Below are 72,089 nucleotides of genomic sequence, written 5' to 3'. Positions count from 1 at the left end.
AGTTGAACAAAGTCATCATCAAGAACAAGTATCCGTTGCCTCATATCGATGATTTGTTTGACCAACTGCAGGGTGCTAGGGTGTTCTCTAAGATCGACTTGATGTCGGGTTACCATTAGTTGAAGATTCGGGTTTCAGATGTTCCGAAGACTGCATTCCGGACTAGATATGGCCACTATGAGTTTCTGGTGATGTCCTTTGGCTTGACTAATGCCCTAGCGGCATTTATGGACTTGATGAACATGGTGTTCAGACCTTATATTGATTCCTTTGTCATCGTCTTCATTGACTACATCTTGATATACTCACGTATTCTGGGGGAGCACGAGCAACATTTGAGAGTAGTGCTTCAAACATTACGAGAGCAGAAGCTATATGCTAAGTTCTCCAAGTGTGAGTTTTGGCTAGAGTTAGTGGCATTCTTGGGGCATGTTGTGTCAGGAGAGGGTATTAAGGTGGATCCTAAGAAGATTGAGGCAGTTCAGAGTTGGCCACGGCCTACTTCCGTGACCGAGATCAGGAGTTTCCTGGGGTTAGAAGGCTATTACAGATGACTCGTATAGGGATTTTCATCTATTGCATCACCTCTGACTAGATTGACCCAGAAGAGTTCTCCTTTTCGTTGGTCCGATGATTGTGAGGAGAGCTTTCAGAAGCTCAAGACAGCTTTGACCACAACATCAGTTCTTGTGTTGCCTTCCAGTTCGGGGATGTATACGGTATATTGCGACGCTTCACACATTGACTTAGGATATTTATTGATGTAGGAGTGGTGAGTTATTGCATACGCTTCGCATCAGCTGAAGGTTCATGAGAAGAATTATCCGTTGCATGATCTACAGTTGGTTGCGATTGTTCATGCTCTTAAGATATGGAGGCATTATCTGTATGGGGTGTCATGTAAGGTTTATACTGATCATCGCAGCCTACAACATTTGTTAAAGTAGAGGGATCTTAATTTGAGGCAACGCAGGTGGCTTGAGTTACTGAAGGATTATGACATCACCATTCTTTATCATCCAGGCAAGGTAAATGTGGCCACAGATTCCTTAAGCAGGAAGCAGGGAGTATGGGTAGTTTGGCATTCATTCCAGCAGAGGACAGGCCACTAGCTTTGGACGTTCAGTCCTTGGCTAACAGACTTGTGAGGTTGGACATTTTAGATCCTAGCCGAGTTCTTGCATGTGTGGTTGCTCAGTCTTCATTATTAGGGTAGATAAATGCCCGACAAATCGATGATCCACATCTGGTGGTTCTCAGAGAGATGGTGCTTCAGGAAGGTGCCAAGGAGGTTTCGATTGGCAAGGATGGTGTTTTGCGACTCAAGGGTCGTCTATGTGTTCGTAATGTTGATGGTCTGAGGAAGAGGATTCTAGAGAATGCATATAGTTCACGGTATTCCATTCATCCGGGAGCTACGAAGATGTATCGTGACTTGAGGTAGCATTATTGGTGGTGGAGGATGAAGAAAGACATAGTGGAGTATGTGGTTAGGTGTTTGAATTGCCAGCAGGTCAAGTATGAACACCAGAGGCCGGGTGGCCTACTTCAGCAGATGCCTATACCAGAGTGGAAGTGGGAGCGCATTACCATGGATTTCGTAGTTGGTTGTCGCGGACCTTGCGAAAGTTTGATTCAGTGTGGGTCATTGTTGATAGGTTGATCAAGTCGGCCCACTTTATTCCAGTGGTGACTACTTATACAACAGAGAGGAATGCTTAGATCTACATTTGGGAGATAGTCCGATTGCACGGTGTGCCTATTTCCATCATATCAGACAGAGGCCCTCAGTTCACTTCCCATTTCCGGAGAGCTATTTAGAGTGAGTTGGGGACCCGTGTAGATCTTAGCACAACATTCTATCCTCAGACCGACGGGCAGTCCGAGTGGATAGTTCAGATTTTGGAGGATATGCTTAGAGCATATGTGATTGACTTTGGAGGATAGTGGGATCAGTTCTTACCCTTGGCAGAGTTTGATTATAACAACAGCTATTAGTCCATCATTGAGATGGCCCCATTTGAGGCTTTATACGGTCAGCGGTGTCGTTCTCCTATCGGGTGGTTTGAGCTGAGTGAGTCTAAGTTATAGGTACAGATTTGGTGTAAGATGCCTTGGACAAGGTAAAGTTGATTTAGGAGAGGCTTCGCATAGCTCAGTCCCGACAGAAGAGTTATGCGGATCAGAAGGCGTGTGATGTATCATTCATGGTTGGCGAGAAGGTTCTCTTGAAAGTCTCGCTAATGAAGGGCATTATGAGATTCGTGAATAAGGGCAAGTTGAGCCCAAGGTTTATTGGCCCCTTTGAGGTGTTGAGACGAGTTAGGGAGGTTGCTTACGAGCTTGCTTTACCCCCCAGCTTATCGGGATTTCATCCGATTTTTCATTTATCGATGCTTCAGAAATATCATGCCGAGTTGTCCCATGTGTTAGACTTCAGTACTATTAAGCTGGATGAGATTTTGGGTTATGAGGAGGAGCTAGTTGCCATTATTGATAGACAGGATCGCCAGTTAAGGTCCAAAAGGATTTCTACGGTGAAGGTCCAGTGGAGGGGCCAACCAGTTGAGGAGGCAACCTGGGAGTCCGAGGAGGATATGCGGAGCAGATATCCACATTTATTCAGCAGCTCAGGTATTTTTCTATGTCCGTTCGAGGATGAACGTTTATTTAATAGGTGGAGAATGTAACGACCTGATTGGTCGTTTTGCTTTTTATAACCTCATTCCCTTAAATAAAACTTCCCGTGCTTGCTTTAACCAACTTACGACCTGTGAGGATGGTTGGTTCAGGATTTGGAAGAGTTTGGGTTGAAATATGCTCATTTGATTCCGTAGGATTTTCTTAAAAGGCTAAGTTAGACTTTGATCAACATTTTGAGCAAACGGACCCGGATTCGTATTTTGACGGTCCCGTAGGGTTCGTAGGAAAATATGGGACCTGGGTGTATGCTCAGAATCGAATGCCGAGGTCCCTAGCCCAAGTAATGAATTTTTATTAAAACTTGTTAAACTGAAATTCTAAGGATTTAAATAATCTAATTAATGACTGATCACGTTGGTATCGATCTTGTATGTTGGTTTCGGAGCCTAGTACAGGTCTAAAATAACATTTAAGACTTGCCGGAAAAATTTGGTGTCAATCTGAGTAGTTTAAGGGCGTTTCGGCTCGTTAGAGGAAAATTAAGAACTTGAAGTTTATAAGTTTGATTCAATTAGTTTTAGGGGGTGATTCTTAGATTTAACATTATTTCGGGTGTTCCGAAGGTTCGAGTAGGTCCATTTCATGATTACAGACTTGTCGAGATGTTCGGGTGGGGCCTGGGAGCCCCGAGCGTCAATCGGACAAGGCTCGAGTGAAGTTGGAAATGTTGAGAAGAGCTGAAGCATCTGCTTTTGTCATAACCGCACCTGGGGTTGGTCGACCGCAGGTGTGATACCGCAGAAGCGGTCCACCTATCGCAGATACGGCCAAGGTAGGCCAAGCCCAGAAATCACAAAAACGGCTCCCAAGCCGCAGAAGCGGTCGCATCCCGCTTGGCCGGTTCCGCAGATGCGTCCAATTTCTCGCAGAAGCGGGACCGTAGATACGGTCCCCTGACCGCAGATGCAGAAATCGCTGAAGCAGTGAGCTTCATTTAATACGGGTTCTAAGTCATTTTTGCCACATTTCACTCCTCCATTGGCGATTTGGGTAGCTTTTGAGAGAAGACTTCCACCTAGTATCTTGAGGTAAGCTTATCCCACCTATTCTTAGTTTAATACTTGTGTCTTAGGTAGATTAAACACTAGGATTTAGGTAAAATCAAGGGGTTAGAGCAAAACCTAGGGTTTTGACAAAAGTTAGATTTAACCACGAAATTTGTTATGAAATGAATTAGAAATCATATGTTATTAATCCTTAGGTTAAAGAGAACAACTTCCTTCGAAAAATTTCGGAATCCGAGCACGTGGGCCCCGGGGTCAAACTTTAGGAAACTTATGTTAAGGGTTGGGAAATTGCTTAAATAGCTAGAATACGATCTTGTGAGCTTATATTGACTAGTTTCTACCTCATTCAACTAGTTTGGGATCGTTCCGCTCCGAATTGAGGGTTTGGGCTCGTTCTTGGTATTGGAAGTGCACTTTGGAGTGAGGTAAGTCACCTTTCTAACCTTGTAAGAGGGAATTATCCCCATAGGTTTAATAATTGAGTAATTTGCTACTAAATGCGGGGGCTACGTACGCACTAGGTGACGAGAGTCCGTGCGTAGCTACTATTATGTTAATTGTCTGGGTAGTTTAGGACCCGTATCATGCTATATTTGCGAATATCTCTATATTTTCTTGCTAAGGTGATCACTTAGGATATGCTAGAGACTTGGAAAGGAATATAACCGAATGTATACACTTGGTGGACACTTGTATGAAATTGTTTGAAAATAAATGTTCCATCATGTGTTTTCTTATATTAATTAATATTTGTGGATCGGGCCGATCGCCTCGGTAGAAATAGATGCATCTATGGTTCATGCCATTTGACCCTCTGACAGTACACAATTTATTTTTTGTTGGATCGGGCCGTCGACCTCGGCATAATGTGCGCATGATATCTATGTGAAATCTTATCCATGACTTGTTTTGCTAAATACTTGAAATGTAATTGGTTAACTGTAAAATTGTTAAGAACATGACTTATTACCTCTTGCTATAAACTGTTGATTATTTGTGACTCCCATGCTTAGCGTAACACCTTATTATATTATTTGACCCTAGTAAGTATCAAATCGACATCTCGTCTCTACTTCTTCGAGATTAGACGGGATACTTACTGGGTACATATTGTTTATGTACTCATACTACACTTTTGTACTTAATTGTAGAGGATCTGAGGTAGGTACATCTGGCTATCAGTCTGGTGCGCGCCCCTGATTCATAGTCCGAGACTTTCACAGTGAGCTGCCCCCTTGCTGTGCCGTTCAGCAGCTTGATGGAGTCTTTCTTTTACTTTTGTTGTTTGTTCTACCTCGGACAGTAGGATAGTTTTATTCTTTTTGTACATTCTACTAGTTGCACACTACTTGTGACACCAGGTCTTGGCACACACATTAGTAGACTATTATTTTAGGGTTGTATAATTATTTTTGGCACATTACTGTTCATTTCTTATTTTAACTTTAACTTAAGGAATTGCTGCACTTATTTTTGGTGAAAGTAAAATGAGAACTTAATTATATTTCCGCATTGGCTTGCCTGACAATGGTGTTGGGCTCCATCACGATCTATTATAGAAATGGGTCCTGACAGAACAATTAATACCTTCAATAGAAAAAAACCAACATTTAACAAGAAGCAACTAGACATGGAAGCATCAATAAGCAAGTAGAAGTTAAGACAGAAAGACAATATACTAGGAACGGGGAAGGGAATAGGCTAAATAGATAATTTGGCAGTGCATAGCTACTCGTCACCACGCTTATATGTCACACACATGGAATTTCACATGGCAACTAAGTCAGGGATCCCTAATCCCTCGAGTCAAGGTTAGACCAAACACTTACTTCAATCCAACAGGAAAGTCAAAGCTCAATTACCACTTTACCTCTTGATTCCACCTCCAGTTCACTCGTATGTAGTCATAATTAAGTTTATAACATCAATTATTGCTAAAGAAATTAATTCTAATGTAAAATTATAGGTTTCTTAATATTTTCCCCAAAAAGTCGAAAATCGACCCTGGGCCCGCTTGGTCAAAACCCAAAATTCGGACCAAACCCCGATTATCCGTTCACCCCAAGCCCAGATATACAATTAGTTTTGGAATCTGGCCTTAATTGGAGGTCTAAATCCCCAAATTTCGAAATTCCTAAGTTCTACCGAAAAATCCCCAATTGTACCATGAAAAACCCTAGATTCTAGGATGAAATCTTGTAAAAAGATGTAAAAAATTGAAAGAAATGAGTTAAGAATCATTTACCTATGATTTGGGGAAGAACTAGCCTTTGGAAAATTGCCTCTTGAAGTTTAGGTTTTGAAAAATGGAAGAATGAATGAAAATCCCATCTAAGACCTTTTACTCAGTTGTAGATGTCGTAATTGCGACCTAAGCTTCGCAATTGCGAAGCTCACAAATGCGAAGAAGCTATCGCAAATGTGAAGCCCTTCACATTCCTTCTTCCATCGCAATTGCGAGGAAAGTATCGCAGTTACGATCTCTGACCCCTAGCAAATGCGAGTAAATGTTCGCATTTGCATGCCCTTCCCCAGACCCCCTTCGCAATTGTGAAGATTTGTTCGCATTTGCGAACTTTGCTGGCCCAGGCTTTCTTCTCAATTGCGATAAATATCTTGCAATTTGCGAGCCTACTTGGTTCGCATTTACGAAGCCTGATATCGCAATTGCGAGATCAGAGGCCTGATACAGACACCAGTTGCACCAACAAATTTCTAAGTTCCTAAATGATTTTGTAGCCTATCGAAAACTCACCCAAGCCATCGATGCTTCAAACAAAACATGCACACAAGTCTTATAATATCATACGAACTTGCTCATGCGATCAAATCGCCAAAATAACACCTAAAACTATGAATTTAGCACCAAATTGCATGAAACTTTCAAGATATATTTAAAACTTCTATTTTCTCAACCAAAGGTCTGAATATTGTCAAATCAATTCCGTTTTTCACCAAATTTCACAGATAAGGTTTAAATATCATAACGGAACTGTACCGAACTCGAAAACTAAAATACGGGCCTGATACCAACAAGATCAAATCCTTTAAATTATTACATTTTCAATCTTATCAATTTCCTTAAAAAATTCATTTCTCGGGCTAGGGACCTCAAAATTCGATTTCGGGCATGCGCCCAGGTCCCATATTTTCCTTCGGACCCTCTAGGACCGTCGAAACACAGGTTTGGGTTTGTTTACCCAAAGCGTTGACCGAAGTCAACAAAAATCAACTTTTTAGGCCAAAAATCATCATTTCTTAAATTTTTACATAATGGCTTTTCGAATGCATGCCCAGACTGCGCACGCAATTTGAGGAGAGATAATTGTGGTTTTTAAGGCCTCAGAACACGGATTCCAGTTCTAAAACAGAAGATGACCCTTTGGGTTATCATATTCTCCACCTCTAAAACAACCGTTCGTCCTCGAACGAAAATAGAAAAGTACCCAAGTCGGTGAAAAGATGGGGATATCTGCTCCGTATATCGGATTCAGACTTCTAGGTAGCTGCCTTAATAGGCTGACCTCTCCACTATACACGAACCGAAGGATAACTCTTCGATCTGAACTGGCGAACCTATCGGTCTAGAATAGCTACCGGCTCCTCCTCGTAGGTCAAAACATTGTCCAATAGGACAGTGCTAAAGTCTAACATGTGGGATTGGTCACCGCGGTACTTCCGAAGCATGGACACATGAAACACTAGATCTACTGCTAATAAACCTGGCAGCAAAGCAAGTCGGTAAGCCACCTCTCCCACTCGATCAAGGATCTCAAACCTAAGGCTTAACTTGCCCTTCTTCCCAAATTGCATCACACCCTTCACGTGTGACACCCGAAGCAACACTCTCTCTCCGACCATGAATGTCACATCACGAACCTTATAGTTGGCATAACTCTTTTTCCTAGACTAAGCTGTACAAAGTCTCTCCTGAATAATCTTAACCTTATCCAAGGCATCCTGCACTAAATTTGTACCCAAGACCGAGACTTCCCCAGCTCAAACCACAAAACCAGTGATTGATACCGTCTACCATACAATGCCTCATAGAGAGCCATCCGGATGCTTAACTAATAACTGTTATTGTAGGCAAACTCTGCTAACGACAAGAACTGATCCCAAGAACCCCCAAAGTCAATAACACAGGCGCGAAGCATATCCTCTAAGATCTGAATAGTACGCTCAGATTGTCTGTCTGTCTGAGGATGAAATGTTGTGCTCAACTCAACCCGCGTACCCAACTCACACAATACTGCCCTCCAAAAATGCGAGGTAAACTACGTACCTCGATCAGAAATGATATACACGGGCACACCATGAAGACAAACGATCTCACAGATATAGATTTCTGCCAACCGCTCCGAGGAATAGGAAACTGCCACAGGAATGAAATACGCTGACTTAGTCAGCCTATCCACAATAACCCATACTGCATCGAGCTTCCTCTAAGTCCGTGGGAGTCCAACAATGAAATCCATAGTGATACGCTCCCACTTTCACTCAGGAATCTCAATCTTCCGAAGCAAACCACCAGGTCTCTAATGCTCGTACTTTACCTGCTGACAATTCAAACACCGAGCTACAAATGCAATAATATCCTTATTCATCCTCATCCACCAGTAATGCTACCGCAAGTCCTAATACATCTTAGCGGTGCCTGAGTGAATAGAATATCGGGAACTATGGGCCTCCTCTAGAATCAACTCATGAAGTCCATCCACATTAGGCACACAAACACGACCCTGCATCCTCAAAACTCTATCATCTCCAATCGTAACCTGCTTGGCACCATTGTGCCACACTATGTCCCTAAAGACAAGCAAATGAGGGTCATCATATTATTGTTCCCTGATACGCTCAAACAAGGAAAACCGAGTGACTGTGCAAGCTAAAACATAACTGGGCTTAGAAACATCCAACTTCACGAACTAATTGTCCAAAGCCTGAACATCTAATGCAAGCGGTCTCTCACCGATTGGAATGTACGCAAGGCTGCCCATACTAGTTGACTTTTTACTCAAAGCATCGGCCACCACATTGGCCTTCCCAGGATGATACAAGATGGTGATATCATAGTCTTTCAATAGCTCCAACCACCTTCGCTGCCTCAAATTGAGCTCTTTCTGCTTGAACAAATATTTCAAACTCTTATGATTCGTGAACAGCTCACATAACATGCCATATAAGTAATGCCTCCAAATCTTCAGCGCTTGAACAATGGTGACTAGCTCTAAGTTATGAACTGGATAATTCTTCTCGTGAATCTTCAACTGCTATGAAGCATATGCAATAACCTTGCCATTCTGCATCAATACCACACTAAGCCCAATACGAGATGCATCACAATATACTGTATAGGGCTCTTAACTTGTGGGCAACGCCAACACCGGCGCCATAGTCAAAACTGTCTTGAGCTTCTGAAAGCTCGTCTCACACTCGTCCGACCACCTAAATGGGGCACCCTTCTAGGTCAACCTGTTCATCGGGGCTGCTATAAATGAAAACCCCTCCACAAACTGACAGTAATAACCCGCCAAACCCAAAAAACTCTAGATCAATGTAGCTGATGTGGGTTTAGGCCAGTCCTTGACTGCCTCAATCTTCTTAAGATCCACCTGAATACCCTCTACTGATACAACGTGACCCAAGAAAGCAACTAAACTCAACTAAAACTCACACTTCAAAAATATAGCATATAACTGGCTGTCTCTCAGAGTTTGAAGAACGATCTGAAGATGCTGTTTATACTCCTCGCGGCTGCGAGAGTAGATCAAGATATCATCAATAAAACAATCACGAAGAAATCCAGATAGGTCTTGAACACCCAGTTTATCAAATCCATAAATGTTTCTAGGGCATTTTTCAACCCAAATGACATCACTAGAAACTCATAATGCCCGTACCAAGTCTGAAAAGTTGTCTTAGGGACATCAAATGCTTTAATCCTCAACTGATGGTAGCTAAATCTCAAATCAATCTTCGAATACACTTTGGTACCCTGAAGCTAATCAAATAAATCATCAATCCTCAGCAATGGATACTTGTTCTTGATGGTGACCTTGTTCAACTGCCGATAGTCTATGCATATCCTCATCGACCCATCCTTCTTCTTCACAAACAACACCGGCGAATCCCAAGGCGAGACACTAGGTCTTATAAAGCCCTTTATCAAGCAAGTCTTGCAACTGCTCCTTCAACTCCTTCAACTCTAGCAGGGCCATACGATATGGCGGGAGAGAAATGGGCGGAGTGCCCTAAGCCAGATCAATGAAAAAGTTGATATCCCTATCAGGTGGCATCCCTGGTAGGTCTATAGGAAAAACCTCTAGGAACTCCCAAAGAACTGTTACAGAATTCGTGGAAGGAACCTCCGCACTAGAATCACAAACATAAGCCAAATAAGCCAAACATCCCTTCTTAACCATAGGTCGAGCGTTTATATAAGAGATAACTATGCTAGTAGTATGACCAGGAGTCCCGCTCCACTCCAATAAAGGCAACCCCGACAATGCTAAGGTCACAGTCTTGGCGAGACAATCTAATATAGCATGATAAGGTGACAGCCAATTCATCCCCAAAATGACATCTAAATCAACTATATCGAGAAGTATAAGATCTATGCTAGTCTCAAGACTCCCAATAACAACCACACAAGTGATAGACATGATCTATAACAATAGAATCCCCCCCTAATGTGGACATATATACGAGAGCACTCAAAGATTCAAGAGGCACAACCAAAGAGGAAGCAAAATAAAAAGACACATAGGAGTAAGTAGACCCTAGATCAAATAGAACTGAAGCATCTCTACTGCAAATCGAAACAATACATGTGATAACAGCATCGGAGGACTCAGCATCAAGCTTGGCTGGGAAAGCATAACATCGGGGCTGGGCCCCACCACTCTGAACTATATCTCTAGGACGACCTCCTACTAGTTGGCCTCTACATCTAAAGGCCTAACCTCTACCTCTAACAGGCTGACCCCTACCTCGGGATCTGTGACCCCAACCTCTAGCTGGGTGAGCGGGCGGTGGCGGGATCATGGCACGAGAACCCTACTGTTGTGGATGAGCACCTACCAATCTCGGACAGGTCCTACGGATATGCCCATACTCCTCACACTCAAAACATCCATCCTGATACTACGGATGACCCTGACAATCCGACTGACCACGATAGTAACTCTGAAGAGGAGGTGCTCTGATAGGAACTGGTGGTGCACTATAAGTTGGCTGCCCTAAAGGAGGTACATAAAGACACGACCCCCTAAAGCTCCATGGGATGTCTGAAGTGCTTAATGAAATGACCTGGGAGGATGGACCATACTAAAAGTACCCCGGCCTCCAGATGAGGCCCCACTAAATCCACCAAAGTGACGCGACCTCTTGTCAGACCCCTAACCACTCCCTTATGATAGAACCATCTCAACTCATCCGGCCACATTGGCTGCATCCTGGAAAGAAATCTTACTCTCTGACTCCTTAGCCATATGCAATCTAATAGGCTAAGTAAGTCCCTTAATAAAACTCCTCACCCTTTCTCTCTCTCTCTCTCTCTCTCGGTAGGAAGCATAAGAAGAGCATGACGGGCCAAATCAACAAATTTGGTCTCATACAGAATGACGATCATAGAACCCTGCTGAAGGCCCTCGAACTGCCTCCAATAGTCCTCTTTCTAAGTGATAGGAAGATACTTCTCCAAATATATCATAGAGAACTGGTCCCAAGTGAGAGTTGGTGACCCAACTGATCTGGCCAAACAATAATTCCTCCACCATTTCATGGAAGAACTTGATAGACGAAAAGCATCAAAGTCGACCCCATTGGTCTCCACTATCCCCATGTTCTGTAATACATCGTGATAACTGTCTAAATAGTACTGGGGATCCTCTAAAGATGTACTGCCATAGGTAGTGGTGAAGAGCTTGGTAAACATGTCCAATCTCCACAAGGCCTCAGAAGACATAGCTGATGCATCGCTGGTCTATACTACAACACTCGGCGGAAGTACCCCAACTGGCTGAGCTGCTGGAGTCTGAAACTGAGGAGCTATCTGCTCCGGAGTGTGAGTAGCGGGAGTCTGTGATCCTCCTCCAGCCCGAGAGACGGCTGGTGCTACATGGAATGTACTGGCCTAAGTAACACTCTCCATAAGGCCTTCTAGATGGACCAAAGCATCCTGAAGTACCGGGGTAGCTATGAACCCCTATGGAACCTGAGTTGGCCCTGCTGGAACAACCTGGGCCGGAGCCTTCTCATCAAACTCTACCTGAGGCTTCACCGCTGGTGCTACTGCTCGAACTCTAGGTTGAGTCATTCCCCTACCTCGGCCTCCAGCACGGCCTCAGCCTCGTCCTCTGTCCCTCGTAGGAGCTTCCACTAGGGGCTCGGGCTACTGATCAGCTGATGAAGTGGTACGCATTCTCACCATCTACGAAGGAACAGTGTAGAGAGTTCAATTAGCATTGATAGATCAATTCGCACGACAGAGAAGAATAGAAGTGAAATTGTTCCTAACTCTGTAGCCTCTGGCGGATAAGCACAGACGTCTCCGTACCAATCCCTCAGACTCTACTAAGCTTGTTCATGAATAGTGATACCTACGCAACCTAGTGCTCTTATACCAACTTGTCACGACCCCAATTTTCCACCATCGTAACCGTGATGGCGCCTAACATCACACTCGCTAGGCAAGCCAACATTAGAGTTATAATAATCTTTTTTCCTAGAATTTTCATAGTTAATATTAAAAAAAGATAATTTAAACAGAAATAAAAGTGGAAGCACGTATTTAACTAATTATCCTTATACTATTAACAAAACTGAACAGATTCCACCCAGAAACTGGTGTCACAACTCATAAACATTTTATGAATAACTATAAGTACGGGTTTGAAAGACGAAAATACATCTGTCTCGAAAAGAAATAAAACGAAATAAGGGAAACATAGGAGGGGGTGCTAGGGCCTGCAGACACCAGTAGGACTACCTTGGCTCTCCTGAATGAAGTATCAACAACCGACCTCTTGATCAGCCACTACCAGCTCCAAATTTTGCACAGAAAGTGTAGAGTGCAGTATCAGTACAACCGATCCCATGTACTGGTAAGTGCCGAGCCTAACCTAGATGAGGTAGTGACGATGCTATGGCGGGGCATATACAATATAACCTATAACAGCATATAATAAAGCAAAAAAGGAAATACAGAATGAAATGGAACAGTAACTTGCAGCAAATAAATACGGAAACCAAATAATTTGCCAGTGCTCAGATATAACCAATCCTTAAGAGAGTTTCAATACTACGGATTAAAAATCACAATAGAGGAAAAATGAATAATCAACAAAATGATGCGGCCCACATCTCGATCCCACCATATAACAAGTAACAATATGAACATTCACCCTTATTACTCCTTGTTGTGGCGTGCAATCCGATTCCACCAGTCCACCCTTATTACTCCTCAATATATCACTCTTATTCCTCGTGTTGCATCGTGCAACCCAATCTCACATGTCCACCCTTATTAATCCTTGTTGCAGCGTGCAACCCGATCCCACCAGACAATCACATTTCACCCTTATTTCTCATGTTGAGGCATGCAACCCGATCCCACCATATCAGTACCAATCATAAAATAAAAACAAGTATTTCACAACTTAGCTCAAAACCCTCCACAACATTTATACCTCAAACCAAAACAACGGGAAATCTATACAATTATGAAACTTCATCAGTTAATACTACACAGCGAGACCAACCAAAGTGTACCTTGAAGCACCAATAAACCAACTTAAAGCAATGATGTAATATAATGAAACTATGGAACAATTAATACCTTTAATAGAGAAAAACAACATTTAACTAGAAGCAACTAGACATAAGAAGCATCAATAAGAAAGTAGCAGTTAAGACAGGAAGACAATATACTAGGAACGGGGAAGGGAACAGGCTAAACAGATAATTTGGCATCGTATAGGTACTCGTCACCACACCTATATGCCACACACATGGAATTTCATATAGCAACTAAGTTGGGGATCCCTAATCCCTCGAGTCAAGGTCAGACCAAACACTTACCTCAATCCAACGGGCAATTCAAAGCTCAATTACCACGTTACCTCTCGATTCCACCTCCAATCCAATCTTATCTAGTCATAATTAACTTAACAACATCAATTATTCCTAAAAATCAACTCAAATGCATAATTATAGGTTTCCCAACATTTTCCCCAAAAAGTTAAAAACTGACCCCGGGCTCGCTTGGTCAAAACCCAAAATTTGGACCAAAACCCAATTACCATGTCACGCCCAGAACTTAAAGAGGCGTGGCTAGCACTCGCTGCTATACTCGTTCTGAGTGTACCACTCTGTAACTATGAACTCTGGAGAGGTAACCCTCAACTTAGGCCGATAAAGCCATATTCTGAATCGTCTGAAAATAACGTCTCTCTCATCTAGGAGGTAAACATACCAAAAAACTTATATATATATATATATAAATGTGTAGGACGATGAAGCCACCATGAATATCTAATGATATAAATATATGCAGGACTCGTCTACAAGCCTCTAGCGATAGCTGAACTGTATCATGGTCGGGACAGGGTCTCGACCTACCCATCAAACATGTATATATAAAATAGACTACAAGGTCTAGACCTGGTAACTCTGAGGAAGTGGAGCTTACCAACCAAGTTGATGTAAGACTCTGTCCGCTGGAGGGTCTATCCAATTGTTAATCAGGACCTACAGGCATGAAATGCAGCATCCCCGGCAAAAGGGACGTCAGTACAAAATAATATGTCGAGTATGTAAGGCAACAGAATAACTGAAAGCTGAAACTGAACTGATAATATAATAACTAAAAGTAATTAGGAGTCAAAGATAATTTGAAGATATGCTTACCTGTCGATACTGACTCAACTCTCTCAATATAGTAAGTAAAATAGATATTCGGCCTTATAAGGCTCGGTATATATAACAGCTTTACCATAGTAGGTTCGCTCATAGGCGCTCGGCTATACTAGGCTTTGTATCTCAGCCATTCTGGGCTTGCTCATAGGTGCTCGGCCACAATAGGCTTGGTATATAACTCACCATCTGATCAGAGGTTGCCTAATAGGGGCCTGCCCATCGATTATAGCATGATGGTGGTGAAAATACTGTAATACTGTATATATATAGATTCTCTGATCTCTTGGCTGACAGAAGACAAAACTAAACTGAATATGAAGTCCCGATAAGGGAGAATGCTATAACTTATGAGACTAGAAAAATATACATAAATTCAGGAATATGAACTTTTCTTTATGTCTCGTTATCAAACACATGTATTTACTGGATCATGCCAAAATGAAGGAAAGGTTTAGCTTTAACATACCTTATCACAATCTTTTCAATCACCTAGTTGAACTCGCCTCCTCTCACCTTAATCTACAATAATGATAATAATACTATCATTAAGTTATAAAAGTTACAATTATCGAACAACGAACGACAAGCTTATTTTTTATTAAAACGGACATCATCTCCCCTATAATCCTTACTTCCTCCAAATTCAAGATAATACCAACAACACAAGAACACAACAATAATAACATATATTAATTATTTTACAACCTTATATACACCATCAAATACTACAAAATAGCCCAACACTCCAATCTCTTCATACACGAAACGACCACTGTAATAGTGTCAAACGACTTGGAAATGTTACGACGAACGACCAGACCACCACCTTACAATTATATGGTGTTTATTCATACCCTTCACACAAAAATAGTAAAACACACAACCCAACAACAACACAAAATAGTCCACAAAATAGTCCGCTACAAGTGAATAACTCGAACTCACGGCTTCCGATCACTGTCTCGTGAGTTCTTACAAGTATAGAACGACTTACCATGAATTTACAGTAGAAAAAATGGATGAAATAGAGCAGTAAACTCACCTTATTTGTTGGATAACTCAGCCCCTATCTTGGTTCTTCAAACTCTAGGTTTTACCTCCAATTAAAACTTGAAAGGGAGAGAAAATCAATTAGGATTTGTGGGGAATTTTTGGGAGGATTTTTGTAGAGCTTATGTCTGTTTATTATGACCTATTTTAAGTATAATATATAAAGAAAATATGCCTTTAAAATGCCTCTTTGGACAACCCAAAATGGCCGATTTTTGGGCTTTCATTTAAGCAAGTAGGTGTCTCACCTACTTGTCACCTAGCAGCATGTGTCGTCTTGCAAAAACGTCCATATCTCTCTACTCCGATGCTGTAATGAAATATAGTTTAATGAGTTATAAATTAGACTCATAGATATTCAATTTTATTGTTGGAACACCCCATAACTTTAAATATATAGGGAGAAAATCGCAGTTACATTTGACCCAAAGTTTCAGTAAAACTTATGAATGTAACTTGTGATGACTTTCATCGATTTTTGTTTCACATCTCTCTTGACTTCAAAACATAACACACGAGTATCATACGACTAATATAATTTATAAAATAACCTCATTATCATGTTAAGCACCCTAGTCTCACCCCAAAATTACATGTTATAACATTCCCAACTTGTCGACTTTCGACGAAACATTGTTTTCTTCAATTCCTTAGCTTTTGAACCCTCTTTGTACTTGTTGTTCATGATCCTCAACATTTATAACCTCAGAGGTAACATGATTAAATTACTTTGTATTATTTCAAATATTATCTCATTTGTGAGCTTATATCAATTGACTTACGACGTACTCTCACGTACGAAAACATGGGGTGTAATATCATTTCCCCCTTTGGAACATTCATCCTCGAATGTTGACTAATGCACTTATCAGTTTCATTCTTAATACTTTCCTTTCCCTCTAGGCCACAGCTCTAAGAACAAATCTAAAGGACAGGGCATTCCCCCCTTTAGGCCTCTTTCTCACACCACGACTTGTGGTCGGAGCTCTTCTGATCTCGTAATTATTGCTACCTTCTGTCATGCAGCCTGTACGACTATGTCCTTGTACGGAGACCTATGAAACTCTTATCTCATGTTTACTCGAGCTTTTAGCTAATCTCTAGGCCACCTTTGTAAATATATAGAGAACTATGACAAGTTGTCCATCTAGGCATCTGTAGGTGTACTGAAGTCCTTCGCGTGGTACTTTGTCGAACTTACGACTATAGCTATCTTTTGTTTCATAGCCTCAGTTATCTATTTATGAATTTACTATCTAGGTAGGTCATCTATACCATAACACTTACTTCAGTTTATTATTACTGAAGTTTGCTACCTAAATCTAGGTTACTCTCTCATAGCTTAACCTATATGTATAAATCTAAGTCCTTTAGTACTTCCTCATTATTGTTCATCTTAAGAATGACAACATAATCTCCTCTCATACTTGTTAACTCTTATCCATCCATCGTTGATTCATCTTAATGTTTATCTTAATCTACCACTCATAACTTGAAACCTCTTACGTAATACATTGTCACTAGGGCTCACGTCTCATCGGGGAACATTAAGTGATTTGCTTGATCCACTTAGGGGTGATACTATACTTCAATAACCGTATTTCATAGAATCCCAACATGATTCATCTTTTAGGGGTATTATAATCCTATGCAATTCATGAAATCCATTCTCTTCTAGATTCTCCTAGTCTTAAACTCCTCTGAATTCACTCATGCTATACTAAGCTTTTTATAACTTATGGAAACCATCATCTCTCTTGTTGTGATGGGTTTCTCCTGAGGACTTACCTATTCTCGTCACCTTCTCACTCACCTTTTCTTATCCTTACTCCTATCCACCTAAAACCTTGTTGCTCTACCATACTTTAGCTTGCGACCTACACATATCTATTTATGGTACTCACAACCTTCTTTTCACTTTCTGGAACCATACATTTCCTTATGTTATTATGGAACCTCAAGCAAAACATCACGCTATCTCAAGCTCTTCTATACTCTCTTAACTAGACCTACCAGTACATGGAAACCATAGGGTGGAAGATATTATAGTTATGACACAACTATCATTTATGGATACTAAACCACGATGTTTCTAACCCTCTATCTTAAGTCTGGACTATTACCAAGCTTCTGCACTTGAGTACCCCGTACCTTCGTTACCTTTACCTTACTTACGTTTAGATCCCGCAACATATATTCTGTCTCTTTCATAACCTCCCTTCCACATAGATGGAATTCACATCCACAACTTGAAACCCTACTATAATATTTGCACTTATGGTGCATACACAATCCGGTGGGAGCTGCATACTGACTTCTTATAAGGCTAGTATTCTTCTAACTAGATTTATCGTATAGCCATTATAGAATATGTCTATTGTACTATTTCTTTTGTACATCTCATATTAAGGGTGATTATGTAATGTTCTCAATCATGATTTCTATAATTATATTGGTCTAGTAATCAGACTCCTGATTTACTTAGTTGATATAACTCTTTAGTTTCCTCTTCTATCTCGGCCTTTAAGTAGGCTTACACTATCTTCTTATCTGTGGCTCAAGGTATTAGTTATAACTTTAGCCCCTCGTGGACGCTATGGAACATCTATGATATAATCTTTTAGCAATTCAAGTTTTTGTTTGCGATGTTGACTCAATTCTTTATTTTAACTTATACTGGAGTATCCTATAGTTGTATCATTGCCAACATATATGATGCATGGATAACACTCCGAAATCTTAAGTGTGTTCATAACGTAACTAACTATGGTTCATAGATCGAATGATTCCTCTTGTGCCTTCTCAGCTTTCGTTAAAAGTGAGCAACTATTTTTCTTGGTCGTTCTACCTCTTATTGCATGAATACTTGGTTTATCTTAGTGCCCACATATATAGGAATTTGTGCAACTCATATGATATCGAATATTAATTTGGAATTTACTTCTCGTTCCTTAGTCACAATAGGTACCACTTTCTTATAAAGTGCATACGATGTTGTAGTGAGACTGTTGTTACAAGACCACTATTTCCTTAGGTCACTATGCTTATGTTGAATCCTTGTTGCTTATTTCCTCATCTAGTTTCGTTGCAGCACTTAGGGAAGGCCCTCTGACTTTTGTAAAGCTGCGAGCTTACTACATTGTATACCCTACAGAATTTCTGATGTTCTTACTCGCCTCTCATTATCCTTACTTACTTACCTCCGCACCCTTGTGCTCGTAGGTTTGCTTCTGAATTGAAATTTTAGTTGTCTCCCTAGTGGAACTCTCTTTTATTTTCGTAACACTTATATTGTACCTTTTACTACCCAACTCCTATCTGGATATTTCTCAAGGATTACGATGGCATGGCTGAGAGACTGAATTTCCTATACTGGGTTTCACTACTTTTATCTTGCATGATCTACTGATTTATCTTAGACCTCTTGTCTAGCCATAACCAAGCTCTTTCTGAATCAATACTAACTACTCGTCAGTCCATGATCATATTTATATTCTCTGTAACCTCTCTTGGGTTATGTCTTTTGTCTTAACTTACCTTTTGCACTGGTTCCTAATGTATCAAATATTCATTCGCACCTATTTATCAATAACATCTGGTGTGGGAACCCTTACTACCTCTCCTGACATCATGCTTGAATAATGTTCTGGAGTCGTAATATATCTATTAGATCTGAATAAATACAATCTCATTCCTTTCGCCTTTTTACTGCATTCTTTCTTTACTATTCCATAGTTACATGAACTATAAAATCCGGCTTACTACCATATCATACCGTCATCCCCTATTTAGGGGAGTACTAGTATTTCATGCTATGAAGATTTACCTATATATGGTTTACTTCTTCATCTTTGGCTTCTTTTCACGTCTTCACTGACTCTTACTCGCCTTGAGGTAACCCTTCTCTACTAGGGATAACTTAATTCCTTACGTGTGAGGGTGACACCTAATGTAACTGGAACACTTAGTCCCTTAAGCATAACTTTTGATCACATTGCTTACTTTAGGGAAGCGTCTTCCTAAATGACCTTTAAAGGTTATTCTTCCGTCGTCCATTCTATATTTGTTGGAACATGGTCTATGAAGATCTCACGATGTCGACTATTATTGAATCCTCTGGTCCTTAAATCATGTTCGATTTTTTTTTCTTGTTTACTAGCCTATGTTGATTTCTATTACTTCAGGGGTCTAACTTAGCTTTCTAGTAATCATGTTAGAGTCACCAACTCATTTCTCGAAATAAGGATATGACTTTATAGAATATACTCTTTTATAGTCTCAAAGACTGTTATCTCTTGTCTTTTCCTTCACTTGACCATAGACTCTATCATCCTACCATTGTTTGATTTACCATTATCACCCATTTATCACACTTTACTCATAATGTTTCATTTACTCTCTTCTCATTATCCTGCTAATACTTCTGTCTATCGCATTATTCTGAAAACTTCAACAAAGCATTGTTTCACCTTTGGCTCACCTGGCTCAATCCACCATCTTGGGTTACTCTAACCCAAGCTGGATCTTGATATCCCATCTTTCTCTTAAACTATATATGTTAGCTCCCATAAGGTATAACTGAGATGGGTGTGGCCAATTGTACATACCTCTATTTTTGTTGAAGGTAACTTAGAATCCTTTTATTTCTCTGCCTGACGTGGAAATTCGGATAATCTTCATTAACTAGGTACCTCGCACCCTTTTTCACCTTACTTTTATTACTTGTTGAAACTTATACTTTTACCTTCTGATACTCCCATGGCCTGCTGTTTACGGGGTATGTTAGATATTTCTGTCTTGGGTTAGTGGAAAATTCGCACATCTGTTATGCACGATCTAATAAGGTCAAACAGGGCCATGTCGTCAAGAATACTCTCTCTACAAATGACCTTACCTGCTGTTGTATTAGCCCTCTGGCTAGCAAAAAAATTTCTAATTGAAAGAATCTCTATATCAATAGAAAACATAAGTCTTCGCTTGATCTCTTATGACTCTGCTCTATAACACGAAGTGGATTTGAAAGAAGGGTAACATACTTCTAAATACCTTGTAACTTCCTATTGATATAATGTGGGCACAACACATCTATAAATAAGGCTCTACTAGACACGGTTTGCAGACTCCCTAGGATAGAACTGCTTTGATACCAAGTTTGTCACGCCCCAAACTTGAAGAGGCGTGGCGGCACCTGGTGCCGTACTCGACCCGAGCGTACCACTCTGTAACTGTGAACTCTAGAGGGGTAATCCTCAACTTAGGCCGATGAGGCAACTGAATCGTTTGAAATAATGCGTCTCTCATCTGGGGTCAAACATACCCAAAAACTGATATATATATATATATATAAAACTGTGCAGGCCGATGAAGTCGCCATGAACATCTAATAATATAAAAATATGTAGGACTCGTCTACAAGCCTCTAGCAATAGTTGAACTGTATCACGGTCGGGACAAGGCCTCGACCTACCCATCAAACATGTATATATAAAATAGACTCCAAGGTCTAGACCTGGTAACTCCAAGGAAGTGGAGCTTACCAACCAAGCTGATGTTAGACTCTGTCCACTAGAGGGTCTGTCCAACTGTCAATCAGGACCTGCAGGAATGAAATGTAGCGTCCCGAGTAAAAGGGACGTCAGTACGAAATAATATACTGAGTATGTAAGGAGACAGAATAACTGAAAGCTGAAACTGAACTGATAATATAATAACTGAAAGTAACTAGGAGTCAAAGATAATATGAAGATATGCTTACCTTTCGATACTGACTAAACTCTTTCAATATAGTAAGTAAAATAGTTGTCCAGCCTTATAAGGCTCGGTATATGTAACTGCTCTATCGTAGGAGGCTCGCTCATAGGCACTCGGCCATACTAGGCTCTATATCTCGGTAATTTTAGGCTTGCTCATAGGCGCTCAACCGCAATAGGCTCGGTATATAACTTACAATCTGATCTGAGGTTGCCCAATAGGGGTCTGCCCATCGATTATAGCTCGATGGTAGTAAAAATAATGTAAAAATTCTGTATATATATAGACTGTCTGCTCTCTTGGCTGACAAAAGACAAAACTAAACTGAATATGAAGTCCCGATAAGGGAGAATGCTGTAACTTATGAGACTAGAAAAATGTACATAAATTCAGGAATATGAACTTCTCTTTATGTCTCATTATCAAACACATCTAGTTACTGGATCATGCCAAAATGAAGGAAAGGTTTAGCTTTAACATACCTTATCACAATCTTTTCAATCACCTAGTTGAACTCGCCTCCTTGCACCTTAATCCACAATAATGATAATTATATTATCATTAAGTTACGAACGATACAATTATCGCACAACGAATGACAAGCTTATTTTGTATTAAAACGGGCAGCATCTCCCCTATAATCTTACTTCCTCCAAATTCAAGATAATACCAACAACACAAGAAAACAATAATAAAAACATATATAAATTATTTTCCAACCTTATAAACACCATCAAATACGACAAAACAGCCCAACACACTCCAATCTCTTCATACACGAAACGACCACCGTAATAGTGTCAAACGACTCGAAAATGTTACGACGAACGACCAGACCACCACCCTACATTTATATGGTGTTTTCCCAAACCCTTCCTCCTTCAAAACTCCACAAAAAAGTAGTAAAACACGCAGCCCAACAGCAACACAAAACAGTCTGCTACAAGTGAATAATTCGAACTCGCAGCTTCCAATCACCGTCCCGTGAGTTCTTACAAGTATAGAACGACTTACCATGAATTTACAGCAGAAAAAATTGATGAAATATAGCAGTAAACTCACCTTATTTGTTGGATAACTCAGCTCCTATCTTGGTTCTTCTAACTCTAGGTTTTACCTCCAATTAAAACTTGAAAGGGAGAGAAAATCAATTAGGGTTGTGGAGAAGTTTTGGGAGGATTTTTGCAGCGCTTATGTCTGGTTATTATGCCCTATTTTCAGTCTAATATATGAAGAAAATAGGACTTTAAAAGGCCTCTTTTGACGACCCTAAATGGCCCATTTTTGGGCTCTCATTTAAGCAAGTAGGTGAGACACTTACTTGTTACCTAGCAGCCTGCGCAGTCTTGCAGAACATCCATGTTTACCGTGAAAATGGTAACAATAATTAAACTTGTAAATGGGATTCTAAAAATACGTGATCTACTTTCAAGTTAGTTGTTAGAGCATATGATGCTAAGAATATGAAATTTAACGATAAAATACGAGCTAAAACGGGGCAGTAATCAAACCGAGAGGCTTGCGATCCGGGCTTTTGACCAGTCGATGGAGGGACTCGGGGTCGATATCTGGCTCGAGTTCGAGGTGTCAAGGGTAGTCGGGAATTGAATAACAGCTAAGATATGATAAAACAAGGCTCCTTATGGCCAAGACCAAGCAATAAATGAAGAACAAGTAAGAAAGCGATAAATGCTAAAGTGGCCTCGAGACAGAAAGAATGAGCAAGTTAGAAAGAAGAGAGAGAGAGAGAGGGAATGTGCTATAGTACAGAGCGCATTAAATGTAAAGATATGGGGATGGGAAAGCTAGGCAGGGTGCCGGATTCCACTGATTTTGTCTGCTCGCCTCGAGGATTCCCTATCTTCGGAACCTTTGTTGGGTTACCGTCGAACCTCGGGGGAGGGAGCTCGATCATAATCCTACAGCCTCGAGATGCTAAAATAACTCCCCGAGTGCACCTTAGTGGCGAGAAATATACCTCTCTAATTTTAGCGCATACAGATAGTCTCCGCGTTTTCTAGAATGAAGTAATAGGAAATGATTTTGAACCGTCGTCTCGAGGTCATCATTGATGTGACGTCAACCATCTATGAGCATTAAATGCCATGCTCTAGAGAACTTTTCAAGGCCTCCATCATATACAGTAACCGAGAAACCCACGAACTGCCATTGGCTCGTCCTTTCAACTTCCCCAGTGATTCCTATAAATGCATCAGTTGCTTGACACTTTTCACTTTCACCCCAATTACAAGCCCACGAGTCAGAATTTTGTTTTTGACACCCTTTCATCTTTTCATAAAAGGATTTTTACCATTGACATGGCTAGAAACTCTAGGATGGTTCCCCGATAGAACAACATTGCACCGTCACCCCGATCACCTAAGGAAGAAACCAGAGTGATTCCCTCTTTGGAACAATGTACCCTACCTGACCTTGACACGTTAGAGGATTTTGATGTCGATACTACTTCATATACACCGGGCCGGTGCGAGCACGTGTCCCGGTACGTTAGCGTCGTGACCGATATTAGCAAGGTGAGAAAGTACTGCCGATGGAACGAGGCAGCGGAGGTAGAGATTCCTGGTCCCAACGATAATATAACTGACTTTAAGGCTGGCTTCCTTCACATGTACACCTACCCATTCACCCTGGGTCCTGATAAATCTGTTGAGTCTCCTCCTCTGGAGATCGAACAAGTTATCCTTGATTTCTGCGACTGATATCAAGTGACACTTGGTCAGATCTACCCTTCTTTTTAGAGGATAGTGTTGATGTTTCGTCATTTCACTGAAGGGGTTGAGGGTAGATCTTTACCCTTAATTATCTGATCGGGATGTATAGCCCTCAATTGTATCGAGGCTTATTCAGACTCTGCCATCGGTCCAAAAAATATTTTTTCACGAATATCAACAAAGGAAAGGATCGAGGATGGATGAGCAGGTTTATCCGATTAAGGACCTCGGATATCATCCCGGCCTAGAGGATGCCCTTTTCGGAGAGGTGGAATGACCGACGTTAGCAGCTTTCCCCTTAGCCGCTCTTCAACTACTCTTCTTTTTGACATAATAATGTCTTCGTACTTTCTGCAGCCGCCGCTTGTCACCCGGAGGTGATTCCGGATTTTTTGGGGTGGTTGAGCGAAAAGTTCCCATATCACGTTCGATCTTGGACCGACCTGGCTAAGAAGTGCTGGGTGGCCAAGAATCATGGTGAGATTCCTTTACCGCCTATGCTTCGTATTTTGTGTTTCTTTCTGAGCCTTTAGCGAAAGCGTATCACGATTACTGTGCAGGTCTTGGCAAGAATATGCAGATGAGGCCTCCCCTGATGGTGAAGTAGGGGCCTTGGAGCCCGACACAAGAAAGAAAAGGAAAAGTACGGCAGTTGTTGTCCGTCCTACGGCAAAGAGAACCAGATCACTCGTGCATCGAGCCGCTGCTGGGACTGCTGCTTTAACATCGGAGTCAAATCCTGACACCGAAGGAGAGGACAATGATGGAAGCTCACTGAGGAGGAGAACGAGGTCGAGTACGAGAGACTCGCAGGTGCCTCGGTCGGAGGGTGCTGAGTCTGGAACGGCTGGCTCTGGTTTGGCTCGTGGACCGGGGGTCCTTTAAGAGGATGTTGATATATCTTTAAATTGTGCAGCCGGATTCGGTGCAGCTTCCGCCAGGGGGACCGTCGGTGTCGGTACTGATGTATTAGGGCTCAGATCCTTCCAGGAACGTGGGTTGCCACTTGGAGAAATTAGCGACCTGAATGACTTTATTTCAAGTATTCCAGTTTCGTCTGGGGAACTACGGGATGCCCACGGGATGATCGGCACCACAGCAGGGACCCCTCTCAAAGGGGGAGACTTTATTGCCAACATTTTTTATGGTGTTATTGACAGAGCTGATCTCGATATTCCTGGCACCGTTAAAGCGGCAGAGAAGTCTATACAGGAGGTGATAATTATTTCTCATGCATTTCTTACATTCTTGAGCATCATTCTTCATCTTTCTAACCTTTCCATCATGTCGCAGTGTAAGGAGATGTATGTCCATGCCATCCTACAGCTCCCCGGGAGCTTTCTTATCATGAGAAGGAGTGTAAGAAAGTTACGTCGAAGTTGCAGGATTCGAAGGCTCATTCTGCCCTGGTAGATAAAGAGTTAGAAGAACTTCCGGATGCTTTGGAAACGACGCTCCGGGAGAAGGTTGATCTTGCTACTCGGGTATTGTGCCTTGCTTGTATCCGACCTTTTATACCGTATCCACATACATTCCGTATTCGTATATTCATCGGTCTGCCCTTCTCACATTGGTCGAGCAGAGTGGTTTGCAGATTAATCAGTTGAATGCGGAGATCTCTAGGTTGAGAGAGCGAAATGAAATAGTGGCCGAGGAGTTGGCGACATCCCAGGATCTTCTCACGGATACTTGCAGGGAGACTGCTGCTTTGGCCGCAGCTAAGTCCAAGGCCGAACAAGATGCTGCTACTTATCGGGAGGATGCAGCCACAACGCATATAATGGCTCATGACATATCCATGGCAGCTGAGCAGAAACTAATCTGAGCTATCGAGCATGCTAAGGCGGAGGCGAAGAGAGAAACCCTAGTGGAACTCGAGGCCAGAGGCATCGACCTGTCAGCTGATTTTAAGGAGGCCCGTGTAGTGGAGGAAAGGCTAGTGCTTTTGATTGCCCCCGATAAGGGCGAAGACAATAGTGACGAGGAGTAGACTCTGAGTCTTTTTTGTATGCCTTCCCTTTTGCTTTGTATGCTACCCCCCAGGAAATGGACAGTGTAAAGACATTTTTTATTTTTGTCAATGTAAAAAAGGAGCTTTCATTCTGTCAGCCCTTCTCCTTGCCTTTTTGATTTCGCATTCCGGCGTCGGCCCTTTGGGGCCTGCTCTACGGGAAAACCGGGGCCCTGAAACTGGCCATGTCTTGAGGTTGAATCGACAACTCCTCTCGAACCGATGTTTATGACGTTGGGGGTCTCCCAAGGTCCTGCAGTTTTCTGAGTCATATGGGAGCTGGAGTGATTTTGCCAGTACACTTCCCTAGTAGAGGGTGACATTAGCGCGGCCAGAAATAATTGGCCCTTTTGGGTAAGCGGGAAGTTGTCGCTTTGCCCCTATATATTTGCTCATCTATCTCTTAAGTAGCGATTTTGTAGTTCTCGATAAGACTATCTCTCCTACAGAGCTTGGCGCTTTGTGCTAGTCCTTCCACTTCCGTGTTTCACAAAACTTTTGCCCGGACCCTCACCTTCTTCCCCCTATTCTGCCGTAGTCATGGCTGCTGCTTCGACGCCTGATCATTAGATGGGGGTGAGTCTCACATGTGCTCCATATTCGATCGGTATCAGTGGCTCACCTCCGATGTTGGGAGTGCAAGGCTCGGGGTTCCCTGCCTCGAGGAGGGCTGTCACATCGGGGAAACTTCCCAATGTTCCGGGGCATCGAGAGCATGTGTCAAGGATTATTTCATCGGTGAGGGAGAAAAACCTCGAGATGGTCAGAAAAGAATGCGGATGGGGGGAAGGTGCGATTTTGCAAGTGCCTTCCCCCGAGAAGAGTGTCATGACATATGTTGAGGGATTCTTGAGCGTATATATTCATGTTCTTGCATTGGGTTCCCCGGACCGGGTCGTGCTTGATTTCTTAGAAGGTATAAAGTAATGTTGGCGCAGGTTCATCCCTTTCTTTGGAGAATAGTGTAGTTGATGAGATATTTTTCTAACAAGGCCGGAATAGAATTTACCCTCAGCTACCTTGTGAGGTTGTACCGGCCGTTGCGCTATCGGGGCCTGATTGTTCTTCAGCGTCGATCCACCTGAGCTCTTATAATCGGCAGCGATGAGGATGAGGACCGTGGATGGATGAATCGGTTCGTTCGAATCCAAACGACCGATGTTATCCTTGGAGAATTTTTGCCGTTTCCTCAGAAATGGAACTTTACACATAGTGCTTCGTTTGAACTACTTTTATCTCAACCCGAGGCAGGCTCCGTAATGATATCTTTCTATTTTTTATTTGTAGCAACTCATTGGTCGCCCGGCGCGGTCCTTGATTTAGCTGAATGGTCTTGTAAGCTGGCAATTTGCTCGATTTACGATAGGCGCCGGTGGCAAGATATGTCAAAGGGGAGATTGGAAGTAAAGCATCATGGTAGGTGCCCAGCATCCTGCCTCCTAAGAGGTGGCAACCTTCTTGCTGGCTTATTTGATTTATCTATTGCAGGTGTCGGGAGTTCTTTTTGAGGAGGAACTGTGTCCTCCGGGGGAGGAGGAGATGTTGGTGGCCCCGGGATCAAGGAGCGCCGGTAAAAGGAAAGATGTTTTGGGATGCGAGAAGGCTTGTAGTGAGGCGACTTCGTCGTAGTGGTTAAGGGGGAGCGATTCGGTCGATCGACAACCCTCCGGGAGTGGACCGCCCTGGGCCTGGGAGGCCCTTCTTGCAGAAACAGGTACCCTACATTTCATGTTGTCCTGCATTCCCTTTTTGTCTTGTCGCCTTGATGTTTTGCTATTTCAATTGAAGGATAAGGCGGGTGATCTAGAACAACTCTAGGGCGAGGTCGGCAAATCCAAACGCGAATTCGCCGAGTTGCAGGTGCATGTGAATGCCCATTTTGTGGCCAAAGAGAGGGCTCAGGCTAGGGTTTCCGCTCTTGAGGTGCAAATTCAGACCGCCCGTGCGAATGATTCTGCTCAACGAAGATGATCGCAAGACTATCATCCGAGCTTTCGAGGGCGAAAACCGAGGTGGTGAATGTCCAAGTCGATGTTGTGATGAACAATACCAGGGCGGGACAGAAGATGTCGGCTTATTCAAGAAGCACTACAGCTGCTAAAGCTGAGCTGAAGAAGACCCTCAATCGCGCAAACAGTAGCAAAGAGTATGTGAGGTGCATATCCCGGAGGGAAATCCTCGAGGAGATTTATACCAGGGGCTTCGATCTCTTGGGGGAGATCGAGCAAGCCAAAGGATAGGAGTATGATGCCAAGTTCCTTATGTTCGATGCTAAGGACGATGAGGAGGAGACCACCGGACCATAGTTACCAGAAAAAAGGGGGAACGTCTATTCCCTGCCTTCTTTGTTATTCATATAGCTTTTATTATATGCCGTAAGTTGAGATTGTGCTCCACCTCCAGTATGTAAAAATAAGAGGGGGAACCCCGCAATCTGCACCTTCTGCACTTTTGTTCATCGGGACTTCAATCGGGTCATTTCAGCCTTGGAATTGGCAAAAAACCTCTGAACCTGTAATATGGCCCCGATGTTTATCAGGCCGGCGATAGCAGCTTTTATTTTTTCTTCTTTTTTCGCCCTTAAGCTTTCGTAATTTAAGCGTCTTCAGGTTCAATCTCCGAGTCGGGATCCGACTTGAATTCAGTTTACCCTCGAGTTTTATGTTTGCATGGGCTGGCGATAAAGGCTCTCACGCCCTGGGTCGGAGTGACCTTTTTATGTATGTGGCCCTTAGGCATGTATAGTTAACTATTTTGGATCCGGTCTGCAAATCGGGTTATGACTCGAGCTCATTTTAATCCTCAAGTTTTCAATTTTTCAAGTTGGCGACAGTGGCTTTTACGTTGCTGGTTGTTGCGACCTTTTAATGTGTGGCCCAGATGCTCGTTTGGCTGGCGACAATGGCTCTTATGCTTTTGCCCATGGGCATTTTGTAGGCTTTGTTTTCCCCTCAATAAGGTCTTTTTTGAAATGATTTTGCCTAACCCGTCATCGGTTCTTGAAGAACCTCGATTTCAAGTCGATATCGGCGATGTTTGAGCACCTCTAAAGGTTCTTAGCTCGTAGACTGAGTAGCTTGAAGCCTTGTGTTTTGGATCTGACATGGTCGAAACTCGTTTTCCTGTTGAGGGAAGCCTATTTTAACCGATTCTTTCCAAATTATATTTGAAGTAGTGGCTTGCAATTTTGTTTAGCGACGGTCGGGCATCCCCGAGCCGCGTTGATTTGGATGGATCAGCAGTTTTGACTGTAGTCATGTGTGTTTGGCCGGAGCCATTTTTGATATCGTGTGGTAGCTTAGGCGTCTACACCGAGTGTATGCCCTTTCGGGATCCTTACAAATGCGACGTATAGTCTAAACTTCGGGATTTTGAATTTTATGTTTATAGTAAGGTCTTACAAATATTTCACGCCTGTTGAGGTCTTACAGTTTGTCATGCCTGTTGAGGTCTTATAGTTTGTCATGCCTGTTGAGGTCTTATAGTTTTTGTTGCTATGTAGAATAGATCTGGTTATACTGAGTCTGCCCGCTCGAGGCCTTACGGCCTCGGGTTTTCTAGTGTAAGGCAATTGACGATAGTATCCGAGTCATCGAGTTTGCTTAGGCTCAAAGGCTGTTACTCGTGAGATCGGAGTTACCTTTTTGGGGCTTTATGAGCCCGGAGTTCCGATCCTAGGGTCGTGCGGGTGCCAAATTATTGACGCTAAGCCTTCGAGTATTTCGGGACGCATTCGGTGGAGGGATCCCTGTCGAGCGTTTACTAAGATTTCCATTTTTGGAGTATGAGATGCTAAAAGATATTCTTTTATTGCTTGGCATAAATACATGCTGCTTCGTTGTTGTGAGCTCGGCTCGCGTGGGCGCGGCTCCTTGGACCATTTGGTCTGGTACGTCATTTCCTATTGGAGCCTAGTTCGTCATTTTCCCGGGGCGAGGCTGATTGCAAAGGAAGTCTTGTAGGCTCTTTGAATCCTTCTTGGGAAGTGAGTGGACGTTGACTCGTTAAAAACCTCTGCTGGTAAAAACCCGTTTTGGGATAAAAAACCGATCAGAGGAAAAGAGTGCAACAGACGCTTTGGAACCCCAGGTTCTTTGGGCCAGGGCAGTGCTCCGACTGCATTGGTCGCTAGCCTGCGCAAGAGTTATCGTGAAGTAGAAGATAGAAAGAGGGAGAGGTGATTATACCTTGGTGGCGCCGGCGCTTTCGAGTTCTGGCGTCTGTTTGGTGGTTTCTATGTGATCCTCTATTTGAATGCATCTGGGGCGATCATCAAAAAATTGTGTGGATGACGTGTTGGGGCTCGTCTGCTTTGTTCCCTTTGGCCGTTTCTCTTTCTCAGGATTGATTTTTAGCCGTTGTGGAGAAATTCCCAAAAGTGCCTGTTATCGAGCAGTCGGGCCACTTCCTCTTGGAGTTGCCTGTAGTCCTCGGTTCGATGCCCGTGCGAGTTGTGGAACTCTCAAATCAAATTGTAGTTCCTTTGGGAAGGATCCGAGTGTACTGGTCTAGGCTATTTGGCATCTCTGATTTTGCTAATGGTGAACACAATGTTCGACACATCAACGTTAAAGTTGTACTCTGACAGGTGGGGTGCCCCTGTTGGCCCCACGTACCCGTCGAAGCCATTTCTGTTGGGGGTCCCCGAGGGTTCTGTCCTTGGTTTATCAATCATTCATTGCGTGGTGGATTGCGCTTTGTAAAGTTTCTCTTGTCATCGGGGTACGGTGGGTTCCTCTCTTTATCCGATCTTGGCTCTTTCGCCAAGAGTCTGCTCGGGTATACTGAGACCGAAGGGGCTCTCAACTGGTCGTCCTCGGCTCTGATCTTTGACTAATATCGGTTGTGGACGTCCGACCAGGTCACGGCCGGATACTCGATCAGGTTCTGTTTCAGCTATTTTGAAGCCACCGAGCTTTGTTCGTTCAGGCCTTGGATGAAGGCCTACACTACCCAATCGTCAGAGACTGGCGGTATCTCCATTCATTCCATCTGAAAGCGGGACACGAATTCGCGCAGCATCTCGTTCTCCCTTTGCTTGATTTTGAAAATGTCAGACTTCCTCGTTTCTACCTTGATGGCTCCGATATGTGCCTTTACGAAGTAGTCTGCTAACATGGCGAATGAATTTATGGAATTGGGAGCCAAGTTGTGATACCACATCATGGCCCCCTTCGAAAGTGTTTCTCTAAATTTTTTCAGCAATACGGACTCGATCTCGTCGTTCTTTATATCGTTGCCTTTTACCACGCAAGTGTAGGTAGTAACGTGCTCATTAGGGTCGGTAGTACCATTGTACTTAGGGAGTTCCGGCATTCTGAAATTATTTGGAATGGGCTTTGGAGCCGCTTCCTCGGGGAAAGGCCTCTGTATGAACTTATTTGAATCCATGCTCTTGAGGACTGGGGGTGCACCCGAGATCTGATCGACCCTAGAGTTGTAGGTCTCGACCTTTTTATCATTGGCTGCAATCATTTTCTCACCTGATTCGATCCTTTTGGTGAGGTCCTCAAGCATCTTTACTATGGCAGGGTTGGCTACGGACCCGTTATTGCTTGATCTCTCGGGTACTTGCGGGGGGGGGGGAGTTGTTTCCGGCGCTACTGTGCTGGGGGCCTTCGGATGTCTTTGTAACTGGGCAATGGCCAACTGTTGTGCCTGCAACATTTCAAAAATAACATGAAGACTAACTTCCTGTTCTTCCCGGGCTGGGGTTTTTTGGGCTTTCTATCGGTCGTTGTGCTGCATGCTCCTGTCTGTGTGCGAGGTTTCATCGATTTGTCGTGTGTCCTGTGAATCCGCGTCCGCTAGAATCAATCCGGGTGCGTTATCAGGATTCTGTGGTGGCGTACCAGCAACCGGGACGGCCACACCGTTTTCCCTGTGGTTTTCGAGGTTATCATTCTCGACTCCGTTCACCAAGCCAAACATTTTGACCTAAAATAAAGAGACCTTGTGTTTTTGCAATGAAACCAGCAAGAAAATAATCACTATTATTTTTAGCCCCACGGTAGGCGCCAAACTGTTTACCGTGAAAATTGTAACAACAATTAAATTTGTAAATGGATTCTAAAAATACGTGATCTACTTTCAAGCTTGTTGTTAGGGCAGATGATGCTAAGAATATGAAATTTAATGATAAAATACGAGCTAAAATGGGGCAGTAATCAAACCGAGAGGCTTGCTATCCAGGCTTCTGACCGGTCGATGGAGGGCCTCGGGGTTGATATCTCGCTCGAGTTCGAGGTGTCGGAGGTAGTCGGGAATGGGATAACAGTTAAGATATGATCAAACAATGCTCCTTATAGCCAAGACCAAGCAATAAATGAAGAACAAGTAAGAAAGTGATAAATGCTAAAGTGGCCTCGAGCCAGAGAGAAGGAGCAAGTTAGAAAGAAGAGAGAGAGAGAGAGAGAGAGAGAGAGAGAGAGAGAGAGAGAGAGAGAGATTATTGCACTTTGAGTAGAATAGTTGGAGAAACATCAGTCCTTTACAAAGTGGCATGGATCCCCTTTATATAGGAGAGGGAATGTGTTATAGTACAGAGCGCATTAAATGTAAAGATATGGGGTTGGAACAGCTAGGCAAGGTGCCGGACTTTGCTGATTTTGTCTGCTCGCCTCAAGTATTCCCTATCTTCGGAACCTTTGTTAGGTTGCGGTCGAACCTCGGGGGAGGGAGCTCGATCGTAATCCTACAGCCTCGAGATGCTAATATAACTCCCTGAGTTCACCTTAGTGGAGAGAAATAGACCCCTCTGATTTCACCGCACACAATCCATATCTCTCTACGCTGATGTTGTATTGACAAATAGTTTAATGCGTTAGAAAGTAGACTCATAGATCTTCAATTTTATGGGTGGAACACCCCATAACTCTAGGTATATTGGGAGAAAATTGCAGTTGCATTTGACCCAAAATTTCAGTAAAGCTTATGAACGAAACGTGTGATGACTTTCATCGACTTTTGTTTCATATCTCGATTTACTTCAAAACATAAGACACGAATATCATACGACCAACCTAATTCATAACATAACCTCTTTATCATATTAAGAACCATAGTTTCACCCCAAAATTACATGTTATAACATTCCCAACTTGTTGATTTTCGACGAAACATTATTTTCTTCAATTCCTTAGCTTATGAACCCTCTTTGTACTTGTTGTTCATGATCCTCAACATTGTAACCTCATAGTTAACATGATTCAATTACTTTATATTCTTTCAAATAAGATCTCATTTGTAAGCTTACATCAATTGACTTACGACGTACTCTCACGTACGAAAACATAGGGTGTAACATACTCGTTCACCCCCGAGCCCAGATATACAATTAATTTTTGAATCCGACCTCAATTTGAGGTCTAAATCCCCAAATTTTGAAATTCCTAAGTTCTACCAACAAATCCCCAATTCCATCATTAAAACCCCTAGATTCTAGGATGAAATCTTGTAAAAAGATGTAAAAGATTGAAAGAAATGAGTTAAGAACCATTTACCTATGATTTGGGGAAGAAGTAGCCTTTGGAAAATAGCCTCTTAAAGTTTAGGTTTTGAAAAGTGGGAGAATGAATGAAAAGTCCCGTCTAATACCTTTTTACTCAGCTGCAGATGTCGCAATTGCGACCTGAGCTTCGCAAATGCGAAGAAGCTATCGCAAATGCGAAGCCCTTCACAGTCCTGCTGCCATCACAATTACGAGAAAAGTATCACATTTGCTATCTCTGACCCCTCGCAAATGCGAGTAAATATTCGCATTTGCGAACACACCCTTCCCCACACCCCCTTCGCAATTGCGAAGAATTGTTCGCATTTGCAAACTCTGCTGGCCAGGGCTTTCTTCGCAATTGCGATAAATACCTCACAATTGCCAAGCCTGCTTGGTTCGCATTTGCGAAGCCTGATCTCGCAGATGCGAGATTAGAAGCCTGCTACAGACACCAGTTATACCAGTAAATTTCTAAGTTCCAAAATCACTTCGTAGCCTATTCAAAACTCACCCGAGCCTTCGGGGCTCCAAACTAAACATGCACACAAGTCTTAAAACATCATACGAGCTTGCTCATGTCAAATCAATTCCGTTTTCACCAAATTTCACATATAAGGTTTAAATATCATAACGGACCTGTACCGGACTCCAGATCCAAAATACGGGTCCGATACCAACAAGATCAAATCCTTTAAATTATTACACTTTCAGTCTTATCAATTTTCTTAAAAAATTCATTTCTCATGCTATGGACCTCAGAATTTAATTCCGGGCACACACCTAGGTCCCATATTTTACTACGGACCCTCTGGTACCATCGGAACACGGGTCCGGGTCCGTTTACCCAAAACATTGACTAAAGTCAACAAAAATCAACTTTTTAGGCCAAAAATCATCATTTCTTAAATTTTTTACATTCCGGATGCATCCGGACTGCACACGCAAATCAAGAAGAGATAATTGAGGTTTTTTTAAGGTCTCAGAGCATGGATTCGAGTTCTAAAATAGAATATGACCCTTTAGGTCATTACAACTTTAATGACAATGATGCATGTAATAAATTTATTTTGTATTCATTGGATTGGATTGGTATAGCGGATAAATTATTACCATCAAACTATCACCAATATTAGATAAGCAAAACAAATAGAAAAAGAAATACAAGTAAATCATTTTCTACCTATTTTAGTCTCCTAAAACGAATATATTTCACATATTAATGTGGATTAAGCTAATTAAGATTTTAAAATTTAATTCACATCTATGATGCTGAAAGATTTGGTTAAAAAGGGGATTTGGCCAATTGAAACCCTTTTTAAAGCTAAATTGCACAATAAATTGGCAAAAAAGGAAATGATCCATCGCGGTATGGGGTTAAATGGGTTATGACATGCTTATTGACTTATATTCAAGAGAAGTTTTCATAAAGCACTATAGTTTAGAGCCTAATTTTAACGAGTCGATCGGTCGTGATCTTGAGTAGCTTCACTTCATGCATTATGATTTGCTTGTGTAGTTGATTTTTATTTTCGAGAAGCTCGGATTTGATTTGGAAGAGTAGTTCTCAATTTGAAAGCATTAGGGTTGAAGATTTAATCAAGGTTTGACTTTTGAGTAAACGGCATCGAAATCGAGCTTTGAAGGTTACTATAGGGTAAGGTGATTTTGAATTCACGCGTATGTTCAGGTAGAGATTCGACACTTAATTTTGGAAGCTTATATTTTGAATGTTTATGAATTTGTTAAGTCTAACTTGGAGGTGACTTTGGTGTTATCGAACTCCAGGTGGTATTCTAAGATCTTGGATAGATTTATTTAGTTGACAGGAACTTATGTGTAAAGTTTGGTTGTGAACCACAATGTCTAAGTGTGATTAGGATGCGTTCGACGAAGTTTGGAGGTTTGAAAGTTAAGACAAGGATTTTGATCGTCGATTTTTATTTTTGACATTATTCGTGGTATTGCGAGCCTTTGGATAAGTTTGGATAAGGTATAGGACTTGTTGGTATGATTGGACAAGGTCCTGGGGCCCTCGGGTGTATTTCGGGATGGTTTTAGACCAATTCCCTTTGATTTGAGTTATTGCTTTATGGTGTCAGGGGTATGCTTTGCGATCACAATTCGTGATCGCGAAGGGTTGTGTGGAGCTGGAGAAGACTTTGTTCTTCGCAATCGTGTTATAGTGGTCTGGTTGTTCTTCATGTTCGTGTATTAAGGGTCACGAACGCGATGTGTTAGTGGGGTGGCCTAATTTTGAGGGTTTCTCATCGCGATCGCGGAAGAGAATTTACTTAGGCTTGAAGGCTTTGGCCTTCATGCTTGCGAAGCAGGGCTCACGTTCACGTAAGCTTAGTAGGCTAAGCTTAGCGATCGCGGGAGGGACCTCACGTTCGCGAAGAAGGATTTATGGGTGAGGCTAGTTTGACCTTCGTGATCGCCGGTGTGCTTCCACAGTCGCGAAGAGGAATGACTATGCAGTGTGTAAGATGCAAAATCGAGACTTAGCTCATTTTCATCTCTTTTGTCTCGTTAAAACCAATTTTGGAGCGATTTTGGAGAGGCATTTTCTTCTTCCATCACAAGGTAAGTGATTCCTTCTCATGTGAGTTAAATACATGGATTATATATGGATTTAAATATGAAAATTAGTGAAAATTGTAGGGTTTTGGAAAAAAATCTAGAAATGGTAATTTGGAGTTTTGACCATGAAATTGGACATGAAACTTGGAAAAATTATATGTTTGAGTTCGTGGTGTTATGGATAATATTTATCTTCGAGAATTTTCGAAATCTGGACATCGGGGTTGACTTGTTGACTTTTCGTGTGGAGTTGAAAATTACTTTTAATTGTTAATTTAAGAGTCTTTGAGTATATTTTGATTGATTTTCACGTTCTTTGGCTAGTTTCGGATTGTTTGGCATTGGTTTGAGGTGTTAGAGAGGCGTTGGAGTCAGTTATCAAATTTCAAGCAAGGTATGTCTCATGTCTAACCTCTAGGTATTCTTGATATGAGCTACTTGTTATGGGAGCTATGCACATATGAGGTGACGAGTTTTCGTGTGTATGCTAGATTCTTATTTATGCCGGGTAGACGTAGACTCGTATCATGCTTTAGTTGTACTTTTTGAGTTATTCCTGTATGTTTAAATGCTTTAATTTATGTTTTGCCTGAGACTAGACTCGCGTAGAGTACCGAACTTTGTTATTCCAGAAACTTGAGGTGGCACTTGATTAGCCGCAGAAATCACACTTTCTCTTACGACTTTCTCCCGCATTGCACATATATGTCCAAAAACGTTTCTTGAGTTCATAACTTGCACAATATTTGCGAGTTGGGTTGATGACCCGTCCAAAGTTTCATCATTCTTATAGGATAGGACTGAACGCCTTGGCAGTATTATAAGATGAATCTATAGATTGGGTCATACGACCACGGCGGTGTGCACTATTCTTAGGATCGGGCCATACGAGTTCGGCAGAATCATGCATAATATTCGATAGGGAGTCAGCGTACCTATGAGTTTTCGTGACTTGAAATTTGACATTTTATTTGTTATTGTTCATATGTATATTTCATTCGAGGTAGTTGATGGTAGGCTATAATTACGTATTTTAGTCGCTTATCGCACTCTAATTTACTATACTCTAATTGAGTCTGAGCTTCACTCGCTAGTGTTGTGCACAAATTGTGTGGTTTATGCCTTTGTGTTTTATGCCTTGTAGGAGTAATTCCGATCTATGTAGATATTATCCATTTAGAAAATGGATAACCAATGAATCTAACTTTTACATTTGTAAAGCTTTAAATTGGGGTTCATTAAGTTAGGGAGACTAAGAATTCTCCCAAAAGTGATCATATGCAAGAAGTTATTGATAATATGGTTACCTATATTATTCGTCGGTTAACCCGTTTTTTATCCGTATTAAATATAGGTTGGGTCGGATAATTTATTCATTTTTTTCATTACCCATTTTCTACCCGAATCATATCCGCCCCGCCCGTGTGTCACTCCTCAGCTGGAGTGATATGTAAGAGATAGTGTGCTGAGATAGTTGATTAGAAGAAGGCAAAAGCCGTCCAGGATCATGTCTAGAGTTTGGTTACGGATTCACGGGAAAAATTCATAAATTTCAAATTTTTGTTGTGCTTCTAAGGCTGTTATGAGTGCCGATCATGACCGTCCAGTTTTCTTTATCGTGACATTCATGATCTATATGCTCTCCTTGGTCTGTTAATAAGTACCAATTATTTTTTTGCCTTTGGAAATCTAAAGATTTCAATACCCTCTTATTTGTAGTTTGCTTAGTCTGGAGTGACGTAGCTATGTTATGCAGAAACAACTAGTTGAATTAAACGAACTCAGAGATCGTTCAGAAGGTCAAGAGGGTTGGCTACGAGTTCACATTAACTTAGTATTCAGCGACATGACTTTCAGGATTCAAAAAATAAAATAAAAAAGTAAGCATAAAGAAGCCAAGGAAATTCATTATGCAATATACATACATAAAAAGAAAAACTGACATTAGATATGCAATATAATTTCCGGCGAACGGAATTCCGCTACCTATCTCCGCCGGTGCTAGTAGCTTTTACCTAGGCCTTATATGTACATATATTAAGAAATTCACTAAAAATATATAAATATGTGACAGATCAAATCCGGATTCATTATACTTAATATATACGGTCAAAATCAAGGAGCCCGATTTTGAAGTCTTAATTGGGCTATGAGTCCGAGTCCGGGCGACTCGAAGTGGGGATCGAACCCAGCTGAAGGGAACACACCTCGAAGGAGCAGATCGAAGGTCTGGCACGGCTTACATCGAGGGCAGTACAATCTCGAAGACACTCAAGAAAGAGCAGGAATGTCTCAAGGACACAGAGATCAGGGCATAAATTAAAGAATAAAATTTGTACAAAATGGTACATGTCCGTACTAGGTTGTTATACACCTGTACCAATAGAATTCTTTACCACAATTAGGAATGTACTATATTAGGGTTTTCTCCTCCTATATAAAGGGGACCACAATCATTTGTAAAAGATATATTATTCACTGCAATAGAATATTCTACTCTGCTTTTCTTGTGTACCGTGCTCAACAACTGTTCTTCAGCTTTATTGTTTTTACTTTATACTTTATTGCTCTTAGCTCACCTCGAGGCCCCCAGGAAAATCGAGCTCGAGGTCCTTATTGCTCTAGCAACACTAGTTTGGTTCATCAATTCTTCTTACTTAAACCTAATATTATTTGTATATTTACTAGATATGAATAAATCACATATTTTTAAAACCACAAATCATATTTAATTGTTACTCACATTTTTCGAGGTAAACAGTTTGGCGCCCACTGTGGGGCTAAAGATAATAGTGATTATTTTAGTGCTAGTTTTCTGATAACACACGTTATTCTTCACACTTTTTCTTGTCAAAGAATCTTTGATTTCAGGCTAATATATGTCTAGCACACAAAACGCACCTGCTCATTACAGCGAGGGACTTATAGAAAACAACGGTATAGGAGTCGGTGTACCACCCATAAACCTTCAGGGAGTGCCAAATATGGAGCCAGTTGATATCAGTTTGCATAACGCTCTAAACACGGACACAGGCACAGACCCCGTAAGGAATGCACGCAAGGAAGCCCAAACCGGAGACCAGGAAGCACGAGGAATTGAACGAGGAGTCAGCCTCCAAGTAATATTCGAGATGCTGAAAGCTCAGCAAATTGCCATCGCTCAACTTCAGAGTCAGAATAAAACTCCAAACACTGCCGAACCAGTGAACGCCCGGCACACTGAACCAACGCTTGAAAGGCCCGATGAAAGCGGCTCGAGGACTGACCCCACAATCATGAAAATGCTCAAGGAACTGACTAGAAGGATTGAGTCGGGATAAAAGAAGATAGAAGACAATGATAAGAAGGTGGAAACTTATAACTTCCTGGTAGACCAGATACTGGGAGCACCTCCAGTTTTGAAAGGTCTACATGCCAAAATATTCATACAAAAACCTTTCCCTCCTTCCCCCCCAAGTGCGGCTCCAATGCCCATTCCCAAGAAGTTTCGCATGCCCGAGATATCGAAATATAACGGAACAACTGACCCTAACGAACATATTACTTCATACACTTGTAGAATCAAAGGTAATGACTTGAATAACGATGAAATTGAGTCAATATTATTGAAAACGTTTGGGGAAACACTATCAAAAGGAGATATGATCTGGCTTCATAACTTAGCTCCTGACTCTATTGATTCATTTGCTATATTGGCGGACGCCTTCGTGAAAGCACGCGCCAGGGCCATAAAGGTGGCCGCAAGAAAATTGAACGTCTTCAAAACAAAACAAAGGGATGACGAGATGCCAAGGGAGTTCATGTCCCAGTTTCAGATGGAAAGAATGGAATTACCACCGGTCTTCGATGACTTGGTAGTTCAGGATTTTATGCAAGGTTTGAATGAAAGAAGCTCGATTGCATCTCGACAGCTAAAGCAAAACTTGATCGAATATCCAGCTGTGACATGGTTGGATATGCACAATCGTTATTAGTCAAAAATTAGGGTCAAGGACGACCAGTTAGGATCCCCCTCGGGCTTAGTTAATCCTAACATATTCACATCCAAGCCCCGAGGGACACAGACCAGAGATTAAGATTAAACAAAGAATAGTATCAACCATATGTTGATCGAAGGAACAATGGCCCAAGCCACAATACCTCTTAGAGCGACCGAAGAAGTGACCGAGGTCAAGGTTCTTGGGGACTCATAAGCAAGAATGAGTTTGATAAGCACACCGACCCCGCAGACGTCCCTCCATTATCAGAGTACAACTTCAGCATATATACATCAGGGATCGTCTCAGCTATTGGGAGAATCAAAGATACTTAGTGGCCCAGGCCAATACAGACCGATCCCTCCCAAAGAAACCCGAACTTGATGTGAAAGTATCATGGTACACATGGTCATAGAACGGAGGATTGCAAGCAGTTAAGGGAAGAAGTGGCTAGGTTATTCAATGAGGGCCACCTTCGAGAATTCCTAAGTGATCGAGCTAAGAATCACTTCAGGGAGAGAGATACAGGAGGGAAGACTGAACCTGAGGAACCTCAATATGTCATTCATATGATCATCGGTGGAGTCGAGTCCCACAGGGACCTATATTCAAACGTACCAAAGTATCCATCACAAGGGAGAAACGAACTCGGGATTACATGCCCGAGGACACCCCCACATTCAGCGAAGAAGATGTCGAGGCCTTATCTCATCCTCACAATGATGTACTGGTAATTTCTATCCTTTTAAATAAAGTTCAAGTTAAACATGTTCTCGTGGATCCAGGTAGTTCGACAAATATAATCAGTTCAAGGGTCCTGGTGCAACTTGGGTTGCTCGATCAAATCATACTATCATCTCGAGTCTTGAATGGCTTTAACAGGGCAAGTGAAACAACAAGGGAGAAATCATACTCCAGTCAACGTGGACGGAACCATACAAGACACCAAGTTTCATGTCATCGAAGGAGATATGAGGTATAATTCTTTACTTGGAAGACTGTGGATCCATAGCATGAGGGCAGTGCCATCAACCCTTCATCAGATAATGAAGTTCCCAACAAAAGATAGCATGAAAACAGTATATGGTGAGCAGTACGCAGCTAAGGAGATGTTTGCAGTACACTATTTGGCACTGGTATCAACGCCATCCACATTGGAGAAGCCAAAGGACAATTAGGTCGCCAAATAGCAATCATAGACCATACCCTCGGTTAAGCCCGACGGATAGGTGGCCGATAAATAGGTGGTAGAGGATGAAGAAGAAGATTTTCTCACAGCCCGAGCCTCCATTATCCCCGAGGAATCGGATGCGATGAAGTCCACGGTAGAAGAACTCGAGCAGGCCATATTAATCGAGCATCTTCCAGAACGAAAGGTATACTTGTGGACGGGGTTAACCCCCGAACTCAGGAAAAAACTCATTCAATTTCTTATCGATAACATTGATTGCTTTGCCTAGTCCTACTTAGATATGACAGGGATCACACCGGAGATAACTACCCATCGACTAAGTGTCGATCCCAAATTTAAATTGGTGAAGCAAAAGAGTAGACCTCAGTCCGGGGTAAATCATGCATTCATCAAAGAATAGGTAACCAAATTTCTCAAGATAGGGTCCATCAGGGAAATACAGTATCCCGAATGGCTAGCTAACGTAGTAGCAGTCCCTAAAATGGAAAACAAACTTAGAATGTGTGTAGACTACAAAGATTTGAACAAATCATGACCTAAAGATTCTTTCCCATTGCCCAACATCGATCGTTTGATCTTTGCTATGGCTGGCCACGTGATCTTTACCTTTCTCGATGTCTACCCCGGGTACAACCAAATTCAAATTAACCTGGAGGACCAAGAAAAGACCTTATTCATCACAAAGTATGGTACATATTGTTATAATGTAATGCCCTGCGGGCTAAAAAATGCAGGAGCCATATATCAATGCCTCGTTAATAAGATATTCAAACATCAAATACGAAAATCCATGGAAGTTTATATTGATGACATGCTAGTTAAGTCCCTGCGCATAGAGAACTATTTGACCCATTTGCAGGTGACGTTCGATATCCTAAGAAAGTACAACATGAAGCTCAACCCCAAAAATGTGCTTTTGGAGTCGGCTCTGGAAAGTTCTTGGGCTTCATGGTGTCATATAGGGGTATTGAGATCAACCTCGATAAAACCAAATCCATCAAGGAAATCACCATAGTCAACAATGTGAAAGTTGTGTAACGGCTGACTGGTCAGATAGCTACCCTAGGCCGATTTATCTCGAGGTCATTAGATCAGAGCCATCATTTCTTTTCCCTACTCAAGAAGAAGAACAACTTCGCGTGGACTCTGGAGTGTAAACAAGCCTTGAAACAATTAAAACGGTATCTCTCGAGCCTAACCCAGCTCCATAATCCGAAGGAGGATGAAACACTCTACTTGTATTTAGTCGTGTCCAAGGTGGCAGTAAGTGGCTTGTTGGTTCGAGAAGAGCAAGGTATGCAATTTCCTGTCTATTTTGTGAGCCAGACCCTAGGAGATGCTGAAACCAGGTACACACATTTGGAAAAGTTAGCTCTTGCATTAATAAGTGCATTTAGGAAATTAAAACCATATTTTCAATGCCATCATATATGTGTACTGACTACATACCCACTTCGAAATGTCTTGCATAAACCCGAATTATCGGGCAGATTGGCCAAATGGGCCATCGAACTTGGAGGATATGATATCGAATATCAGCCTCGAATAGCTACCAAGTCTCAAATTTTGGTAGACTTCGTGGCCGACTTCGTGCCTGCCCTCGTACCCGAAGTAGAAAAGCAACTCTTGCTAAAAACAAGTACGTCATCGGGGATTTGGACTCTCTTCACAGACGGTGCCTCGAATGTGAAAGGATCTGGGCTCAGCATCACTTTAAAACTGCCTACGGGCAGTGTTATTAGGCAACCTATCAAAACTTCTAAATTGACTAACAATGAAGACAAGTATGAGGCCATGATTGTAGGTCTTGAACTAGCCAAAGGCCTTGGAGCAGAGGTCATCGAGGCAAAGTGTGACTCCCTTTTGGTAGTAAATCATGTAAATGGAAGCTTCGAGGTTCGAGAAGATCGAATGCAAAGCTACTTAGACAAACTTCAAATAACAACACACCACTTCAAGGAATGGACACTTTACCATGTACCTCGAGAACATAATAGCGAGGCTAATGCACTTGCAAACTTGGGGTCATCGGTCGAAGGAGATGATATCGTCCCGGGAAATGTCGTCCAACTATTAAAGTCGGTAGTCGAAGAAGGCCATGCAGAGATTAATTCAACAAGTTGAATGTGGGATTGGAGGAATAAGTACATCGACTACTTGAAGCATGGGAAGCTCCCCGCGGACCCAAAAGAGTCGAGAACACTTCGAACCAAAGCAGCTCGATTCTCTCTTAATGAAAATGAAATATTGTGTAGAAGAACCTTCGATGGACCACTGGCAGTATGCTTGGGACCCGGGGATACTGATTACGTACTACGAGAAATCCACAAGAGTACTTGTAGGTGTGAGCACGTGATTTTTGCCCTATATCAATTACTCCCATAAATTCAAAACAAAATAATTTCTTTTCATTGTTTGCAATTTTTGTGGATTTTGTGGCATTTTCTGATAATTGTTTGCATTGGTCTGTGCATTTCTGATAATTAATGAAAAATACAAAAATATGTTGCTGGCTTAAGCTGCAAACCCCAGGCCCAAACATTTTTGCCCTTAAAACTGCCCCAATCCGGCCCAAACCCGCCCCTGATACCTGGTCCCCCCCCCCCCAAATTAAAACGACACCGTTTCAGTCATGTTGATCTTAGTTGATCAAACGGTCCGAAACTGACTCAAGTTTCATATTTAAGTGTCGAAAACCTACCCCCCCCATCTCATTCGTCTCTCTCAACCCTCAGAAACACCCCCAAACCCTAACCCGATGCCCCCTTCTCCACCACACCCGCCGGCAGCGCCGCCTTCGTTCACCACCAAAATAGCACCCCATGACCACTAAGCCCCCCTAATTCCAAATACCTGATTGGTTTCCCTCGAATCATAGCCCATCTCGTAGAATCTTGAATCTAGTTCAAGCCCTAAAATTCCAAACCAACTCAAATTCAAGATCTCAGTGGGATTTGGGTCTAGTTCGATGTTATTCATGTGTTCTTGAGAACACATGATTAATGTCAAACTTGACCGGGAAATTCTGAAGATACGAAGTTCTCGCATTTCTTACGGGCCGGGTTATTTGTTTTCAACTTCTAAGTTTGATTTTCATGTGAGTTCTTTACCATCTTCCTATGTTCCTTTTGTGCATGTTTTGATTTTTATTCCTCTTTTCTTCTTTGTTTCTCCGATATTCCAATTCTTTTTGCATGTTTTTCGTCTTAAGTTAATTAGTGTCTCTGAACTTGAAGATTAGTTTAATTGGTTTGTCTGTGCTACTTGGGCCCCTGAAGTCTTTAGGACAAGACTCTGTGACTCGGTTTGGTCCCCTTCCCCCTTGTATTGTTTTTTTTCTTTCTTCGAGTTCTTCTGTGAAACCTCGAGTCAAATTGGGCCCAAAAGAAAGGGTCTAGCCCATGATTGGTAAACTCAAACCCACCAAATGAACTTGGGTCAACTTGGCCCATGCTTTGGCTAGGTTGTCTGAAGTAAAAATAGGGTGCTTAGGGGGTAGATTGGGGAATATAGATAGGGGAATCTTGTATAACTGCCTAAGGAAGCTTCTGGGAAGCTGGGGGTGGGGATTAAATTGAACTTCTGATTTTAATACTAGGGACACAATAGCAAAAATAAGAATTAGAAAGGGACTAGAATTGAAACAATAAAATCTGATAGTTGCCCTAATAACTTGCCTATAAAGGCATTGCTAATGGGAGTTGAATAGAGAGGGAAAAAAGGGGAGAAAATCCAGAAAAAAAATACAAACGACTGATTTTTTTACTGCTTCACTGAATTGCTTTCTAATTTTTTTTTCAATTTAAGAAAACAGTAGTTTCTCATTTGGGGTTAGAAAGGATCAAACTTGGGTTTGTAGAAGTTTGATTTGAAGTTCGGGTCACTGTTCGATTGATATTGTTCTTTGAGTTGCTGCATATCACTTTCTGGTTTGGAATTGGGTCTGCCATTATTGTTACTGTTCCATTACTTCCTGTTGGGTTTGCTGCTGCTGATTACTGCCTTTTTAAATTCTTGCTCTCCTTATTTCTCAGGTACATGTCCCTGGAACCTATGTAAATTGATGCTCGAATTGGTGATTAAAAATGGAAATGGGAAATTGTCTGGTTCAAATTAGCCTTAGTCTTTTCTCTTTTTCTTGCCTCTGAAATGTCGCCATTGTTTTCATAGAGATCGTCAGATTTTGAAGGATAACTTGTTTTCTCCTTCAGTATATTTACTCTTTGTTGTCTGCTTTGTAATGTCAATTAAATCATGGACTTTAGCCCTCGAATAAGCTCGAATTCGTGTTAATGAGGCTTTAAGTTTGTAGCTGCTAGTTTCATATTGGTTTGTTATATACCCTGGACCTTATTTGGTTTTGGCTGGGATTTGCTGGGGTTCTCTAATGAAGATTTATTTTTAAGCTCACTGGAAAATGACAAGTTGTTAGTTTGGTTGTATAGAGGTTCTACTTGTACGAGATTGATTTGATTTTTAAAATTTTTATGTCTGTATTTTAAGGTAGTTTGGAAATCTGGAAATTAAAGTTTGCCTACTGTTAGTTATTAAAATGGGACTTTTAATCGTTTTCAAAGTCGAGTCATTGCTAAAATGCCAGATAATTGTCCATTGATGAGTTAAAGTGTAACTCCAAAGGCTGCTTGCATGTGTATTGATCCCAGCGTTAGCCCTTTTGAGTTTACGTTGTTTTATTTGCAACTTCTGGCATTATCTATTCGTTGTAAGGGAATCGATATTGAATCAGACATTTAGTAGCTACAAGTTGCGACATTTGGGCTCATGATTGGGCCCAAACTGGATAGCCCTTTCTCATTTAGTTATTAGCTCGTTTGTGCTGAATTAAATCCATTCGCTTAAATACTCAACTTTTCTCTAGTAAACCTTTTAGTTTGAGAGAAACCTTTAATTATATTTAGCGTTTTAATTAATTAAGCCCATTAAATAGATTGAGGTGAGCCATATTAAATAACACAAAATAGCTTATAGCTCTCGGTCATCTAGTTTGAACTTCCGTTTGAAAATGAAATTGAGGTGTGTCGTGCCAAATAAAATTTTAAGCGTGCAGCCCTCATTTAAATAATGTGTCTGCTCTAAAAATCGAGGTGTGCCATTTAGCAAATTTTTCATGGCCCTCGCAAAGTTAAAAACACGTAGTTGCTTTAGGCGCGTTATCTTAATAACTAATTTCCTTAAACTCAGGTGCATATTTATGTGACCCAAATCCAAATATCAACAATGTTAGATAAAATATGTCGAGAGCCGCGGATGCATTTATGTGACGTGTTTCACGACGTATTTTAAATGATGTTGCAATCTTCCTTAAAATGATTAAAAGCGGTTATAAAGTTAAAATTGCACCATAGGTTAAAACATGTGTTAAAATCAAATAATTAAGCCGAATATAACAGTTGAGCGACCGTGCTAGAACCACGGAACCCGGGAATGCCTAACACCTTCTCCCGGGTTAACAGAATTCCTTACTCGGATTTCTGGTTCACGGACTGTAATACAGAGTCAAACTTTTCCTCGATTCGGGATTCAACCGGTGACTTGGGACACCATAAATCTCCCAAGTGGCGACTCTGAATCTTTTAACAGTAAATCCCATTTCGATTGTCCTTTAATTGGAAAAACTCCTTTACGCCTTTACGGGGTGCAGGTAAAAAAGGAGGTGTGACAGCTCTGGCGACTCTACTGGGGAATCGAACCCAGAATCTCTGGTTCAGGGTTCAGAATTCGAGCATAGATGAATTGTTATATTTAGCTTTATTTATTATCTGGTTTTATTACATGTTTGGGCCTAATGTGCTAAATGTTGTTTTTATCGCTTTGATATTATCTAAACTGTATATAAACTGCTACGAAACCCCTCTCTTCTCTCTCCCCAGGAGTGCACGCTGGTCGTGACTTCTTTCTATTAGTGTCATATCCCAAATAGAAAGAGGTTCGGACAAGTTGCAAAGCCGGATGATCTTTTGGTTACCGGTACGCAACCTCCCCCCCCCGGCTCGAGTCGTCCGCTCGGGTAAGCCAGGTCTAGAACAATAAACCCAAGTTTCAAACCTAGTATAACAATACCTCACGACGGATCCCCAGTAGGAACGTTTGTCTACATTATGTGCATTTTGACTTTGGAGACTCAACACAGGGGTTGGGTCTGTCTAGGACAGGTGCACCCGAAATAAAAGACCATCCTGATGCATCCTACTTGCTGTATTGGGAAAAATTGCAGTTATATATGTAAGTGACATGTTGAGACACGTGGACTGGTCAAATAGTCAAAGAATTATAATTAGTTAAGAGGCACGGGCAGCAGTAGAAACGAGCAAAGGCAAAGGAAGAGGCATGGGAGGACATTTGAAGGATTCAACGCCCGTACCCATTTAAATCATTTATCAAAAGGAACGGATCTGACCATAATAAAGAGTGCAGATACGGAATTCGACAGGCATTAAATATTGGATACGTTAGAGAATTTGTATTGGTTACAATGATTGTGTAACGTAGCATTCAATGTCTTTAATTATTCATAATAGCCTCATTATGATTTGGAGGAAACACATATCTTCAAGATACCAATAAAAGGGAGGTATCTGGTCACTTGTAAACATAAGACACAATCGAAATATACTTTGATTCACTTGTTTTTCTCTTGATTACACTCTGGTTACTCCAAATTACTCTCTTCAACATATTCTTTTGATTATGAGTAACCCGCGTTCTTCTAAATTTTAGCTTTGATTGAAATTCTATTTTTTGGTTAAACAAATTGGTTCTATTACCGGGAATCTGATAATCTATTTTCTTTTCACTTGACCTTCCTTGTTACATCAATTATGTTGAATAACAATGACAACACCCCAGGAAACCAAGAGAACCAACAAAGTCAGGGAGGCCCACAGAATATTAACATTCAAGTTCCAGCTCCGCAGGACTCTCCACGGTAATCTCGTGAGGGTACTCCTGATGGATCTCAAATAAACGAGTATGCTCAATTTGAAAATGTTGAAGCTGTTGATGAAGCTTTGCAGAAATTAATTACTGCTCAGGTCAAGAAAGTTGTTGAGGCGTTTGATAACCAGTTACCTGTTGCAACACCCACACCTTCTCCAAATAATAACACTATAGAAAACCCTCGTTTCGGGCTTGTTAACTCAGGCAGCGGTGGAACTCCCAGTAAATCGCAGGAGAGAGAACCAGGTAATGTAATTAATTTTGATTTACAAAATTTAGTACTAACCTTGCAGAAACAGCTCAAGGAGCAAAGTGAACGCATAGAGCAGATACCCGGGGTGCCGCCCATAATCAAAGGGGTAGACATGGACAGATATTCGCAGCAACCCTGGAAGCCGAGTGTTGCCCCACTCTCAATTCCAAAAAAGTTCAAAATGCCTGATTTTCGAAAGTATGATGGAACAACAGACCCACGGGACCACGTGACTGCATTCACAACGGGCGAAAAAGGCAATGATTTGACGAAGCAGGAGATCGAATCGGTATTAGTCAAGAAATTTAGTGAAACACTCACCAAAGGAGCACTAACATGGTATTCCCTTTTACCTGAAAATTCTATAAATTCTTTTGTTGAGCTTGCAGATTCTTTCATCAAAGCACACTCAGGATCCCAAAATGTGGAAAAAAGAATGGAGGATATTTTCAAAATTAAGCAAGGAGATTCAGAATTGCTTAGAGAATTCGTGGACAGATTTTAACGCGAAAGAATGACATTGTCGCGTGTACCTGATAACTGGGCAGCTATAGCTAGGAAAGCCTTCGAGAATTCCCAGCTACAACGTGGAATGATGTTTATAACAAGTATAACACGAAGTTGAGGATTGAGGAAGATACTATTCCCCGATCTCAAAAAGAAGAAAGTATACGTTCAAGATATGTAGAGAACGAAAAAAGATCCGGTAAAAATAGGTACGAGCCCTATATAGGACCTGCGGGGAAAGACTCGCGGTCAAAACAAGATAATCAAAGGCATGATCACAGATTAAGAAACAGAGAATCAGGTTCTTCATCAAGATTTAGGAATGAGCAAAACAACTATGAGTCACGGGATGATGATAGAAATTTAAAAGTGAGATTCGGAGGTTACAACTTCAACGTCAGCACCTCCGAGCCCGTAGCTGTTTTGAGAAGCGTGGGAGATAAGGTTCGATGGCCAAAGGAAATGAGATCGAATCCAAACAGGCGCAACCCTGACCATTGGGTCATAAAACAGCAGATTGCAGATTTTTACAAAAGTGAAGTTGATCATTTATTAAAACAAGGATATCTTACTGAGTTGTTCAGCGAGAAAGGCAAGCAAGCTTACATGAAGAACAGGCAGGAGCCTCCAAAACCACCTTCTCCCAAAATAACTGTTAACGTTATAAGTGGGGGTGAAGACATCAATGGTGTGTCATATACTGCAGCTAACAAAACTTCCAAAGTAACTATTACCTAAGGGAAACGGGTGCGGCATGTTCTAGAAGAAGGCAATATTACATTCAATGATGCAGATACAGATGGTGTATTAATCCCTCATAACGATGCACTGATAATATCTTTAATTGTGCATGATACTAATGTGAAACGAGTTTTGATTGATCCAGGTAGTTTTGTGAACATTATTTTGCTAAGAGTGCTACGTGAGATGCAAGCTGAAGATGGAGTAATACCAAAGGCGCATACTCTATCTGGATTTGATAATTCCAGTATCGTCACAAAAGGAGAGGTAACACTCACCACTTTTGTTGAAGAGGTCGTCAAAGATACAAAGTTCCAGGTAGTAGACATGGAAATGGCTTACAACATGATTCTGGGAAGACCATGGATCCATGAAATGGATGCTATTCCTTCAACCTTGCATCAAGTTATCAAATTTCCATCGCCATGGGGAATTCGTCAAATTCGCGGAGATCAACATACGTCCAGGGCTATTAACTCCATTGCAGATACAAGCACGAGAAGTGGAGGCAAATAGCAATCACAGAAGGCAGTTGAGGACAACACAACACAAACCTCAACTGAACAAGCGCGAATAGATATAGACTCAAGGCCTGATACCATTCAAGAACCAGAGGAGAATAAAGATATCAAAACAACGATAGAGGAATTAGAACCTGTCGTGTTATTCGTTCAATGGCCTGATAAAAAAGTCTATGTCGGAGCTAATCTTGACCAAGGAATGAAAGGTAAGTTAATTGAATTTTTGAAAACTAACATTGACTGATTTGCTTGGTTCCACTCTGACATGACAGGAATTCCACCGGAGGTGATGACTCATAAACTAAATGAAGATCCGTCATATCCTCCTGTGAAGCAAAAGAAAATAAAGCAGGGAACTTTCAAGAATCAGGTGATTCAAGAAGAAGTCCAAAAATTGCTAAAAATTGGTTCCATTCGAGAGGTAAAATATCCTAATTGGTTAGCCAATACTGTTGTGGTTCCAAAGAAAAACGGTAAGTGGCGGGTTTGTGTAGATTATACAGATCTTAATAAAGCCTGCCCTAAAGATTCTTTTCCACTACCACACATAGATCAATTGATTGATGCAACTGCAGGTCACGAATTGTTAAGTTTTTTAGATGCATATTCAGGTTATAATCAGATTAAAATGGATCCGGCAGATGAAGAAAAAACTTCATTCATCACAGACAAGGGGACTTATTGTTATAAAGTAATGCCCTTTGGTCTAAAGAATGCAAGTGCAACATATCAGAGATTAAAGCCAATGAGGAAATCCCTGACATACTTTCAAACAAGAAAGAAGTTCAAAGATTAACGGGGAGAATTACGGCCTTGGGAAGATTCATCTCTAAATCATCAGAGAAGTGTTTTAAATTCTTCTCATCTCTTAAGAAGCAGGATCATTTTGAATGGAATGGTGAATGTCAACAAACACTTAGGAATTTGAAAACGTACTTATCAAATCCACCTTTGTTGGCAAAACCAAAGGCTGGGGAAAAGCTACTCCTCTACCTTGCTGTTTCGGAGGTGGCGGTAAGTGCTGTTTTGGTCCGAGAAGATCAAGGTAAACAATCACCGATCTATTATGTAAGTAAATCTTTGTTAGATGCAGAGACGAGGTATCCTCAGTTAGAAAAACTTGCACTTGCGTTAATCATGGCATCTAGAAAGTTAAGACCTTACTTTCAATGTCATCCTATCGTTGTGGTAACTACCTACCCTTTACGTAACATATTACATAAGCATGAGTTATCAGGTAGGTTAGCTAAGTGGGCAATAGAGTTAAGTGAATACAAAATTGCATACCAACCTAGAACTGCTATAAAATTGCAAGTATTAGCTGATTTCGTGGCTTATTTTAGTTAGGGAATACAGTTAGAAGCAGAAAAAGAATTACAGGTGTTCAATAGAGCTAACCCAGGAACTTGGACTTTATTCACTGATGGCTCATCTAACGTGAGAGGAGCAGGTTTGGGGATAGTATTGGTACCACCTACGGGTGAAACCATTCGGCAAGCTACTAAATGTCATTCCATAACTAACAATGAGGCAGAATATAAGGCTATGATTGCAGGTTTAGAACTGGCACGGGAACTTGGCATAAATCAGATTATAATCAAGAGTGATTCACAACTCGTAGTTAATCAAATGCTGGGGACTTATACAGCCAGGGGAGCAAGGATGCAACAGTACTTGGAAAAGGTACGGGAATTGATAAAACAATTTCAAGATTGGAAGATTAGACAAATACCCAGGGACGAAAATCTTGAAGTAGACGCCCTAGCAAATCTCACATCAGCGGCCGACGTGGCAAACGATGCAAATGCCTCAGTGATACAATTAATTCATTCAGTTCTTGATACTGATGCGAATGAGGTAAATTTTAATAACTTAACCTGGGATTGGAGGAACGAAATTGTTGCTTTTTTGCAGTATGGAACTGTCCCTGATGACAAGAAAAAAGCTTATGCACTTCGAAGGCAGGCCGCTCGGTACTGCTTAAAACAAGACAATCTATATCGTAAAATATTTGGTAGACCCTTAGCAAGATGCCTTGGACCTTCGCAAATAGAGTATGTAATGAGAGAAATACACGAGAGTCATTGCGGGAATCACGCAGGTGGAAGATCACTAGTAAGAACCTTAATTAGAGCAGGTTATTACTGGCCTAAAATGGAAGAGGAGGCAGAACGTTTCGTGGACAAATGTGATAAATGTCAGAGGTACGGTTACAATATGCATAGACCTGCGGAATTATTACATCCGGTCATTGCACCATGGCCATTTATGAAATGGGGAATGGATATCGTAGGTCCATTACCGCAAGCAAAAGGACAGGTAAATTTTTTGCTTGTTCTCACTGATTATTTTACTAAATGGGTAGAGGCAGGTGCATTCAAACAGGTGCGAGAAATGGAAGTAAGAGACTTTATTTGGCGGAATATCATATGTCGATTCGGCATACCAAAGGAGATCGTATGTGATAATGGTCCTCAGTTTATTGGAGCTCAGATCACGAAAATTTTTCAAAGCTGACAGATTAAAAGGATTACGTCAACACCCTATCATCCGGTGGGTAATGGACAGGCAGAATCAACGAACAAAGTCATTATCAACAATTTAAAGAAACAGCTAGAGGAATCAAAAGGAAACTGGCATGAAGTGTTACCTGGAGTTTTATGGGATTATCGCACAACTGCAAAAACAAGTACAGGTGAAACACCGTTCTCATTGGTTTATGGAGCTGAGACTTTAATTCCAGTTGAGATAGGGGAACCAAGTACACGGTTCACACAGGTGACACAAGAGTCTAATGACGAGAAGATGCAGGTCAACCTAAATTTACTCAAGGGGCAGAGAGAAGCTATTTTAATAAGAATGGCAGCCCAAAAGCAAGTCATAGAATGATACTACAATAGAAAAGCACGTCAGGTTCTTCAAAATTGGGGACTTCGTGCTTAAAAAGGTTTTTCATTCTATAAAGGTAGCTAACACAGGGAAATTAAGTCCAACATGGGAAGGACCCTACAGAGTGTGTGATATTGCAGGAAAAGGAGCATATGAACTAGAGACAATGGATGGCAAGATACTACCTTCGCATTGGAATGCTGTTCATTTAAAGAGATACTATTTCTAAGGAAAATCCACAGTCAGGTATAACCATTTTAAATCTCATTTTTGAATTGTTAAAATTTTACTAACGATTTTAGATGATAGGCAAAACGCTAACCCGTACTAAATAATGAGTCATGACCTGCAAGGCACATGGAGTAACCTAAAATTCCTGGCCTAGGGTTACAATTATTCTGATAGAAATGCAAACGGGTTATGCAGTCTTTATCTATATCGTCCCTCCGAGTCCCGTATGTTTTTACTTTTCAGGAAAAGGACCAAATGAGAGAAACTATCAAGTGCTCGAGGCTTCATACTTCAACACTCAAACACTTGGGGGACTACATAATATACACGGAGATGTGTATAAAGAAAGCAAAGAAGATTAAGGAAAAATCAAGGCTGAAAGAGTCAAGTGCAGAGTAAAAGTCATAAAGCCACGAGCTAAGGCCAAAGAAAAACCTCACTATAGTTAGGGTAAAGGCTATGTACTAAAACGGGTTATTAGGAAAAACTCCGTGCCTATTATTCTTCTTTTAAATATGTTACAAGAAAAACAGTTACGAGAAAGTTATAGATGTAATTCAAATACATGTAAAGTTTTATTCGGAACTAAACAAGGATCAAAAATAACAACTTCTCAAAGTTATTTCAGAGAAACATGTGTATTCCTATTTCTTTTGTCGTATGATAATACCACTATGAAGTTGAGACGTCTTCTTCATTAAGTATTGGAATATAAAAGGGCCCTCTTTTATAAAACTCATGTTTAAATTAATCATGAGGTTAACAAAAGCATTTTTCGGAAAACAAAAATGCAAATTATTCTGTAAGTCCTTAAAAATAAAGGCGAGAATAAAGCAAGCAGAAGTTTAAGACAAAAAACTTCTTAATATGTAAAACAAATCTAAGACTAAGTTCGAACTTAGTCATAAAACTACGAAATTGTTTAGATTACCCCATTAAAAGACTTGGGGACTGACGAAGTTAAGGGTTTGATTACAATCTTCCAATATCAAAACAAAAATAAAATCATTTGAATGATTAAAACTGGTCACTAAGAAGTTTGTGGTATTGAGGCAGGAACGTCGATAGCAGCAGGCTCAATTTGGGCAGGTGCATCAGCAAGCGCGGTTTCAACTTGGCTTGCAGCAACGGGCTCGATTGGGTTTGAAATAGTCATGATACCAGTATCAGCATCAACATTCATAAGAGCTTCAGCCACGGGAACTTCATCCACGGGAGAATGGAAATCCTGAGTCTGTTGAGCCTTTTCAATGGTTTCGTTGATTTTAGCTAACTCCAACTCTAGGTTGAAGTTTTCTTGGCCAGCTTCAAGTAGGGTATCACGACGGGAATTCAAAAAAGTCCAACTTGCCTCAACAACAGATTTTTCTTCAAGGATCTCATAATCCTTTTCCCAAGCAACGATCTCATTTTTTAGCTCTTCATTTTCAGCCAAGGCGGAGCTGTGCTTGAGTCAAATTTTGCACCAGATCCCCAGAGTAAACTTCCTTTTGATTTAAAAGAGCTTTTAATTCTCTGATATCTTCACTAGCTTTAGATAGCTTCTCTGAGAAGGAGGACTCGAGATGCTCTTTGTCTTTCTCTGCTTGGTGTGAAGAAACTTTTGTAACCGCCAATTCTGAAGTTAAAGCCCGTACTCGCTGCTCTAAGGTATTCTTGTTCTCTTGTAAGCTCTTTATATCAAGCTGAGCACTCTCAAATTGCTCCTTCCAATTGGTTGATTCCAATTGAGAGTCGCGTGCTATCTTCTCCAAAGGAGCAATTCTTTTCATCAACTTTGTGCCGATGAGATTAGCCTAAAAAAGAAAAGGGAAGAAATAAGAATCTCAAAGATGAAAAATTTTGCAAAGTAAAAAAGGGAGAGAAGGAAAATACCTTCAGAGTGGCATGCACGATATCATTCATTAAAGTCAAGGAACTGTGGCTCTCCAGCTTTGCTTTTTTAATTGGGCCAATAAGAAGCTCCAGTCATACATCCGTCTGACCTGACTTTCTCAAAAGGCTGTTCTCAGCAGGAATTTCAATAGTTACTCGCCACATAGCGGCACTTCTACTTGAAGAGCCTATTTCAGTATGATGAACTATAGGAGGGGGAATAGTCAAAGGAGGAGTCGGAGAAGAGGTAAGAGTAGTAGAAGAAGGAACGGAAATAGTTGGGGCCGGTAAAGAAGGAATCACAAACACGGGTAGTGAAAAAGACGATAAAGGTACTTAGTCTAAAACAGGCCCAACATCTTCACGACCAAATCCACTTACGAAAAGTTGGTCGATAGACTCACGAGTATCGTAGGGAGTGACGTCATCATCAAGAATTATTATTGGGGTTTCAACAGGTTCGGTAAAAGAAATCGAGACTTCAGCTTCGTCATCGGAAATGATGCGTCTCCTAACTCGTGGCCTCGTTACCAAGGAACTCTCATTTTCCTCTTCTTCAGAATTTTCCTCTTCAGCAACCTTCCTTTTCGCAGAAGAGGAACCCAAGACTATTTCTTGGGCTCTCTCTAGAGAGATACGGGTTCCCGAAGGTGTACGAGTCCCCGAAGAGACACGAGAGGCTGCAACTGCTTCAGCAGTAACCCCTCGAATAGCAAATCCTGACAAAAAGAAGGATAAAAGTTAAAACAATAAAGGAGAATATAGGCATGAAAAGAACAAAATGTGAACTCTTACCATGAGTCTTTACCTTCCTACCAAAATGGTTAGAAAGTGTTTTTTAAGATCTACCGTCCATTGGCATGATTTTCAGCAATTTATCTACCCAACCACGGAAATTGAGAACATCCCCCACAACTCTCATGGTTGCTAAAAAAAGGGCAAGGGGGGGGGGGGGGTAAAATTAGAAAAGCTGATAAACTTGAAAGAAGAAGGTACAAGAGGGATAAAAGACCTACGTGCAAAATTCCACTTCTCAGAGAAGGGAACATTATCTTCACCCACTAAACCAACAGTGGGGGAAGCAACAAATCGGGCATACCATCCACGATCCTTGTCATCTTCAAGGCTCACCAAAACCTTCTTACTCCTGGCTACTAGTGTAAAAACACCATTACAAAAAAGCCTAGGTGGGTAAAGATGAATCAAGTTAGGGAAAGTAAAAGGAGCTTCAGCTCTAGTGGCTAAATGCCTTAAACAGGCAACTGCCCTCCATATTATTGGGCCAATTTGACCCAAGTAGACATTGAAGAAATGGCAAAATTCAGGAATGACTGGGTCGATTGCTGGTCTAAACCCTAAAGTAAAAGGGTAAGTGTAAACAAAAAGAACCCAGTTAAATAGGAAGTAATTCTCTGATTCGGATTAGGGATAATAATGGGAAAATCATTACTCCAATGACAGTCCTTACGAACCACAGGAGTCAAAACCTCTGTAATTTGAGTAGGGTAAGCATCGACACGATCTAATGCGGAAACCTGGTTTTCTAAGAGATTCTTTGTCATGGTAAAAAGATAAATCTGAAGGGACTATCTCATCTACTAAAGGTTCGCGTAAAGGTTCAGAATGATCTTTACCCCTAGAAGAAGATTTTTGAGAAAGGGAACCTCTGGTTTTAGAGGAAGGACCAAAACCAGAAGAAGGCATAGACGAACCACCTCCTCGAGAAAATCCTAAACTACGAAGTCTACCTCCCCTTTTGTGCCTAACAGGGGCAATGGGAAAGGAGTCAGTAATGGAAACTCTCTCAGGGTTAAGGCTTGGAGAAGACATATCGAAGAGGAATGATCTAAGGAAGAAGTCGACAGAGATTTGGAGAAATAAGTGTTCCATAAGCTTTATGTGATAAAAGACAAGGGAAAAAATTATATTTATACCGATAAGCAACCGCCAAAGGTAAAAGTGTGGAGGTGGAAAGACCATAATTATGATTACTGGCACTTCGTTAATAGTGGAACCAAAAAAACCTTGAAAAAGGCTGCAAAAACTGCAGAAAATTGACACGTGCATGAAATATTAAATGGAAGTGACAAGTGAAACGTCAATTTTGTCATAGCATTAATGGTGACAAAAATTCTCGTTTTAATAAAATCCACTTCCCAAATATTCAATTGATGAATAAATGGAAAGTGGGGGGACTATCTGTATTGGGAAAAATTGCATTTATATATGTAAGTGACATGTTGAGACACGTGGAGTGGTCAAATAGTCAAAGAATTATAATTAGTCAAGAGGTACGGGCAGCAGTAAAAACGAGCAAAGGCAAAGGAAGAGGCACGGGAGGACATTTGAAGGATTCAGCGCCCGTACCTATTTAAATCATTTATCAAAAGGAACGGATCTGACCATAATAAAGAGTGCAAATATGGAATTCGACAGGCATTAAATACTGGATACGTTAGAGAATTTGTATTGATTACAATGATTGTGTAACGTAGCATTCAATGTCTTTAATTATTCATAATAGCCTCATTATGATTTAGAGGAAACACATATCTTCAAGATACCTATAAAAGGGAGGTATCTCGTCACTTGTAAACATAAGACACAATCGGAATATACTTTGATTCACTTGTTTTTCTCTTGATTACACTCTGGTTACTCCAAATTACTCTCTTCTACATATTCTTTTAATTATCAGTAACCCGCGTTCTTCTAAATTTTAGCTTTGACTGAAATTCTATTTTTTGGTTAAACATTTGCTAATTGCGCATTTATTTGCTCCGGATTTTCATGCTGACCGGCTTTGGAATGAAAGGAGAGAATTTGGGAAAGAAATAGCAGTGTAGATGGTTAAGGGAGTGAATCATCTGTTTAAAGAGAAACCAGTGTCCAAATAGCGCTGAAACTCTGCCGAATTTTTGAAAAAAAAAAAGAGAAATGAATTGAAAAATGAAGAAAGTTTGGTTTTCAAAAATAGTCTGTTTTATTTGCCTGAACTATGCCAGTTTGATTCTCACCGGATGTGGGATACGTAGGCAACCCTCATCAGGTCCAACTTCCCTTTTTTGCAAAAATAGCCCAAAAGAACAAAATTTTACTTTTATTTGAAAATAATTAGGGTGATGCCATTCTTGTCAAAAATAGCCGAATGTCCCTAAAAGGGCGCCGGAAGGCTGCTTTTGCAAGAACAGCCGCATGTGGTCATTTTTCAAGGTTTTCGCTGGTTAGCCAACACAGTCTTAAAATCTTCGTCTTTGAGGTGCTGAAAGGCCGTATTTGCAAAACTGAATTTTATTTTTAATTTGAAAAAAAAAAGAAAAAAAAGTGTCAATTTTGTCTTTGAGTCAAATGAGTCTTGATTTTTGCCTAACCACCCTAATAAATGCGCAGAATGAGCACGAGTTCGAGTTTGCCGATAGCAGTCATGAACAAGATCCCTTTGGAGTTGCATATGTGGTGGGAGGATCTGGAAAAATCGGAGCATGATAAAGTCAATCTACATTTGGGAGGTCTCACCGAGTTGTTGAAAATCAGACCTAGAGGAGACATCATAAAGGCTTTGGTTTTGTTTTGGGACTCGGCCCATAACGTATTTCACTTTTCGGATTTTGAACTTACCCCAACCTTGGAAGAGATAGCAGGCTATATGGGAAGTACTGAAGGGCTGAGACATAAGTATTTGATCGCTCCAAGAGCAGTTAACTCTCACAAGTTCATGGGTTTGCTAAAGATAAGCAAGGGAGTCCCGTATTCCGAGTTGGAGAATGGTTTTTCTACTCTACGTTTTATATATCAAAGGTACGGGCATGTATGAGGGTTCAACGATCCGGCAAGCGGGATTTGTAGAAGAGGAAACCGAACAAAATGGGATGAGCATAGGCGCTTCGCCTTCATGGTAGCTTTCCTAGGCCTTGTGGTGTTCCCCCGAAAATACGGGAATATCGATTTGCGGGTGGCCGGAGTCGTCAAAGTTCTGATTACCAACGGTAAAAGCATTCTTGCCCCTATGATGGTGTCTGAGATATACCAAGCTCTCACAGCTTGTAAAGTTAGGGCAGATTTCTTCGAGGGATGCAATTTGCTATTAGAGATATGGATGATCGAGCACCTGTGTCATCGCCCTCAGTATATAAGTTACGGGTCCACAGTGAAAAGTTGCATTAAAGAGTTTAACACAAGGACTTCGGGGTTCAAGCTGCTAGAGGGGTTTGGAGATTGTGTATCCCGCCTTCATTCCGTTACTGCGGGACAAATAGAATGGACATTGAGTTGGCTTCCTGTTGAAGAAATTGTGTATATGCCCGCCACTGGTCCTTACTTCCTCCTAATGGGTCTGCGAGGTATTCAGCCCTACGCTCCTTACTGGGTGATGAGACAGTTGGGAAGGTGTCAGGTGATACACCCAGATGAAGATCTTAGTGTTTATGCGGTCGGGATTAGTTACGACGGCCAATTTCATGAAGAAACAATTCATTCTATTTGGAATGAATGCCAGTATTTGACGGTGAACACTCGAATGCGTGACCTATCTAGAGGCGAAGTCTCACCCACCTATCTTGCCTGGTATAGAAAGAAGAACACTGCAAGGGCCAAACCAGAAAGACCAGCCAAAAAGCCTCACATTCAGGAATTCGTTGAGGCGTCGCAAGAATAGTGGTCTTGGTTGGCTAAGGAGAATGAGTACAGGGCCACAATAGGAAAATTGGAAAATCAAGTCAGAGGGCTTCAATTCGAGAGTGGATTGCAAGTCGCGGCGGACGAAGGAGAAAAGAAAAGGCTAGCCAAAGAAAATGAGGCCCTTCGAGCCCAAATTTAGAAAATGAAAATAGCAGCAGAAAACCCCGCCCGAAGTGCCAAAGATGAGAAGCTCATAAATAACCTGAGGCAGAAAGTGAATGACTACAGTTTCGATTTGGACAAAGCAGAAAGTGAACTAGCCAGGGCTCGAAAGCAATTGACTAAAAACGTAGATGAACGAGCACACCTGGTTAAGCAGTTGAAAGAAAAGTACGACAACGAGGTCGTGGGATTAAAGAAAAGGGTCATCGACACAGAAAACAAAATGATCAAACAGGCAAAAGACTTCAAGGCTGAAAGGGAACAGTGTTATGCAGCAATGGCACGGCTAGAAAGAGACTTGAAACAACTCCAAGAGCAGAACCAGGTAGCCGAACAAACTTTGGAAGCCAGAACCGAACAGATTGGGCGTTTGTTGCAAGAGAAGGGTGTCATAAGAGAGCGAGTCAAAAGGATTGCCAACTACATCGCGATGAAGTGCAGTAGATGTGAGGATATGACTAGATCTATGTTCTTCACTATTGTGATGATTTTGTTCGCCGGGTAATGGAAGATCTCACACCTCCAAAGGGATTTAGCGAGTCGGCCCGCAGTAAGGCTGAATGATGCCCTGCGGGTCCCGGGGTCAATTGAGGCACTGATGTATTCGTGATTTCTTGAGTCTGTATTTTCTTTCCGTTAAAGTTTGTCAGTTTGTCAGTTTGTCTTGGAGTCTGTATTTCTTTTATTAGAGTATGTGGGTTGTTTGTTTTTTGAGTCTGTATTTCGTCTTTCATCAGAATCTGTTAGTTTTTTGTTATGAAAAAATTTGAAAATTCGAAAAATCTTTTATTATTTTTTTTATCTCCAAGAACTACGCTTGATCTGATTCATGCGGGGTCATGATACGTAGGCAATCTCCATAGGATTCGACTGTAACCAAATAAAAAAGAGAGAAAGAAAATAAGAGGAAAAACAAGAGAGTAAAGAAAAGAAAAAGAGCGGAAAAACAAGAAGGAAAAGAGAGAAATAAGAAATCAAGAGAGAATAAAAACAAAGAGAGAATAGAGGCAAGAGTGAAAGGAAGGAAAAGAAAAGAAAAGAAAAGGGGGAAATTTGCAATTGAAAGCAAGAAAAGGCCGGGATGACGCATGCAACCGATCAAATACATAATAGAGACGGTTAACTGCTTAGGTGCATTCATTCCCCAAATATGCGATTACCAATCTGTTAAAGCCCTAACCACTAACAAGGTTGTTGTTGATGTGTTGAGATTCAGGTGTGTGAGCATGTAATTTTTGCCCTACATATGAATTACTCCCAAAAAATTCAAAATAAAATAATTTTTAATTTGTTTGCAATTGTTGTGAATTTTCTGTTATTTTCCTTGGATTTTTTGCATTATTTGTATGACATGTTTATTTGTTAAAGTAATAAAAAATACAAAAAATATGTCGCATTTGCATTTAGGATTTAATTATACAATTAGGAGTAATCAAGTTTGTTATACAAAAATGGAAAATCACAAAAATATGTATTTTTTGCATTTTTAGCATTAATGTCCAAATTGTGTGATTTTATTTTAATTGATGTTTAATTTTGTGTGATAATTATTATTAGGAGTTAATTAGTATTTTAAGATAATTTTGGTTTTTATAATTTAATTTTAGCATTTTAGTTTTATTAATTAGTAAAAGAAAAGAGAACAAAAAATAGAAGAAAATCGTAATTGGGTCTCTTCTTCAATTCTAAATTTAGGCCCAAAACACCTCTACCCAACCCAAAACCAGTTCATGGTCGTCTTCGTCGTCCAGTTCGTGGTCGTCTTCGTCGTCCAGTTTCATCGCCTGAAATCAACCGAAAAATATACAAAATATCCAGGCAGATTCGAGTTGTTTTGGTTTCAAAGTTTTCAGGCAGATTGGTTTCCGTTCGAGTTCGTCGTTGTTCCGATCCGGTTAGTTGGTTTAAGTTTCATTTTTGTCCATATTTTGCTTGATATTCTCGGATCTGAAATCAGTATATGTTTGTTTCTTTCTTGTTTGTGGTTTATGATTTCTTGATTATTTCTTCAGTTTGTTTTTATTCATTTAAAAGAATTTAGTTTTAATATAGAAGTGTGTTAGTTTAATAACTTGAATCCTTCATCTTGGTTGTAATATTGTTAGATTTAGTTTGAGGTTCAATTGATTATTGAGTTTGGTGATTTGAATCTGTTTATTTGTTCTGTTTAAGTTTAATTTGAATTTGAGCTCAGTGATTTGAATATACTTGTTTGTTATTGTTGTTGAATCTGAAAGTAGGTTTGTTGTTAAAATATATTGTTCAGTCAAAATAATTCCAGTTGTTTCTTTGTTGTTCATCATTTAGTTTGAATTTGTTGATTGAATTTGATTAAGAATTGGTTATAGCTGCTATATTTTAGTTAATTGATTAGGTGAATTGGTTATAGCTGGTAATCTGATTTTAGTTCTTAGATAATTTTTGAAGTTTGAACAGATTTTTTGAATCAGGGCAGTAACAGTAGTTTTAGGGGTAATACGAGAATTAACCAATTGCAGATTTATTTAATTTAAGTGCTCTGTCCACTAAGCTCTAATAATAGTAAAATATTATAGTGGGGAACAAGACATATGGTAGTGGGAATCTAATATATTTATTTAAGTGGTAGTGGGGAACAAGACATAATGATGTAAAGTAAAAGAGGTAAAAATGGGTAGTAATAATAGTTTAAAAAGTAAAAAGGAAATAGGTAAAAAGAAAAGGAGGAGTCTTGCTTTGGGTATAAAAGAGGACTCATTTGACACTTAAAAGGGGACTGAATTTGGAGATAGAAATTTCAGAACTAAAGAGGAGATAAAACAGACTTTTAATCTTGAGAGTTGAGGATTGAGAGAAAAGGACTGATTTTCAGAAATCATAGAGAGTCAGTAGTTTGAGAGTGTTCTACTTCGAGTCTTAAAGAACAGAAAATCAGAATTATCCCATTGCCTCTTCTGTCTTTTTTTGGGTTCATTCTGTCCTGCATGTGAGAGTTATTGGGATTTTTGGGTCTTCGCTTGGTTTTTCCTAAGTCTGGTTGGTTTTTGGGTTACTGCTCCACCGGTTTTCAAACTCTGTTTCTGGGCTATTGCATTACTGCTACTGGTTGTTTGTTGTTGCTGTGTTGTTTCTACTTTGCTGACCTTCTTCTTCTTGTATTGGCAATACCAGGTACACAACTGTAACTTTGGCATATTGTAAGCTTAAATGTGAAAGCATGAATACATATGAAGAATGGAACTTTGATGTTTTAATTTAGTTTTTTCTTTGTTTCTTTTACTAATTGTATTTAGGCTATTTCATGTATTATTATTCTGTAAATTTCTGTCGCTTTGCATAACTAGGCATCTTGTAGTGATGTATTAAATAATACTTTGCTTTAACTTGATTATTAGGTAGTATATATTTAAGCATGCTCATTACTGTCAAACTGTTTAATAATTGGAATAAGAGGAAAATAACATAAGTTGGTCTTTAGTGAATCGGCTTGGCAAACCTGATTAAGTTCACTAGCTATAGAGGTTTTAATATTGTCAACATTAGGTTAATCATGAACATGTATCTAAATTTAGTTAAAGCATGAATTTAAATTAATTTCGCGAATTAGGCATTATGGCATGATTTGAGTTCAAACAAGACGAGTTAATGTTTAAATTTAATAAATTTTCGAATATGCATTAGTAATTAAGATTGATTCTAGTTTCAAATAGTTGTAAATAATTAATTCCAACGGTTCAAGTCATCTAACAATGCGAGTTTAATCTAGTTATAGGATAATTAGTTTCTTTTGAATATATTATTTGTCGATTCCGTATTTTATTTATAATTTCAATTTTAGTAATATTCCTTTCCGTTAACATTTGTCTTAATCTAGCATTTAATATGTTACGTTTTTAAGCATGTAATTAATTAGGATTTTTTCTCTTTTATTTTAGAGACGAATTTAATAGAAATGTAGTCATTTTAGGATATCCTTAAAATAAATGAGGCGTGCTTTGCCAAAAATAAATACAAAATTGCAGGGCCCTCAATAATTTTTTTTTTTTAAATACTTAGATTTTGGGACGGGCCGTTTAGTAAATTTCACGGCCCTAACCAAAATAATAGCAATGCGTTAGTCTTTAGGCGCGTATTTAATAATGTTATTTTCCTATACTCAGGTGCACATTTATGTGACCCAAATCCAAATCTCAACGGAGTCGAAGTGTGTCGACGACCACGGGTACATTGACTGTGACGTGGTTTGAGATATATTTTCACGAGGTTGCAATTCTCGATAAAAAAATAATAATAATAATGATAAAAGCGGTTAAAAGTTAAAATTCGCACATATGTTCAACATGTATTATATCAGATAATCAAGCTGAATATGACAGTTGAGCGACCGTGCTAGAACCACGAAACTCGGGAATGCCTAACACCTTCTCCCGGGTTAACAGAATTCCTTATCCGGATTTCTGGTGCGCAGACTGTTAAACAGAGTTATTCTTTTCCTCGATTCGGGATTCAACCGGTTACTTGGGACACCATAAATCTCCCAAGTGGCGACTCTGAAATAAATAAATAAATCTCGTTTCGATTGTCCTTTAATTGGAATAAACTCCCTTCCGCGTCCCTTTTGCGGGCGGCGCGGGCGAAAAAGGAGGTGTGACAGCTCTGGCGACTCTGTTGGGCTTAATGTGCAAAATGTTTCTTTTACCGCTTTGATATTATCTGAACTGTATATATAAACTGCTACGAAAATCCCTCTTTTCTCTCTCTTGATGAGTGCACGCTGGTCATGACTTCTTTCTGTTAGTGTCCTATCCCAAAATAGAACGAGGATTCGAAGGAGTTGCAAAACTGGATGATCTTTTGGTTACCGGTACGCAGTTCTCATCCTCGGCTCGAGTTGTCCGCTCGGGTAAGCCAGGTCTAGAACAAACACCCAGGATAAACCTAGTATAACAAAACCTCATGCCGGATCCCTAGTAGGAACGCTTATTTGCTTCATGTGCATTTGACTTAGGGGACTCAACACAGGGGTTGGGTCCGTCTAGGACAAGCAACCTGAAATGAAAAGACCATCCTGCTGCATCCTGTGTGTTTTATGCATTTATTTGCCGCAGACTTGCGTGCTGACCGGCTTCTGGAAAAAAAATAGCAGTGTAGAGAGATAATTCTGAGTTACCGGCAAACTCTGCTAAAATTTTGTGAAAAGAAAAAAAAATGTTCTTTTTAGTGTAATTTATTTAAACAAGTCTTGTTGTCAGAATTAGTTTATTGGTCGTGGCCCGAACTACGCCGGTTTGATTCTCACAGGATGTGAGATACGTAGGCAGCCCTCATCGGGTCCAACTTCCCCTTTTTGCAAAAATAGCCAAAAAAAATGTCAAAAATTTTAATCTTTCGTCATAAATAAGTTGGGTGATTCCATTCTTGTAAAAATAGTCGAATGTCCCTAAAAAGACGCCGGAAGGCTGTTTTTGCGAAAATAGCCACTTTTGGTCATTTTCAATGTTTTGTCCGGTTGGTAAAACACAACCTTTAAATCTTCTTCGAAGTACTGACAGGTCGTATTGACAAGACCGGAGTTTTATTTTAATATGTGTCAATTTTAGTTTATTCTTTCTTTGAGTCCAATGAGTGTTAATCTCCCCAAACAAACATACAGAATGAGCCCGAGTCCAAGTTTGCCGGTAACAGTTAGGAGCAAGATCCCTTTGGAGTTGCGCTTGTGGTGGGAGGATTTGGAAAAGTCAGAGCAAGATAAGATCAAACTACATCTGGGAGATCTCACCAGTTTGTTGAACGTCAGACCCAGATGTGTCATCATAAAGGCCTTGATTACATTTTGGGACCCGACCCACAACGTATTCCACTTCTCATATTTTGAACTCACCCCAACCTTAGAAGAGGTAGCAGGATATATGGACATTACTGAGGGGCTAAGGCACAAATATCTGATTGCACCAAGAGCCGTTAATTCGCACAAGTTCATGGATCTGTTGAAGATAAGTAAGGGAGTCTCGTACTCTGAATTGGATAGGGGTTTTTCTACTTTACAGTTCATATACCAGAGGTATGGTCATATAGGAGGGTTCGACGATCTGGAAAGCGGGGTTTGCAGCAGAGGGAATCGGACAAAATGGGATGAACATAGGCGGTTCGCCTTCATGGTAGCATTCTTGGGCATTGAGGTGTTTCCTCGGAAAGACAGAAATATTGATTTAAAGGTGGCTGGAGTCGTCAAGGTCCTAATTATCAACAACAAAAGCACGCTAGCCCCTACGATAGTGTCTGAGATATACCGAGCTCTCACAGCCTGTAAAGCCGGGGCAGATTTTTTCGAAGGATGCAACTTGTTATTGCAAATGTGGATGATCGAGCACTTGTGTCATCATCCTCAGCATATGAGTTGTAGATCTACAAACGAAGGTTGCATTGAAGGATATAACACGAGGGTTTCAGGGCTCAAATTGCCAGAAGGGTCTGAAGACTGGGTATCTTGCCTTCGCACCATCACAGCAGCACAAATAGGGTGGACATTGGGTTGGCTTCCTGTTGAAGAAATTGTATACATGCCCGTCACGGGTCCTTACTTCCTCTTAATGGGACTCTGAGGCATTCAGCCTTATGCGCCTTACCGGGTGATGAGACAGTTAGGGAGGTGTCAGGTGGTACATCCAGATGAAGATCTCAGTATTTATGCAATCGAGGTTGGTATCAACGGCCATTTTCATGAAGAAGTTGTTCGTTCTATATGGAATAAATGCCAATATTTAACGGTAAGCACTCGAGTGCGCGACCTATCCTGAGGTGAAGTTTCACCGGCTTATATCGCCTGGTACAGGAAGAGAGATGCTGTAAGAGATGAGCCAGAATGACTAGCCAAAAAAGCCCACATTCATGAGTTCATTGAGGCGTCGCAAGAATCGTGGGACTGGTTGGCCAAAGAGCGGGAATACCGGGCCGAAATAGGCAAGCTGAAAAAACAGATTAAGGATCTGAAATTTGAGAACAAGGTGCAGGTTGATGCCGATGAAGGAGAAAAGAACAAATTAGCCCGGGAAAGCGAGATCCTCAAAGCTCAAATCCGAAAAATGAAAATGGATGCCGACAACCAACGGAGAAGCAGGTACGATAAAAGGCTGATAGCAAGGTTAAGGAATCAGGTCATTGAAAGCCGAAAAGACTTGGAAAGATCCGAGGCTAGCATAGCAAGAATGCAGGCCAGATGGGCAAAAGGTGCAGCAACGCGGAAAAAGAATCTATGGCAAGTGAGAAGGGATTATGAAGGGAGCATTGCAATATTAAGAGAAACAAATTCCACTCTCAGAGATTGGGTCTTTAAACAAGCCCGAGATGCTAGAACGGACAGGGAGCGCTGCTATGATTCAATAGCCCGAATGGAAGAACAAATGGAGAGGTTCCAAGATCATCTCATTGACAACACTCAAGTATTGGGATAAAAGAATCAACGAATAGAACAGCTGTGTATGGAAAGGGATAGAATCAGGGGTAGGATCGATGAGATTGGGCACTACATCACCACGAAGTTCCTAACATGTGAGGAAATTCCCCGTGATACCCTTTTTGCCTCAGTCATGGGCTATGTCCACCGGATCATGGAGGAATTAAAATGCTTGCAAAGAGGCCTGGCCCCAAAGCCCGCGGAAAGGCCGAACGATGCCTCGCGGGCACCAAATTTCAAGGCTTTGATGTATCCCTAGTTCAAATCTGCACTTGTTTGTTTTTAAAAGTCTGTTGTCTACCCCTCTATTCTCTTTTCATATCAAACAATGTTAATAGTGTGGAGTCTGTAATAGCATATTTTGGTAATAAAATGCAAAATTGTGTCTTTATTTTTACTTATGGCAGAACTACGCCCGGTCTGATTCATGCGGGGACATGATACATAGGCAATCCACATAAGATTCAACCACCACTAAAAGATAAAAAGAAAAGGCAAAGTGAATAAAGAAAGGACATAAGCCGGAATGACGCATGCAGTCAAAGCAAAAACATGTTAGAAATGGTTAAACTGCCTAGGAACATTGCATTCCCCAATGTGAAAGTGCAATATGTGTTAAACTCTAACGCTAACAAGTTTGTTGTTTATACCAGAAAAAGAGATTTCAAAACAGTTAGATCGTTAGAATGTTCTGGCAGATTACCATTACCACACAAGATCAAAAGGGCCCATTCCGGAAAGTATGTCTGGTTCGGATAAAAGTGTTGAGGAGAAAAAGACAGAGATGCAAATGATGAAGGAGGAAGTAGACAGGTTGAGAAAAGAGATAGCTGGGATGCACCTAGCCTGGGCTAAGGGACAAACACCAACAATACTTCCCCTTACTCCTACCCTTTCACCAGCTCGGACTCCGGAACACCCTTACACTGGTCCATCAACGAGCTTCCCCATTGCCCAATACTATCAAGGGGAAACTTCCTATAATCCCCAAGCTTCCACACCCAAACAAAACCCTCCTCCACCAGTTGTTCCTGTTTTCGTGGCACCTCCACCCGCCACATTGCAAAAATCATCCGATGAACCAGTGTTTCAGGTTCACGACAATCAATACTATCCTCCTGAACTCACCTTCAAAGCACCCGAGCCATACACTTACACCCCTCACCTTCAGCTCCCGACAGAAACTGAGAGGCCAGCTAAGAATCCGGAGAAGGACGAAGTGCTTCGTAAAGTGAAAAGCCTGGAGCAATCCTTCAGGAATATGCATGGATTGGGCAGCCAAGTCAGTGTGTCTTATAAAGATCTGTGTTCCTTCCTCGAATTACAATTGCCGGCAGGTTTTAAGATGCTAAAATTTGATCTATATGAGGGACATGGTGATCCCATGGCGCATCTACGAGGTTTCTGTAGTAAGATAAGAGGGGCAGGTGGAAAGGATGAGCTGTTGATAGCCTATTTCGGTCAAAGTTTGAGCGGTCCCGCATTGGAGTGGTACACGAGGCAGGATCCTAGCAGGTATTATACCTGGGACGATCTAGCACAAGCGTTTGTAGGTCATTTCCAATATAACCTTAAGATCGTCCCCGACCGTCTCACACTGTTAAAACTTGAGAAAAATCCTGGAGAGAGCTTCAAGGAAATCAGATTCCGTTGGAGAGAACAAGCAGCAAGAGTCGATCCGCCAATGAGGGAAGGTGAAATGGTGGACTACTTCTTACAAACGTTGGAGCCAACTTACTTTGGTCACCTGATGACGTCAGTTGGTAAATCTTTCAATGAAGTAGTAAAAATAGGTGGCATGGTTGAAGAGGGACTCAGATCCAACAAGATAATGAGTTATTCGGCGATCAAGGCCACAACTCAGGCTATGCAAAGTGGCACGGGAGGTGCGCTCGGGAAAAAGAAGAGAGAGGACGTCGCAACAGTCGAAGTAGGTACTTGGTCCAGATCAAGAGGTCCATCCCCTCGCTACCAACCCAGACCCCATTACCCAAACTATCCACACAATCCATACAACCCTCCACAACCCTATTATCCACCGCAAGAGCCACATTTCTCCGTCCATCACGCCCAAACTTACACACAGCCTCCGGCTCGCCCACAATGGCTTACGCCGGCTCCCCAACATACATAGACACCTCCATAAAACACATATCCACCACCAAGGGCCTACAGGAATCCTTCAGGGCCAAGCTTCCGCGGAAATCAGGCTTTCAGGAACGAAAGGATGCAGAGGCCGAGAACATTAACTCCGTTGGGAGAAACCTATACTACTCTATTTTACAAGTTGAGGCAGATAGGCCTATTAAGTCCTGTTGAACCCAAATTGCCAAATCCCCTTCCCAAAAATCTGGACCACGCAGTAAGCTGTGAATATTGTTCGGGGGCTCCCGGGCATGATACTGAGAAGTGTTGGAAGTTGAAGACTGCCATACAAGATCTTATTGACACAAATAGGATCGAGGTTCAGGCACCAGAGGCACCCAACATCAATGAAAACCCGTTACCGGTGCACCATGAGGCCCACATGATCGAACTAGTGCACGAAGGAGGGAAACCTAAAACACCCTCACAAATGGTAATGATGATTCGCGCCAGTCCTAACGAAAGGTCGACCAGTGGAAAGGCAGTGGTACAGTCGGGAAAGGTAGATGACAAGCCATTTGTGGTAGTGGGGAAAGGTTTGTCTGTTGCTGCGAAGAAGCCAAAGTCAGTCAGGGCAGTGCTGCAGGGAGTATCAAGCAAACCAGTGTTGGTGGTGAAGGGGGTCCACGTGGAACCAGTAGTTATCAGGCCAGTAATGCAGTTGCCGATAACAAATGAGAAAGATGTGCCATGGAGCTACAGTCAAGTGACAGTGATGCATAAAGGGAAGGAGGTTGTGGAAGAAGTATGTGAGGCTCAGGGGTTAACTCGTTCGGGAAGGTGTTTTGCTCCCGCAGAATTGAGAAGGGCCAATCCTGTAACAATAAAGAATCCAGTGACTGAGGAAGAAGCAGAGGAGTTTTTGAAGAATATGAAGGCACAAGACTACTCAATTATAGAGCAGTTGAGGAAGACCCTAGCCCAGATTTCATTGCTATCCTTATTGATCCATTCAAACGATCATTGTCAGGCCTTAATGAAGATTCTGAACGAAGCTCATGTCCCGGACAAGCTCTCAGTGAACCATTTGGAGAAAATAGTGCACAAGATCTTCGAAGTAAACCGAGTGACATTCTCTGACGATGAGTTACCGGTAGAGGGTACAGAACACAACAGAGCACTCTACCTGACTGTGAAATACGAAGACTCGGTGGTCACTCGAGTACTAATTGATAATGGGTCAAGTGCCAATATCTGTCCTTTGGCCACTTTGAACAAACTAAAGTTTGTTGATGATAGGATCCACAAGAACAGTGTCTGCGTACGAGGTTTTGATGGGGGCGGTACTGACATAGTGGGTGATATCGTACTGGAATTAACCATTGGTCCAGTCGAGTTCACCATGGAATTTCAAGTGATATATATGGCGGTGTCATATAATTTTCTATTGGGACGACCCTGGATCCATGCAGCCAAAGCATTGCCTTCTACACCGCATCAGATGGTCAAATTTGAATGGGATAGACAAGAGATTGTGGTACACGGGGATGACGGTACACATGCCGTTAGTGATGCCATTGTGCCCTTCATAGAAACCGATGATGACAAGAGCCCATGGGTTTATCAGGTTTTTGACGTAGTGTCAGTAGACAAAATTCCTGAGGGTGGGGGCCTTCCACTTCCCAGAATCACAGCTGCAACCTTCATGATAGCCTCAGAGATGATGAACAGCGGGTTTGTACTAGGAAAAGGTCTAGGGATTGATCTGCAGGGAATGGTCCAGCTAGTTTCTTTGCCCAAGAACCTGAATACTTTTGGGTTGGGATTCAAGCCTACCGCAGCGGATGTAAAGCGGGCCCGCAAGTTGAAAAAAAGAGTCTGGGTCCTTCCTAAGCCAATCCCACGCCTGTCCAGATCATTTGTCAAAGCAGGGTGCAGAAAGTTGCTAGTCCCGGAAGTTCTTGGACCCTTGATCGGGCCAGATGGAGATTTGAATGAGGGCTTTGAAAGAATGCTCGCTGATGTCAACATGATAGAAGCTGGAGAGGGATCCAGTAAGGCAGACATATAGTTTGTGGGGCCTAGGGCCAATGTCAACAATTGGACAGCTACTCCTCTTCCTACTTGGAGGGAGTCCTGGTAGTTGGCTCTGATTTTCTTTCTTGTTTTCTGGATTATTATAGGGTTGTAATCCAGATTCCTTTTTATTTTATTATTGCTCAACAAAGTGTGAAACCTTGTTATCCCATAATTCAATAAAATGAAAAGTTTCTTCTTCATTCTTTATTTTATTTTATTTTTAATTTTTGTTTCCTTCTTTTCTTTTTCTGAACAGTTCTCTTTA

This window comes from Nicotiana sylvestris, chromosome 4, assembly GCF_000393655.2.
Source record: "Nicotiana sylvestris chromosome 4, ASM39365v2, whole genome shotgun sequence".
Taxonomy (NCBI): Eukaryota; Viridiplantae; Streptophyta; class Magnoliopsida; order Solanales; family Solanaceae; genus Nicotiana; species Nicotiana sylvestris.
This window is presented reverse-complemented; position numbering follows the sequence as displayed.